The sequence below is a fragment of the Ipomoea nil genome, unplaced genomic scaffold, assembly GCF_001879475.1.
Source record: "Ipomoea nil cultivar Tokyo-kokei standard unplaced genomic scaffold, Asagao_1.1 scaffold0642, whole genome shotgun sequence".
Classification (NCBI taxonomy): domain Eukaryota; kingdom Viridiplantae; phylum Streptophyta; class Magnoliopsida; order Solanales; family Convolvulaceae; genus Ipomoea; species Ipomoea nil.
This window is the reverse complement of record NW_017617070.1, coordinates 5,868,895-5,940,983: the sequence shown is the minus strand read 5'-3', so window position 1 is coordinate 5,940,983 and position 72,089 is coordinate 5,868,895. Positions and strand designations below refer to the sequence as shown.

Sequence of the window (72,089 nt, the reverse complement as noted above, 5' to 3'; positions counted from 1 at the left end):
TAAATTCCTGAAAATTCAATAGTCGGGGACTAGTAATTGACTAGTCAACCCAAAGTCAGGGTTGTACCTTAAGCTTTGTGAGTAGTTCCCTTGTTCCCTTACACCTCTTCAGTCTAGTAAGGGTATTCAAGACATTTCACCTTGTGTTATTACTGTAAACTAACCTAGTAGACACTCCTCATTCTTTCTCCTTACACTTTTCAAACTTGAGCTCTTCCATCTCTCTAAAAGTTAGATAGTTTTTCTTCCAAACCAAGTTGGAGCTTTGTCAAATCTTCAAAGGCTGTCTCCAAGATTCTACCTCATACATTTGAGCATCTAGGAGGGTAAGATCTATGTTTATCTTGTGTTTTTAGTGTTTTCTAAGGTGTCTTTCTTTAAAGATAGAATCTTTAAGATCTTTTGGTGTGTTCTTGAAGTGGGTTTGGAAGGTGAGCCTTTTTTGGAGCTTGGTGAAGTGTTAAGTGAAGGTTTTTGTCTACAAGAGGTAACCCATGCTCTACAAAATCTATTTCGCTTACCTATATGATGATTTCTTGGATTCTGCATGTGATTTCGCTATGAAATGTGAGTGTTTATGCATTGTCTTGTGAAAATGCATATCTAAGGCTTGTGTTTAGGGTTCTTGTATGCCATTGCTTGGCTATTCCTTTGATTCAAGTCATTTTGTTGTATTTGGTGAGATTTGGCATGTTTTAGACTTGAATTTGAGCTTGGTGTTGAAAATTCCGGAAGGGATATTTTGTACAGGGTTTGGTACACGCGGGCGGAACGGCGGGTAGGGATCCACCCGCCACCCCACCAGCGGGGTACGCGGGTTGAAGAGGTGGTTCCCACGGGCGGAACCACGGGTGGGGGTCCACACGTGGGCCCACCCGCGGGGTATACTATGTTGGCTTGGCGTGGATTTTTTCCCCGTGATTCTTTAGACTCGGTAATTGGTCTTTTGACTTCCCGATGTTCTTTTGTGGAACTATTTGAGCGTCTTCTTGGTGTTTCGTATGTCTAGAACTATATGGTAAGGATCCATATAGGTTTTGGTGTCTTGAATCGTGCTAAGTGTTTAACATTGTGTTTCGTTGGACCGTGATGAGTCTTGTGTGTTCTTCAGAACTACTTTCGGTTTACCCGTTTGATGAGCATGCTAGTTCGGTGTTTAAATGCTAGCGTGTGTGTTGTTTGTACCTTCCTATCATTGATGATAACTTGTGTTATTCATCGTTGTGGTTGGATTGTGATCCATTCCTTGATTGAGTATGGTTTCATATCTTCGTTGTGATCCGTTGATTGATTCCTGTTGTGGTGTGGTGTGTGTGGCTGTACCTGGATTGCACAATTAGTGGTATGGGACAATAGTCACCAAGGTACGGTGATAAGTGCTTATTTGTCTATATTTTAGCTCCTTTCACTAAGCCATTTTGTTTATAGATCATTCCAAATTTCATTAGATTAGGACTAATTTGTGTTATTTTGCAAGGAATTTTATTTGAAATGCTTTGGAAGCAAAAATGAATATTTTCATGCATTTTGAAGGACATTGGAGTCAAGTGGAGCTTTATGGATACATTTAGGGTTCATGGGAGCCAAGGAGAAGCTAAGATGATGGACAAAACACTTCCAAGGAAGCCTAATAGTGGTGTATTCAATGTTCTTAATCATTTGGGCAAACCAAAGCAAAAGAGAAGCAAGCGACCATGCAATTGCAATTCCCGACCTGCACGTCAACGTCATGGTTTTTGGACCATATCTCAAGCTAAAAACATCCAAATTACATGATTCTTATCCCATTGAAAAGAACACTCAATGGGCTACAACTCATATTCAGACATCAAAGCCTAAAAATGAAGCCACAGTAGTCAAAATCATCCTTGAAGTTGAAGTTCCGAACTTACAGATTTCACCCGAAACTGACCACTGTTTGGTAATTTGATCATATCTCGGCCTAGGATTGTCCAAATTAAGTTATTATTGCGGCATTTGAAAGAAGACTCGAAGATCTACAACTTTCTTGAAGACATCGAAGCCTAATTCTGAGCATAAAGTGGTCAAAATCAGCCTACAAGTCGGAGTTGCGTTGCAGAGAAGCACTCGACGCGTCGAGAATTTTCTCGACGCGTCGAATCTTGGCAGTAAGGTCGCGATTTGCATTCTGTAAATGCTCGACGCGTCGAGAATTACGCTTGACGCGTCGAGCCCCCTGTCTCTGCTCTATTTTAGCTGAGTTTTCACTCATTTCTACTCGGTTTTGAACCCCATTCGAACCCTAACTATTTTCTACTCTTTCTTTTCATATTTTAGTAGTAGATTAGGTGTAGATTTAGGTTCTTTGTCATATTTCAAGCTTGTATGGAAGGATTCAACACTTGGATTCCAAGATTTACCATCCATTTCTTAGTGAAGTTTTCTTCTCCCTTTTATCTCTTTATCTTGCAATGTTTATGCTTTACATTTATGTTTTTGTGTTCTTTATGCTATTGAATCATGAGTAGTTAGTTTATGGACTTGAGTTAGGGTTGTATTATATATCTTGATGCTTGATTTGTGATTATTGCATAAAAGGGATTTTGCCTACCTAGGGTTCTTGAGTTTATGAAGGATTTGTGTTTGTATTTTGTTAATGCTTGGTGTACAACATTCATTGACATGTTTTGGAGGATTATTGGCCTCAATGAGAGTTGGGTCAAGATTCCAAGCCACTCCGTGCATAAATCCGATTTTTCCTATGAAAATGGGAGAAATTGGGGATTTTAGATGCTTTGTGTTCTTGAAGAACTTGGAGTTGATTCACCACGAGAGTGGGCAATTCCTTGTTCTAATCCTAGCTAATTTGCTCACGTGAGTGACTTATAGACTAGGATTCCTACGTGCATCCCCTCTATTCCTTGGTTGTGTGATTTTCCCCAATCCTTAGGTTGTGCTATGCATCTAGATGATAATGCTCCCTAGCTTGAGTCCTATTTCTTTATTTTGTGTTTATCTTTGTGTATATGTGTTAGTCTTATCATTTCCTTAAACTTGTAGTTTGCTTAGCTTCTTGTTGATTTCCTTATGCTAGTGCCTAGTTTATTGTGATTGCATATTGCGTGCCATATCCCCCAATCCCCTGAGGACGATATAACACCCGAGCTCACATCTTATTTTTGCTACATCAAAAATTGGCGCTGTTGCCGGGGATTGGAAATTTGGTGGTTCTATGTGATTGCTTGTTTTGCTAGCATTAGAGTTTAGGGAATCTTAGGAGACTAAGCTTTTTCTTTCTTTTTTGTTTGTTTTTATTGTTTAAAGAGCTAATTGTCTTACCTTGATTGAGATTTGGTTGAAGGATCTTTTCTTTGTGCATTCACTCTTAATTGAAAAGGAAGTGTTTTCACCACTTAATCAAGAACTTTGAATCATGGAGGGGTATAATTTCCAAGAGCAAAGAATGTCATTGCCCGATTTCATCAAAATGGGTATAAAGACTTTTCAAGGTGGTCCACTTCAATCATTCCTTTCTTATTCTAAGTGGTGAAGCTCATGCATTGGAGAATTGTTACAAGTTAAACTTCACAAGTCCAACACCACCTCAAGATTGTCAACCTTTCCCTCAAAAGTGTGGTGTCAACACGAGTCAAGAAGTTCCTCAAGAAAACACTTTTCAAGCTTTGGAGCCACAATCTCCATGGTGTGCTATATGTGGTGGTTCTCATGCTTTGGAAAGTTGCCATATTTTGACTCCCACTTACCAAGTGCCTCATCAAGATGATCAACAACAAGCTTTGGAATATAATGTCAATGTCAATGAAGAAGCTTTTCAAGGAGGTACACCACCAATGTTCATGCCACAACCTCTTTGGTGTGCCATATGTGGAGGACCACATGAAGCCGAAGGATGCTACATCTTTGATCCTAATTTCCAATATCAAGGCCAAGTTCAAGAACCTCCACATCAAGAACCTCAACAAGAATATCAATACCAATTTCAAGAAGTCCATTACCAAGAACCTCAACAAGAATGCCAACCATTTGATCAAGAGGCCGAGATGAAGTCCATGATGTCCAACATGCTTATGCAATTGAATGAGCTACAAAACCGAATGGATCAAATAATGGCTCAAAGACAAGGTTTGACAACTCAAGAACCTATTAAAGATTCATTTTCCAATGGAGAGGTTCTACAAGAGTTGCTCTTGCAAAATGAAAGTCATGTGGTTGATGGAAATGAAAAGGAGGGTGAGGACCTTGAAGATAAAAATGAAGATGAAGATGATGAGGTTTATGATGAGTGCATTGAGATGGAGACACCAAGTTGGAGAAGTGTAGAATTGCAAGGGATTGGTGATAAGGAGCAACTTGAAGATGGTAAGAGTGAAGAAGTGTTCAAGAATGACAAAATTGATGAAATTTGTGGCACAAATGAGGAATGCCCTTCAATGGATGACACTCCCTTGGATGAGGACTTTAGAGTGATTTGGGAACCGGGAGGAGTCAATATTCTTGAAAGTGTAGGCCCTCATTGGCCTATATTCATATCCAAGGATTCTAACTTCCTATTGGTGCATGACGAAGACCCAATGTTTCCATTACTTGCTCAAGAAAAGGAAAATCAAGAACATGAAAAATGTGGAGATCAAGAAAAGAATCAAGCTCATGGCTACTATCTTGACCCAAAGTTTAGGAAGAAATCCTTGTTTGATTTATGGATCAAGAACGGATTTGAGGAAAGAGGCATGAAGTTTGGAATGAAGAGAAATGGAATCCTAGCAAATGATGTGGCGAACTTGATCTTAAAGGAATTTGTTGATGGCCACCATTTGAAGCACTATCTTGAGGATAAGTTTGCTAGGAAGGATGGAATGTTCTTTCTCCAATCCAATGATGGTTGAAACTTGAGAGGTTGAGTCGAGCTAGCGACGTTAAACTTAGCGCTTCATGAGAGGCACCCCATGTTATCTTTCATTTTATTGCATTTTACTTTCTTCTCTATTTTTCTTTACACTTTTATTTTTGATATATCATGCTCTCACTTGTGCTTATTGTGCTACCATTTCTCCCTTGTGCTTTATTTTCTTTTACATCGAGGACGATGTAATTTCTAAGTGTGGGGGGGGTGGACAAAATATTGGAAAATTTTGAAATTTGGAAATTTTGAAACTTTTTGAAACCTTGCTTGGATGAGTCATTGTGCATAATGTTGGGTAAATTTCTCATCTTTGCTTGAAGTTGTGATCACTCCCTCTTTGTTGGTTTGTGGTTTGAATTGGTGGTGCTTGTTGCGATGCAATTTGTGATTGATGATTTGAGGTATAACACATGATTGATCTATTCTCTTGCCAATTGCCTTGTTAACCACTTAATAAATGAATAAATTCTTGATCTTGTGTGTTATGCTTTGCTAGTGAAGGCTTATGTGAGATTCCGGTCATGGTTGTTTTGCTAGAACTTGCCTCATTACTCTCCAAGTGAAGTCTAAGATTTGCATGTTTAGAAATGATTTAGGTCATTTTTGTTTAGCCCGAACCTTTCAAGCCTACCCTTTACACATGTGTTTACCACTAGTTGTCCCCGTTGAGCCTTTTGTATTTGTTTAATAAGTGCTAAGCACTTGTCCCTTCATTGTGATTGTTTTTCCTTGTGTTAACCCTCATCATTTAACCCTTAACCCCTAGCCAAAATATTTCCCTCCACCCTTGAGAGAATAGAACATTTATTCTTTTTCTTTGAAGAGATCTTTATTGGAGCTTGTTTTGTTAGCAATCCTCTTGATAATTTTGTCTAAGTGTGGGGGTATTGGTTCATGGAATAAGTTTGTTTATTGTTTTGCAATGAAAGAAAAGAAAAGAAAAAAAAGAATGATGAGAAAATTGAGAAAAAAGTCATGAAAAAGAGATGAAATGAGAAAAATGAAAAGAAAAGAAGAAGAATAAAACTTTGAAGTTTGTTTTGAGAGTTGTACTCAACCCCTACCATTTTAGAGGTTTGTTTTGTACGTCCTTTAAGTCTTGTTTGCTCCTTTGTTCATAAATGTCATGTCTCTTCTAGCTCCAATTGTGAATAAATGTGAAGTTCTCTCCTTTGTTTATTTTCCTTACCCCTTCTTTGTTAACATTTTACCCTTAGCCCCATTACAAGCCTAATAAAGACCTATTTGATCTTAGCATGCAATCATGGAGTTGAACTATTGGGAGTATGAAGGGCAAGCCTATGGAATCTCATTCAAAGCCAAGTTTTGCATAATCTCAACTTAGCATTTGTGCACACTTGATCATCACACACCTTAAATAATTTTGGTGCTTGGTTATTGGCTTGAGAATTGAACTTGTGTGGAAGGCTAAAATGATTCTTGAAACAAATTGTCTTGTAGCAAGTTGGTTTGTGGTTTGATAGGTTGTGCAAAGTGGGAGTATGATCAATTTCATTGCTAGATTGGTGATTTATTTATTGTTTTTTTGCTTGAGGACAAGCAAAGGTTTAAGTGTGGGGGAGTTGATAAGTGCTTATTTGTCTATATTTTAGCTCCTTTCACTAAGCCATTTTGTTTATAGATCATTCCAAATTTCATTAGATTAGGACTAATTTGTGTTATTTTGCAAGGAATTTGATTTGAAAAGCTTTGGAAGCAAAAATGAATATTTTCATGCATTTTGAAGGACAATGGAGTCAAGTGGAGCTTTATGGATACATTTAGGGTTCATGGGAGCCAAGGAGAAGCTAAGATGATGGACAAAACACTTCCAAGGAAGCCTAATAGTGGTGTATTCAATGGTCTTAATCATTTGGGCAAACCAAAGCAAAAGAGAAGCAAGCGACCATGCAATTGCAATTCCCTACCTGCACGTCGACGTCATGGTTTTTGGACCATATCTCAAGCTAAAAACATCCAAATTACATGATTCTTGTCCCATTGCAAAGAAGACTCAAAGGGCTACAACTCATATTCAGATATCAAAGCCTAAAAATGAAGCCACAGTGGTCAAAATCATCCTTGAAGTTGAAGTTCCGAACTTACAGATTTCACCCGAAACTGACCACTGTTTGGTAATTTGATCATATCTCGGCCTAGGATTGTCCAAATTAAGTTATTATTGCGACATTTGAAAGAAGACTCGAAGATCTACAACTTTCTTGAAGACATCGAAGCCTAGTTCTGAGCATAAAGTGGTCAAAATCAGCCTACAAGTCGGAGTTGCGTTGCAGAGAAGCACTCGACGCGTCGAGAATTTTCTCGACGCGTCGAATCTTGGCAGTAAGGTCGCGATTTGCATTCTGTAAACGCTCGACGCATCGAGAATTACGCTTGACGCGTCGAGCCGCCTGTCTCTGCTTTATTTTAGCTGAGTTTTCACTCATTTCTACTCGGTTTTGAACCCCATTCGAACCCTAACTATTTTCTACTCTTTCTTTTCATATTTTAGTAGTAGATTAGGTGTAGATTTAGGTTCTTTGTCATATTTCAAGCTTGTATGGAAGGATTCAACACTTGGATTCCAAGATTTACCATCCATTCTTAGTGAAGTTTTCTTCTCCCTTTTATCTCTTTATCTTGCAATGTTTATGCTTTACATTTATGTTTTTGTGTTCTTTATGCTATTGAATCATGAGTAGTTAGTTTATGGACTTGAGTTAGGGTTGTATTATATATCTTGATGCTTGATTTGTGATTATTGCATAAAAGGGATTTTGCCTACCTAGGGTTGTTGAGTTTGTGAAGGATTTGTGTTTGTATTTTGTTAATGTTTGGTGTACAACATTCATTGACATGTTTTGGAGGATTATTGGCCTCAATGAGAGTTGGGTTAAGATTCCAAGCCACTCCGTGCATAAATCCGATTTTTCCTATGAAAATGGGAGAAATTGGGGGTTTTAGATGCTTTGTGTTCTTGAAGAACTTGGAGTTGATTCACCACGAGAGTGGGCAATTCCTTGTTCTAATCCTAGCTAATTTGCTCACGTGAGTGACTTATAGACTAGGATTCCTACGTGCATCCCCTCTATTCCTTGGTTGTGTGATTTTCCCCAATCCTTAGGTTGTGCTATGCATCTAGATGATAATGCTCCCTAGCTTGAGTCCTATTTCTTTATTTTGTGTTTATCTTTGTGTATATGTGTTAGTCTTATCATTTCCTTAAACTTGTAGTTTGCTTAGCTTCTTGTTGATTTCCTTATGCTAGTGCCTAGTTTATTGTGATTGCATATTGCGTGCCATATCCCCCAATCCCCTGAGGACGATATAACACCCGAGCTCACATCTTATTTTTGCTACATCATACGGCATTGGTCCTCGTGGTGGCCATGACGCGATTATGAAGTTTGTGACCTTTGTGTAAGGTTCACGTATTTCTTGGGTTGCATGTGTTGCCGTGTGTGTGATCGGTACCCTCGTGTACTATGAATCGGTGGTTTTGTTGGCGGTCGTTGGCGGATGGGGACAACGGTCCTCAGAGGAGAAAGGTTGGACTTGGTGTACAGGGGTCCTAGAGGTAAAGGTTGGAACTAGACATAAGGTTGGGGTTAGCCATAAGGTTTGAAACGGTCATAAGGAAGGCATCTCAATTCGTGATGGGTGATGTCACGAAGGCTTGTGTAGCCGTTGTTTTGTTTCTCTATCTGTGACATGTGTTGTCACAAAGGCATGTGTTGCCTAGGCATGTGTTGCCTTTGGTTGTGTCCTTATTCTCTTGTGTTATGCACGTCGGTTGTTAATCTACTGTGTGATGGTAGATTATGCCTTGAGCCGTTCTTGTGGGTTGTTGTTGTTCTTTGTGGTCTTGGGATGTGTTCCCTTGTCTTGTTGTGAGTGCTTAGAGTTTTGTGTTGACTTCTGCTCTTGACTTTGAACTTATATATATATATATATATATATATATATATATATATATATATATATATATATATATATATATATATATATATATTCCGTTTCGCAAATGATTTTACATACGTATATCCTATCTATGTATGATATTTCACATGTATTGGTGGGTTACCAGCATCATTCGCTGACCGGGCGTCGTCCCATCTTTTATGTGTTTCTTTCAGGTGATGTGTAGACGTGAGCGTTGTCTAGATTCCGTTAGAGTATATCCCTCGTTTGTGTTGTTATGGCCTGTGTGCCAAGGATAGACATTAGTACTTTTGTTATGTATGGATTTTAGATTGTGGTTTATGCAGATGTTTAGCCTGTGCGTTCATCTCTGGATGGGCGTGGCATAGCACCCTTTTCATTTCCAGTTTATATAAACCTTGTTCAGTCTTCCGCTGTGTTTGATGTTTTGGTTAGTTATCTGCATGTTTAAGGCTTAATTCAGTATGGAAATTAGGGGGTGTTACACTTAGCATGTCCTCGAGAGTTTGAATCGTCCTCTCGGTCTGGCCGTCGGTAGTGGGGTGGAAGGCGGTGCTCAAGCTAAGTCTTTTCCCTATGGCCGTCTGTAGAGATTTCCAGAATTGTGAGAGGAATCTGGGGTCCCTATCGGAAACGATGTTTCGGGGGACTCCGTGGTATTTCACCACCCGGCTTAGGTAGGCCCTGGCTAGTTGTGTCATTGTCTAGGTTTCTTTCATGGCAATGAACCGTGCTGTCTTGGTTAGTCGGTCCACTATTACCCAGATTTTATCCTTCCCTGTTGGTGTTGTGGGTAAACCTCCTATGAAATCCATAGATATGGAATCCCACTTTCCTTGGGGTATTTCGAGGGGTTGTACGAGTCCCATGGGCCTGCACCGTTCGGCTTTTACTCTTTGGCAGTTCAGGCATTTGCTCACGAAGTCCGCGACTTCCTTCTTCATGTTGGGCCACCAAAACAAGTTCTTCACATCTTGGTATAGTTTATCACCTCCGGGATGCACGGAGTACGGTGAACTGTGCCCTTCCCCCAGGATTTGTTGTTTTAGGTGGGGGTGTGTTGTGGGTATGCACCATCTTCCCTGATAGCGGAGGCTGCCATCATCAAATAGCTTGAATGGCCCGTCCTTTCCCTAGGCCAGGTCGAGTCGTATTTTATCTAACTCAGGGTCCTGTTGCTGCCCAGCTTTGATTTCTTCGAGTAGCGTGGGTATGATCCTAAGATTGAATAGGTGGATTTTCGAATTTGTTCGTCCTTGCTCAACTATTTCCCAATTCAACCTTTGGAAATCCTTACATAGTTTGTCTGACATGACCCATGTGGTATTGTGGGAGTGGTTAGTTTTTCAGCTTAGTGCGTCTGCCACTACGTTAGCTTTTCCTTCGTGGTACTGAATATCCAAGTCATAATCTTTTATGAGTTCCAACCATCGTCACTGCCGCATGTTCAGATCCTTTTGAGTGAAGATATATTTCAGGCTTTTGTGGTCCGTGTAGATCTTGCATTGTACTCCACATAGATAATGTCTCAAGATTTTTAGGGCGAATACAATGGTGGCTAGCTCTAGGTCGTGTGTGGGGTAGTTTTCTTCATGGGTTTTGAGTTGCCTGGATGCGTATGCTATTACCTTGCCATTTTGCATTAGTACGCACCTCAGTCCCTTTTTGGAGGCGTCGCTGAAAACTTCGAATCCCTCTACCCCTGAGGGTAGTGCTAGTACGGGGGCTGTGGTCAGCCTTTCTTTTAGCTCTTGAAATGCCGAAGTGCAATTATCGTCCCATCGAAAGCGGGTCTCTTTCTTTATGAATCTGGTTAGGGGTTGGGCTATCTTGGTGAAATCTGGTACAAACCTGCGATAGTAGCCGGCCAGACCAAGGAAGCTCCTGACCTCCGAAATGGCCTTTGGTGTGGGCCATTTGTAACACCCCGTGTTACGGCCCCTAAATTAAAATTAATTAAATTATCACCCACCCTAAAAAGGGAATTAAAATCCATTAATTAGCTAAAGAGGGGTCCACCATGGTCCATGGGCTCTTATCCCTAAAACCAATCCCCTAGCCCTATAGGAAATACAATTAGCAAACCCATACCACTTAGACCCTAATTAGGACTCTTAAATATATAAATAGGGACATAGGAGGCACCTAGATCTTACACCACAATAATCTCTCACCACACAAGAAGTTCCAAGAATTCCCTTAGGAGAAATCAAGAAAGAAGGAATCTTAAAGAAAGACTCTTCATAGCCAAGGAAATTAATTAAGGCTAAGAGGTAACCCATGTCTCAACAAAACCTATTTTCTTCGCTATAATCTCCTTCCTTGACCTCCCTCTTTATTCTTGCGTCTTGATGAATTCTTCCATGTTAATTGTGATATGTTCTTGATAATTGATAAGATGATTTATGTGCATTCTTGATAATCTTGATGATCTTGATGTTGAAAAGAAGTTCATGATTTTGATGTGATGATTCTTGACGAATCTTGATATTTCTTGATGTTAAAGATAAAATATGATTTTGATGATTTGGGTGGGATTAGAGCCCTAGGTTGGATTGAGAATTTGTGTTGGGATGTTCTTGATATATATTTGGGTGCGAATTCGCATGTTCGGGTGTTGTTTATATTTAGAAGTCGTAATAGGACGAGTCCTACGTGATTCTTGCTTTTGATGCGTTAATTGCCTACTTGGTGTCGTTAGTTGCGTTTAAAAGTGTCTAAGCATGGTTCCGAGTTCCACAAAGGTTCCCGGGATGAATATATGATAAAAGAGTCAGTAGGGGGTAGGTGGGGGTAGGGGAACCCGCTGCCCGAAGGACACCGCCCGGCAACAGGCAGCCACCTGGCAACCGCCTGCCCGTCGACAACCCGCTGCCCGGAACAATTTGATTATTAAAGAAAACAGTTAATAGTGTTCTTTGTATAGTGTTCTTCGTGGGATCGACCCTAGAATACTCCAGGAATTTATAATGTGATTGACTCTGTGCGCTTGCAGATTGTAGCAATCAGTACCATCTCACCTCCTAGTTCTTATCCACATTGTCCTAGAGTTAATAGTAATTAAAAAAAAAAAAAAAAAAAAAAAAACTTTTGACATTTTATACCTTTGAAAACTCTATCTATTCAATTTTAAGGAATAAAAAAAATAATTTTACTCTCTTAATTAATCTTTCATTTTACTTTTTTTATTATTATTATTTTTCTGGAACAAAAGGAAGGGCGGAGCCCCGGGAAGAAAAAAACAATTAACAAAAGTCCCCACGAACGCAAGGTACTCCTACAACATCTATACGGATAAGAAATCCAGTTCTTTAAGAGGAGAAGACGGAAATAGCACTAAACCAGGTTCCATTCTCTGATTCTTCGCAAGCTAATCGTCATCCTAGTTCTGCTCCCGTAAAACGTGGTAGCATCTCACCTCCCAGTTCTTATCCACATTGTCATAGAGTTAGTAGTAATAAAAAAATAAAAACTTTGACATTCTATATCTTTGAAAACTCAATCTATTTATTTTTAGGGGAAAAAATTTAATTTTACTCTCTAAATTAATCTTTCCTTTTACTTATTTATTATTATTATTATTTCCTTCTCTTTTTTTTTTTGTACAAAAGGAAGGGCGGAGTCCCGGGAAGAAAAAAACAACTAACAAAGTCCCCACGAACACAAGGCACTCCTACAACATCTTTATGGATAAGAAATCCAGGTCTTTATGAGGACAAGACGACAATAGCACTAAACCAGGTTCCTTTCTCTGATTCTTCGCAAGTCAATCATCAGCCTAGTTCTGCTCCCGCAACACGTGGTGTCGTGGTAACATCTCACCTCCTAGTTCTTATCCACATTGTCATAGAGTTAATAGTAATAAAAAATAAAATAAAATAAAAACTTTTGACATTTTCAACCTTTGAAAACTCTATCTATTCAATTTTAAGGAATAAAAAAAAAATTTACTCTCTTAATTAATCTTTCATTTTACTTATTTTTTTTATTATTATTTTTTTGGTACAAAATGAAGGGCGGAGCCCCGGGAAGAAAAAAACAACTAACAAAAGTCCCCACGAACGCAAGGTACTCCTACAACATCTTTATGGATAAGAAATCCAGGTCTTTATGAGGAGAAGACGGCAATAGCACTAAACCAGGTTCCATTCTCTGATTCTTCGCAAGCCAATCGTCATCCTAGTTCTGCTCCCGCAACACGTGGTAGCATCTCACCTCCCAGTTCTTATCGACATTGTCATAGTGTTAGTAGTAAAAAAAAAAAAAAAAAAAAAAAAAAAAAAAAAAAAAAAAAAAAAAACTTTGACATTCTATATCTTTGAAAACTCTATCTATTTATTTTATGGGGAAAAAAATTAATTTTACTCTCTAAACTAATCTTTCCTTTTACTTATTTATTATTATTTTTATTATTTCCTTTTTTTTGGGTACAAAAGGAAGGGCGGAGTCCCGGGAAGAAAAAAACAACTAACAAAAGCCCCACGAACACAAGGCACTCCTACAACATCTTTATGGATAAGAAATCCAGGTGTTTATGAGAACAAGACGACAATAGCGCTAAACCAGGTTCCTTTCTCTGATTCTTCGCAAGCCAATCGTCAGCCTAGTTCTGCTACCGCAACACGTGGTATCGTGGTAGCATCTCACCTCCCAGTTCTCATCCACATTTTCATAGAGTTAGTAGTAATAAAAATAAAATAGAAAAGAACTTTTGACATTCTATATCATTGAAAACTCAATCTATTCATTTTTAAGGAAAAAAATTAATTTCTCTCTAAATTAATCCTTCCGTTTACTTATTTATTTATTTATTTATTTGTTTTATTATTATTATTATTATTATTATTATTATTATTATTATTATTATTATTATTATTATTATTATTGGTACAAAAGGAATGGCGGATCCCCGGGAAGAAAAAAAACAACTAAAAAAAGTCTCCACGAACACAAGGCACTCCTTCAACATCTTTTTGGATAAGAAATCCAGATCTTTATGAGGACAAGACGACAATAACACTAAACCAGGTTCCTTTCTCTGATTCTTCGCTAGCCAATCGTCAGCCTAGTTCTGCTCCCGCAACACGTGGTGTTGTGCTAGCATCTCACCTCCTAGTTCTTATCCACATTGTCATAGAGTTAATAGTAATAAAAAAATACTTTTGACATTTTATACCTTTGAAAACTCTATCTATTCAATTTTAAGGAATAAAAAAAATTAATTTTACTCTCTTAATTAATATTTCATTTTACTTATTTTTTTTATTATTATTTTGGTACAAATGGAAGGGCGCAGCCCCGGGAAGAAAAAAACAATTAACAAAAGTCTCCACGAACGCAAGGTACTCCTACAACATCTTTATGGATAAGAAATCCAGGTCTTTATGAGGAGAAGACGGCAATAGCACTAAACCAGGTTCCATTCTCTGATTCTTCGCAAGCCAATCGCCATCCTAGTTCTGCTCCCGCAAACGCTGTAGCATCTCACCTCCCAGTTCTTATCCACATTGTCATAGAGTTAGTAAAAAAAAAAAAAAAAAAAAAAAAAAAAAAAAAACTTTGACATTCTATATCTTTGGAAACTCTATCTATTCATTTTTAGGGGAAAAAATTTAATTTTACTCTCTAAATTAATATTTTCTTTTACTTATTTATTATTATTATTTTTTTTTATTTTTTTTGCGTACAAAAGGAAGGGCGGAGCCCTGAGAGGAAAAAAACAACTAACAAAAGTCCCCACGAACACAAGTCACTCTTACAACATCTTTATGGATGAGAAATCCAGGTGTTTATGAGAACAAGATGACAATAGCACTAAATCAGGTTCCTTTCTCTGATTCTTCGCAAGCCAATCGTCAGCCTAGTTCTGCTCCCGCAACACGTGGTGTCGTGGTAGCATCTCACCTCCCAGTTCTTATCCAACTCAAACTCCACTTCTTGAAGAAAGCTATTATAATGGAGAAAATGACATCTTTAGTCCTTGAGTTAGACCGAAGTTCTAACTCAGCTCCTTAGTTATGACTGTATTGATTTTAACCCCTCATTTTTTTTAGCGAAATGACAAGTTTGGTCTCTGGCGTTAGGTATCCCTCTCAATCTAACGAAAAACTCAAAAAACCCTCTATTATTAGAGGGGTAAAGTAGGAATTTCACAGGTTATTCTCCTTTTTATATTGAAACCAATTTCACAACATTATTTTCCACTTTCTATCCTCACATTTCAAGATTCTTCAACTCCAAAAGCATTTTAATAACCCTCGTATGACTTGTTAGAAGCTGGGTCTCATTTAAGAAACTTGAGACTCAGTACAAATAAGGGAGCACTACGTCAAGTTGAGACGGATACCTAACGTCGGGAACCAAACTCACCATTTCGCTCAAAATTGAGGGTTAAAAATTAATACAATCATAACTGAGGGACTGAGTCAGAACTTGGGTATAACTCAAGGATCAAAGATGCCATTATATATATATATATATATATATATATATATATATATATATATATATATATATATATATATATATATATATATATATATAGGCTTCGAATCCAGTGCACCCCCTATGATATATGAGTTAATGAGCTCTCATGATATCCATTGATTAAGTTTCCTTGAATGGCTAAGATTATAAGAGATTTATAAATTAATTAAGGATATATAGAAAACAAAAGGATTAAATTGTAATTGTATTTATGTGTTTAGTTATGGATAGAATATTAAAGGAATCTTAAGCATTAAATTAGGGATATTATGAATGGTAATTGAAACCATTGATTGTTAAAGCTATTTTGCAGTCACCTGTTAAAATCAAAAACGCGTGGAGAAGACTGACAGTGCTGATGAACGGGTGGGAGTAGAGGGCGAACCAAGCAGCACACATCACTAATGGCTTGTAGAAGCACAGGTAGGTGCATATGCGTGTCTAGGCATGTGCGTATGCCGTTTTCCCCCCCTCACATACTGTTGGTGTTGTGTAATCTTGGAGTGAATAAATGACAGTTAACGACTAAGTGGATGCATTATACGGTAAACAAGAGCTGTTAATAAATACTAAAATGGTGCATATGCATCTCCGTGTACTGCTATGTGCGTAGCAGGTGACCAGTCGGTGCATATCGTTGTGGCTGAATAAAGGCATGTGTCGCCGAGTGCATTAGTGAATACAATTTACTGCATAGTACTTGTTGGGTTTTATTTCATGGATTTAGGTTAGTTTTGTGCTGGCACCCATGTTTGCACGACGTGACAATTGTTTTGTATTTGAAATTATGCTTAGTGTGTAGTTGTGAATAGGTGAATGCATTACACTATAAGCAAGAGTTATTATCAAATAATAATATGGTGCATATGCAACTCTGTGCACCGTTAAGTGCGTAGTATGCGACCAGTCTGTGCATAACATTGAGGCTTATGCATGCATTTATCGGTTTGTGCATTAGGGGATCGAAGCGAGTGCATATTGCTGTTACATTGCGGGCGTTATTATTCTGTTTTGGGTTAGTTTTCCCTTGGCACACATGTTCGCACAACCGTTAAAAAACCAGAGGGGAAAAAAAGCAACCACAAATTGAAAGTGAAATATGGGATACATATGTAACACACAATGTCGACGTGAAAATTCGTAAACCAAACAAACATCCAGGAACACACAAACGATGCCACTAAAAACATTATCCTTTGGAAAGCATTAAACCACTTCATCGGTTTAACCAGATGCTTCGGAGAAACGCGAATCTTCAAAGGGGAGTACAATGCATCATCAACTTCATTAGGCTCAACATCTGAGCCATCCAACACCGGGGATGGCTGTGCGGGCTGAGGCGGTCCTTCGGCAGCATCAGTCCGTGGCAAAGGTGCCACCACATCGACAGCAACAACCGGCTCTTCCAAAACAGCGACTACCGGATCAACCGCAAAATCACCTGGGAATGGCAAAAGTAAATCACAGAAACCAAAACGAAAAAAACACCATTACATAAAAAATACAACTGCACGACAGCATAGAATTGATAGAAAAGGACATATGCACCAACGAAAGACCCATAGCGCACCCACTTAAATGCAAAAAAAAAAAAAAAAAAACAGGAAAAAACAATCGCGATGCACAAGCCCAAAGGCCAAACCCAAACACATAAACTGGACCATGTCCTACAATGCTCCAGCTAACACGTTAGTCTTGGGCGCATAAATTTCACCAATAGTCTACAATGATTGGATACAAAACAGTTAAAACACGCGAGAAAGAAAAGGGAAAAACCGAATATAAGCACAGATGAATTTTAGGGACGCACAAGCCCCCTGCCAAAAACAAATGAAAAAACCCCCCCTTACAAACTCCCCCCAACACAGAAAATGGAATCAAAATGAAGCAGCCAAATAATCCCAAATATAATTTGCACATATCAAAAAAAATGCACGTATTATAAAATGCAACCCCCTATAAATAGCAAAATGCACACGCTGGATGCTTTATACGCACATACATTTGTTTTTTAGAAATTTTGCATCTCATGAATGTTAAGAAGAGCGAGAGTAGCCAACTCATGATCAGTTAGAACCAGTAACATCGTCACTGTAAGCTACCACTAGAAACTAGTACAAACTACCAAATTAGTTATAGATTAAACAGTCAATTGCACGATTATTCCCAAAAGTAATACTGCAAATAAAATATAAAAACATTAAAATAAACGATGTTAAGCAACACAGGAACATGCACACGCTAGAACAGTTATATGCACAAAGGTGTGGTTAAAATAATTTCAAGGTTATTTCCAAAGTAACAATGAAAATTAAATTCCAATTACATCAGAATAAACATTGTACAGGTATATGCATAAGCTGGTAAAGTAATACGCACAAACTGGTGCTAAAAAATATTACACAACTTTTGACGATTAGGATGACGGATAGCATCGAACAAACTGGTGCTAAAATAAAATTAAGAAAAAAAAAAAAAAAAAAAAAAAAAAAAAAAAAAAAAAAAACCTAGAGACAAAAACCTACTGAACCTTTAGCAACCTGAGTCCCCACTCCCCCCCCCCCTCCCCTCCCCTCCTGCCGCACGCGCATCCAATCACCACTATCACACTAACTACAACCACCCCCCACCGCCGCTGCATCACCCACAAAGCCCCCGTCGCCGACTGCCGACACCACAGTCATACATTCGAACATTCACCCATCCCCTACTAAACCCCACATCCCAAGACCCAACTCCCACCAAAAAATTCCCGGAGAAAACAGAGCAAACGACAATGGAGACGTGCACCAACACCCCGGTCGAAAAAACTCCCCTCCCCGCCACACCAAACCCACCGTTCCGCTATGCAACAACAACCCCCACCCCCAAACGAAAAATAAATGACACAATCAAACTAAGAAAAAACAGGCATTGAGTACTAGAAAAATACCTTGACCAACACCGAAAGAACTGCCCCTTCGACGCTTTGACCTCTTAACGGAGGACCCAGCCATGGAGAATCAGAAAGTCCGGTCACCGACGCGACGGAGTTAAAGCTGCTGGGTGACGGAGAAGAAGCTGTTGGGTGACGGAGTTGAAGCTACTTGGCGACGATTCCTCTTCTGCATTTTCTATGGAGATGAATCGCTTAGATGAATACAAATTCTACACAAATACCACCACCACCTATAAGGAAATAGAATACTTAACCATATATTTCACACGGGAAAAAATAGAAACACAATAAATGCACTGCAAAAATTACATCACTACCTCTAATTATATTCCATACCATCCATTTACCAATAAAACAAACAATAAATCCTAACTGTTAAAATATTAAAATGAATGTTCAGGATCGGTGCTCAAGAACACACCTAATTGGGGGGGTTGCACCGGATTCAAAATCTATATATATATATATATATATATATATATATATATATATATATATATATATATATATATATATATATATATATATATATATATATATATATATATATATATATCTAAAAACATAATAAGTATCAATCAAAGTTATGTCCCTCATTTATGTTCATGTTTTTAATGCTAATCATTTTGTAAATTGTGCTTTTAGAGTTGTACTATATAATTCTTTGGACAAAAATACCCCTACTGTTATAACTTCCGTTATCTTTTCCATTATTATTATCATGCACATGTATTCACTATATATTTTCTTATATTCTTTATGATAATAATTGATGGTTTTAGGGTTTTCGGGCCCAAGGAGGTCCAACACAACCTTTGGTCGGAGGATACACCTCTCAATAATATATATATATATGTCTAACTCAGGGACAATGTTAGTGCTCGGAAATTCTTTGTTAGTCTCCCCTCTTCCGGGTGTTCAAAAATGTCTGCCTTTTACAAGAATGGAGGAGCCTTTATATAGTGGCTCCTCTTCTACCGACTTGAAGGCCCTTAATGGCCGACTTCAAGGCTAATCAAGGTATGGAGCCGTTGGACGCCATTACTTGGTCGACCAACGGCTCTCCTAGGCTTGTAACAGCCCGACCGGGTCCTGTCTTCAATGCTTCAACGGCTCTCTTTTAAAGGAACCCCTTTAATGCCCTCAACGGCTCCTCGAGCCGGATCCCTTCCTGGGCTTGGGCCTCGGCCGACTCCTGGACTCGACCTGACTGCTCTTTGGGCTCCTCTCGATGCTAGCCCACTTCTATTTTCTTTGGGCCCTTATTTCTTGGGCCGGGGTCCTTACCCCATCAACTAGTCCCTCACTTTTCCATACCCGGTCCTCCAACCTGGGTTTGGAAAAGTAGCAACTGCTCGTCTCCTTTAGTTACCGTATCCGTGCCCTGAATAGCCCCTTGTAACGTCCGGATCATCAGCCATCCTCTCCGGATCTCGCGGAGCCGTTGGGATTCTTTCATCAAGGCTTGGCACCTATAAATGGCCTCCTCCCTTCTCTCTTATCTTCACAAGTTCATCATGGGTCGCTCTCCCTTGAAAGGGAAACGAATTGACTTCGGGTCTCCTTGGCGTCCGCTGCCTTCTAAGCGGACTCGGCCTGAGAGGGGAAGCAAGAAAAAGGCTTCTCGTCTGGCTCCTCGGAGATCTCCTGCTGGTGCCACCTCCTCAGCTTCTCAGCCGCCGACCCCACCTCGGCGAGAAGTCGTGCCGCCTTTGCTTCGTCCGCCGACTCCAGCAACCGCAAGGGTGAATTCTCAAGACGGATCCTTTGTGGAAGTGGCCGTCCCTGAACAATTGACTTTCAAAATGACTTTCTCCATCCCGCTGGACGACCTGGACGGGCCGGTCACGGGCCTTTTGGATGACGAGGATTACGCTCGCTACCTGGAGGCGTATCCGGATGATGAGGAACCCATTGCACCGCCGCTCATGCCAGCTTTCTGGGACTCGTTCTGCCCCTCTCCCCCTGGACCATCGGGGGGATTCTTTGGGGGCGACTCTTCCTCGCCTGGCGAGTGACTTTATGTACCGGGGTCGGTCATAGCTCGGAGGAATCTTTTTTAGGAGCATTTTCATATTCCTTATTTGCAATAAGCTCCTTGCTGCTTGTACCCTCCTTTTCCATAATAATAATAAAAGCGCTATTTTCGTCTTGCCTTATGTTTTGTCGTGTTTTGTTGCGTACCCATCCGGACGACTGGTCAAGGAGTCGGTCACATCGTCAGGTTCTTTTCAGTCTGACACCTGCAAGATTCCCCATAGCTCGGCTAAATCCAACCTTTTCTATGTTGGCGTGCGAATCTTGCTCTTCCCGGGCGGATCTGATGGAACTAATCTCTGACAAAGATTCTCATCATCCGTCCAATCCGGCTCAGTTATGCCAGTCTCCTCCGTAATTATCGCCTAGATATTCGCCTTCCGTGGGCTATATAAAGACCCTTTACAGTTGATGCAAATCGCAACACTCTTCATTTTGTGAAAGCACGGCGCTTTGAGTTACAGGGATGGTAATCGTCGCTGGTCCATTCGCAACAAGGAGCATGCTCGACTGGAGCAGTTGAGGCGGAAAAGGCTGGCTAACGGAGGTCGTCTGGTGGGCGACTCGGCTTCAGACCCCATCGTGGTGCCTCCGGACATGCTGGACCTGATGTGTAGGGAGTCTATCGATGTGGAGATGGAGCCTGTGGTGGAGGATCCCGGACCAGAGGTCGGGAATCCTGCTCCCGATGAGGAAGAGGTGTGGGAGGTTCCTCCGCTTTTCGGCGTTGCCATGTCGCCGAGCGCTCTGGAGAGGCCTTTACAAATGATTGACGATGGGAAGCCGGCCGTGTATCTGGACGAGATGCCAGAGCCTGAGCCGAGTCCTCTACCATTCCGCCCACAATACTTTCTAGAGGGTCCTCCGGCTGCCCGCCCGTCGACAGAGAAGGAAGCCAAGCCATGACTTTGTTTTTCTCTTGTAGTTTGCACCGGCCGAGTTCTGGGCCTTGTAATCTTCGTATCGATTTAAATAAACAGTGTGCTTTTCTATCCGACCTCGGATCTATGAGACTGACCCCTAGTCTTGCTATGGCGAGATCCTCCTGCCGAGGGAGTCGCCGAGTCTGATCGCCGACTCCGCGACCGGAATTTCTTCGTTAGCTCGGCCGATATCATTTGATGAGCCGGGTTCTACCGGGTTGCTTCTAGAAGCTTCCAGCTCGTATCTCGTGGGCTCAGAGGCCATGGCCCACTACGGGCTTCCGGCTTAGCAGGCCGGGTCACGTGACGTTCGACCCTAGCTTAGGGCAGACGCGCCGTCTGTGAGCTAACCCTAGACCTGAACCGTCGCCCCGCCTTTTGAGACATTAAATGCGGCGTCCCTTCACGTCTCGTCACCTCCAGCCCCTCCAACGAGAAGGTGGCACGTGGCCGCCCTTTGAAATTCCTACCCTTCAAATAGCCACTTCGTCTCTCTTTCCACTCTCTTCTCCAGTCTTCCTTTTCAGCTTCAACTTCGAGCTTCTCCGGCCACTCTGTTCCTCCTCCAATTTCCTTCCTGACCTAGGTAATGTCTTCTTCCTCACATTCTTCTTCTTCTCGTCGTTACTTGGTTGACAACACCGAGGCGACCTCTCCCTCTTCTTCTTCTCCTTCTTCGTCTTCCTCTTCTCCTCTTCGTCGTATGGAACTTCCGGCGGACGTTCCATTGACGTCTTCCCTCTGTCGTATGGAACTTCCCTCGGACGTTCCATCGACATCTTCTCTTCCTCCGACCCCTCTTCTTCGGGGGCGGTTACTCCGCTGAGCCCCGCTCCTCTAACGACGGTGGCGGCTCTGCCGGGTGGCATTATACGGCCGCGGGGCAAGTTCGATCCAATCGTCCGTCCCTCCGGGCCGCCGTCCGTCGCTACGGCGGCGGATCTGGAGATGGCCCAGTACCTTCTTGGGCCCTCGGCCGTAGTCCTTGCCCCGGAGGGCCGGCAAATTTACGACCCACCCGAGGGTTGTGTCGGTATTCACCTACACTCGGTTGCCTTTGGCTTCCGAGTTCCTCCATGTCCTTTTCTCTCTCTTTTTTACCGCCATTATAACTTGGTTCCGGGCCAATTAGTGCCCAATTCTCACCGACTCCTTACTTGCTTCATCAATCTCTGCCACTGGTGGTTGTGCGAGCCGGACCTCGACCTGTTTCGGTATCTTTTCACCGTAAACAAGGTTGGCTCGCACTCGCCGGGCTTTGTTCAAGTCGCCGCTCGCCCGGGGCGACAGCTTTTCGAGGGGCTGTCCGATTCCATCAAGGATTGGAAGCTCCTTTATTTCTTCGTTCGCCCTGCCCTTTCTTCTTTTACTTTTCCGACCCTGTGGCCGGCCACTCTGTTCAAGCCTTGTTCTCGACGTGTCGTTCCCTCCGATGATGCGGTCTTGGGCGGCGAGTTCTTGAAGGGCTTCGGGCCGTACTCCGTCAAGTACTGGTCCCGAGTCCGGGCCATGGCTAAGCGTGGCTTGCTACCGGAGGGTGCGGCCACCGTAGGTAGTCTTCGTTACCCCTCATTCTTTTCCCTATCTCGCCATATTCCGACTCGGAACACCTCATGCTTTCTCTTTCCTTTTTACAGGTCCATACGACTCCGTCTCCTCCAGCTCCGACGAGGCGGTTGAACCGACTCCCGAGATGGTAGACAGAGCCGAAAAGATGAGGCGTCGGCTACTCCAACGCTCTTCCGGTACTGCTGCTGCCTCTTCCGCCCTACCGTCTCCGGCTCCCAGGCCGACTCCTCCTCCTCCTCAAAACGTGGTGGATCTGACTCCGTCGCCAGTGGTGTCACCCACTCGACAGCCACCTCCTCCTCAGACAGAGAGTTCCGGCTCTAAGCGCCCGGCTGTTCAAACTGACGAGTCGGCTCCCAAAAGGATCCGGTTGTGCCATGAGGTAGAGGAGGATGCCCAGATCTGGATGGGCACCTCCTCTGTCCGTAAGTGGTGTGCTAACGTCCTTCTACCTAAGGACGTGGAGGCGACTCATGCTCTGGGGGACGGGTACATCCTCGAGGCCTCACTGCGCCAATCGTACCGCGTAAGTATTTCCCACTTGACCTTCCCTTCGTCTTTTCCTCTCATTACCTGACTCGTGTCCGTTTCGCAGAACCTCACCTTCCAGATGGAGATGAGTAAGCGGCTGCAGAACTACTGGACCGACATGCGGTCTATGCCCAACAAGCTGCGTCAGATGGAGGAGGCCTTTTCGGAAGAGCAGGCGAAGCACCTCAAGGTGGTGGAGGTGCACAACTCTGAGATGCTGAGGGTTACTCGTCAGTGGGAGGAGGAGCGAGACAAGGTGGCGACGATTGCTGCGACCTATGTTGAGGAGTACAAGAAGTCGGCGGCCTTCGAGGCGGAGGTGAAGGCGGCGATAGAGGCTCGCCAAAAAGAGATTGCTAAGGAGTGGCTGTCGACGCCGGATGGTGACGAGTTCCTCCTGGACTTGGGCGAGCGCGACTATCGCCTCGGCTTTCGCGAGGCGCAGACAGAGATCCATTCTGCCTTGCTGGTCCGCGACTCTTCTTTCACTCCTGAGAGCTGGGGCCTCAAGCCCGTGATAGATGCTCTTCCGGCGACTGAAGGACAGTCGGCGACTAGGGATCCGGCAGCTCTTCCGGCAACCTCTGATCCGGCGACTCTTCCTTCAGCGACACCTCCTGAGCTCGCCGAGTCCTCTCTTCAGGCCGAGGACCCTTCTTCTGTTCCCCTGACTGGACCAACGGCAGGGGCCCAAGTCGAAGGGATTGATGTCGACACCCCCTCCCCCGTAGTTTAGGGCTGTTCTGTTTGGGGATAGCCCCCTTTTTGTAAAGGCTGGCCTCCTTTTCGGGCCTTTTTTAATGAAATTCCCCTTTTCTCTTCCTTTTCGTATTATCTTGAGCTCGACGCTTTGTACTTTAACCTAGTCTCTTTTAACTGCTCACCGAGTCCTTCTGTCGAGGCGACTCTTCAAGGCTTTTCCGCAGGCACGACTAAGGGTCCAGGCCCTTGTTTCCTGACTCTTTCTTGCCTAGTCCCTTGGTCGATGTGACCCATTAGGCTTTTTCTATCTCAGAAACAGTTTAGGGTCAGTGCCCCGTCGTTTCTCTCAATACTCGCCGAGTCCCTCAGTCGAGGCGACTCCTGTAGGCTTTTTCTCGGAAACGTCTAAGGGTCTGGGCCCTTGTTTCCTATCTTTTCTTGCCGAGTCCCTCGGTCGAGGCGACACATTAGGCTTTTTCTATCTCAGAAACAGTTTAGGGTCAGTGCCCCGTCGTTTCTCTCAATACTCGCCGAGTTCCTCAGTCGAGGCGACTCCTGTAGGCTTTTTCTCGGAAACGTCTAAGGGTCTGGGCCCTTGTTTCCTATCTTTTCTTGCCGAGTCCCTCGGTCGAGGCGACCCATTAGGCTTTTTCTATCTCAGAAACAGTTTAGGGTCAGTACCCCGTCGTTTCTCTCAATACTCGCCGAGTCCCTCAGTCGAGGCGACTCCTGTAGGCTTTTTCTCGGAAACGTCTAAGGGTCTGGGCCCTTGTTTCCTATCTTTTCTTGCCGAGTCCCTCGGTCGAGGCGACCCATTAGGCTTTTTCTATCTCAGAAACAGTTTAGGGTCAGTGCCCCGTCGTTTCTCTCAATACTCGCCGAGTCCCTCAGTCGAGGCGACTCCTGTAGGCTTTTTCTCGGAAACGTCTAAGGGTCTGGGCCCTTGTTTCCTATCTTTTCTTGCCGGGTCCCTGGGACGATTAACTGTAACCCATGTGCTTTATTTAGATTTTTGGAACCCTTGAGCACGTACACGGCCTATCCTTTTCTACTGATAGAACCTTTTCAAATGGGTGACATTCCATATGCGATCTATGAGCTTGCCTTCCATAGTCTCCAACTTATAGGTTCCGGCTTGGACCACCGCTGCAATACGGTATGGCCCCTCCCACTTAACCGCAAACTTGCCCCCTTCGGTGGGCTGACTGGCCTGTCGATCGCGTAACACGAGGTCGCCAACCTGGAAGGTTCGCGGGCGAGTCCTCCGGTCGCGATATCTTTTCACCGCCTGCTGGTACTCGACCATCCGTGCACTCGCGGCTTCCCTCCTTTCTTCTAGGAAATTTTTCTCGATTCGCAAATTCTCTTCGTTCGCTGCATCCGAGTAGGTGCGAACCCGGTGGGTGGGCTCGACTACTTCGACCGGAACCTTGGCCTCGAAGCCGTATGCGAGCGAGAACGGGCTCTCCCCCGTCGCTCGCCGCTGGGTAGTGCGATAAGCCCATAGGACTCGGTCAAGCTCGTCCGCCCAACTTCCTCGGACGTCTTCGAGCTTCTTCCGGATCCCATCGACCAACGTTCGATTCACATTCTCGACCTGCCCATTGGCTTGTGGGTACGCCACCGAGACCTTGGTATGCTTGATACCGTGTCGGCGGCAGAAATCAGCGAAGGCCTGGCAGTCAAACTGTCGCCCGTTGTCGCTGACGATGTGCTCAGGCAGGCCGAAGCGACATATCACCCTTTTCCACAGAAAACGTCGACATTGGTACTCAGTGATGGTGGCCAATAGTTCTGCCTCGACCCATTTGGTGAAATAGTCGATAGCCACGACACAAAACTTCAGACCTCCCGGGGCGACGGGCAATGGCCCCAACAAGTCTATTCCCCACTTGGCGAAGGGGATAGCGGTGGTGACCGGTGTATAAAAGGTGGCCGGCCGGGTGTTTTTCCTGGCGAATGCTTGACAGACGCCGCACCTGGACATCCATTCGATGCAGTCTCGCATCATGGCCGGCCAATAATACCCCTGGACGACTAACTTCCGGGCGAGCGTGTGGGCGCCCTGGTGCGCGGCACAAATGCCTCTATGAGCTTCGTCCATTATTTTCTCGGCCTCAGGTCTAAGCAGGCACTTTAGTAAGGGTCCTCCGAATGACCGTTTGTATAGCTGTCCGTCGATGACCCGGAAGGAAGGGGCTTTTCGCCGAACTCTCGCGGCGACTCCCGGGTCCTCCGGCAACTCGCCTTTTTCTACGAATCGCCGGATATCCTCTATCCAGAACATTTCGGGATTTTTCCCTCGATCCCATTCCTCGATATCTACTTGCTGGACTTCCGGTGGTGTCTCTCCAACACTCGGCCGATGTAGCTCCTCCTTCTGGCAAATTTTTATCAGGTGGTCCGGTACCCCTTCCAGGGCAATTTTGGACAATAAGTCGGCTTCCATGTTGTCAGCTCGGGGTATGTACTCTATCTCGTAAGCCCCGAACCCTTTTAACATTTCGACCGCACGCTCTTTGTATAGTACCATCCTCGCATTCTTAGTTTCACACGTACCCGAGATCTGTCCGACTACCAGCCTGGAGTCAGTCTTGATTCGCAGCCGCTCGACTCCCAGGGCCTTGGCGAGTCGGAGGCCGTTTAATACCGCTTCGTACTCGGCCTCATTATTTGATGTCGAGAACCGGTATCTCAGAGCGTAATATAGCCGGAATCCTTCCGGAGTGATGAGCATGACACCGCCTCCACAGTGCTGTCGACTCGATGCTCCGTCCGCGTGCATTTCCCACCACTCGCCTGGGCAGCTCTCCGAGGCGTGTTCTTTTTCTTCCTCACTTGCTGTGCATTCGACCAGGAAGTCGGCCAAGGCATGACCCTTAATGGAAGGCCGGGGTTGGTACTCAATCCCATACTGAGTCAACTCTACGGCCACTTTACAAGTCGGCCGGAGGACAAGGGGTTTCTTAGCACGCTTCCGAGCGGCTGGTCTGTCAAAACTCGAACAGTATGGGCTTGGAAATAGGGTGCCAGCTTGCGCACGGTGACTACCAATGCATACACAATCTTTTCCAGAACGGTGTACCGCGTCTCAGCGGCCTTCAGCGAGCGACTTACGTAATAAACCGGGTGCTGGACTCGATCCTCCTCTCGGACCAACACCGAACTCACTGCTTTGGCTGAGGCGGCGAGGTACAAGAATAAAGGCTCGCCCACCTGCGGGGTAGACAGCACTGGGGGCGTTGAGAGGTACTGTTTCAACTCCTCGAACGATTGTTGGCATTCGGCAGTCCAAGCGAACCCCTCCTTCTTCTTCATGGCTTCGAAGAAAGGTACGGTCTTATCCGCCGCTTTGCTCAAGAAGCGGCTAAGGGCGGCCAATCGGCCAGTCAGCCGTTGTAGGTCCCTGATGGTTGTAGGAGGCTGCATGTCGATGATGGCCTGTACTTTTTCCGGATTAGGCTCGATGCCTCGTTTGGTGACCAGCCATCGTCGATGATGGCCTCTTGTCGACGTACGCAGCCATCGATTTCCCAAGCAGATGTTGGAACAACCGGGCGACCATTCGAGTGTACGTAGCCCCGGCATTTTTAAGTCCGAAGGGCATGACTCGGTAACAGTAAACTCCGTCCGGTGTCAGGAAGGCGGTCTTCTCCTCATCCGCCGGGTGCATAAATATTTGGTGGTACCCTCTGAAGGCGTCCATGAAACTCAGTAGCGCCGACCCGGCCGTTTCGTCGACTAACTGGTCGATCCGAGGTAGGGGAAACGGGTCTTTCGGACAAGCCTTATTAAGGTCGGTGTAGTCCACGCACAATCGCCACGCCGGGGGCTTGGGTACGAGGACCACATTGGCCAACCACTCCGGGTACTTAACCTCGCGGATGTGCCCGGCCTCTAGTAACGTGCCAACTTCCTTCTTCACAAATTCCTCCGATCGTTGGCTAGGTATCGTTTCTTCTGTACGACCGGTCGGTGCTCCGGATCTACGGCGAGTTTGTGCGATATGATTGATCGGTCGACGCCAGGCATGTCCTCTGGGCCCCAGGCGAAAATCGTCCGGTGCTCCCGGAGCACCTTTACAATTTCTTTTTTCAATGTCTCGGAGAGGCCGACTCCAATTCGGACCCGTCGGTCCGGCCGTGTAGAGTCGATCTCGACTTCCTCCAACTCGACAGCAGGCTCTGGGCGAGGTAGTATCGTCTTCTTCGGGGGCCTCTCAGTGATCTCATGGATCTGCATCTCGCGTTTGCCCATCCCTCTGCATGCCTGCAGATAGCAGTCGCGGGCGGCCTTTCGGTCACAGCGCACCGTGCCTACTCCATTCGGTGTGCGGAATTTCAGGCAGAGATGCTCAATTGAGATCAAGGCTCCTAAATCCTCAAGACCCGGTCGGCCAAGTATCACGTTATGCAAGCAGGCCAGGTCTACCACAATGAATTTAATGCTGAGTTTCTGTACGTCCGGGTACGTGCCAATCTCCACTGGGAGTGTGATCGACCCTTCCACCTCCACCGAGTCCCCTGTGAAGCCGGCGAGGGGAGTTTTGACGGGGTTCAGCTGTTCTCGAGTCAGCCCCATTTTGGTGAAGGTTTCTAGATATAGCACGTTGACGCTGCTCCCGGTGTCCACCAGGATTCGCCGAACGACGATGCCGTTGACGTCCATGGCTATAACCAACGCATCTCGATGCGGTATTTCTCCGGCAGGTAAGTCTCTGTCGGTGAACACGATGGGCTCTCGACACACCTTTTTGGAGTTCTCCTCACACCCGTACACTGTTCCAACGTACAACTGCCGAGCCCAAGCTTTTTTGGTGTTCGCTGAATCACCACCTTCCGGCCCGCCGACTATCATGTTGATAACCGGTTTTTGGCGCCACTGAGCCTCCTCCTCTTCGGGAACCGGCTGTTTGCCTCGACTGCTTTCGGCAACGGCGACAGGTTCCTCATCCCCTCGACTGCCCGGCCTCCGCCTCCACTGGTTAGGAGGCGGGGTTCCTTGCTGGATGATGCCCTCCATGATCTTCATCAGGTAGAAGCACTCCTCAGTGCTGTGGGTATAAGATTTATGATAATGACAATACTTAGCGTTCTTACCCGTCTCTTCGTTTGTCGCGCGATCGTCGGTCGGCGGAGGCGGAGGCGGGGCAACCGCTTGTACCTCGTGGACCGGACGCTCGGGAATTGGCCGATAGGCGTGGACCACTGGTCGGTCGTACGGTCGTCTAACTTCGGGTCGCCGAGCCACGTCCGGGCACCTTTCTTTGGCTTCCGCTCGCGTTCTCTTTCCGCTGGCGGATCCGCCGACTTCGCGCTGTCGCTTGTACTTCATGGCCTGCTCCGTATTGGCCCTCTTGTTGGCCATATGAATGGCTTCTACGTAGGTGGCCGGCCGATTGTCCCTCAGGTCTCGGTACAGCTGGCCGGACCGCAGCGACTCGATGAAGAAGGTGAGCGCCGTCTGGTCCTCGACTTCTTCTATGGACTGGATTTCTTTCTGCCAGCGGGCCAGATAGGTTTTCAAAGATTCGCCTTCGTCTTGACGGATGTCACCCAAGTGAGTTAGGTCCTTTTGTGGCTTAACATTAGCGGCGTAATGGCTCATGAAGCGGTCTGCCAGCTCTTCAAAGTTGTGAATCGACCCTGGGGGCTGCGCCACCAGCCACCTTTGTGCTGACCCCTTCAACGTGGGTAAGAAAGCACGACACATGACCGGGTCTCGTACCCCCAGAACCTACATCTTGGCCTGATAGCTCAGCAAATGCTCGCGGGGATCGCCAGTTCCATCGAACGTGGCTTGTTCCGGGAACTTGAAGTCACTCGGTATCTTAAAAGCCATAACCTCGTCTGAGAAGGGTAAGGCGGTCAGCAACGTACGTCCTGGGGATTTGGCTTTTCCCTCCATCCGTTCTTTCAGATTTCGCACCTCCTGTACTAGGTTAGCCACTTCGACCCTCTCCCGGGTGCGATTTCCCGTGGATTCCGTGCTTTCGCCGACCTCAGACTCAGCCGGTTGGACGGGGTTGCGGGGAGGTTGCTCCACGCGACGAGTCTCAGTCCTGGCTCTTTTGGTTCGGCTCTTCTCTCGTGCAGCTTGTCGGTCGCAGGCGGCTAACGGGGCACGACTGGTCTCCTTCCGGCCTAATCGTTCCCTTGCCGACCGACGCCCAACGCTGGGACCTAGCCGGGAATGAACGGATTGTACCGGTTGGCTTTCAGCCCGTCGGCTTAATTGCCGGTTGTCGGGCCTCTGAGGCGGTTGCAACTCGCGTTGCGGCTGGCGAGTGATGGACTGTTCTCTCACTCCTAGGCTTGCTTCGGCACAGGCGCGCCCGATTGCGCGTAACTGCTCCGGGGTGAGCAGCACCTGAGGTAATTGCGGGTTTATCTGCGGCGTCGGCGGCGGTGTCGTCTCGTTTTCTTGGCTCCGAGCATTTCTCCTATTCAGCTGGATTCTCAGGTCGGCCTCCCGTCCGTTGTCGTGACGGCTTGACTGTTCCTCGCTTCCTGCCATGTCTGGAGTTTTCCTGATTCGACTGTTGTTCCTCGGACTCGCCTCACTCAAGAGGACACGTGACTCTTCGTTTCGATCCCCACAGACGGCGCCAGTGATGGTTTTAGGGTTTTCGGGCCCAAGGAGGTCCAACACAACCTTTGGTCGGAGGATACACCTCTCAATAATATATATATATATGTCTAACTCAGGGACAATGTTAGTGCTCGGAAATTCTTTGTTATACTCCCCTCTTCCGGGTGTCCGAAAATGTCTGCCTTTTACAAGAATGGAGGAGCCTTTATATAGTGGCTCCTCTTCTGCCGACTTGAAGGCCCTTAATGGCCGACTTCAAGGCTAATCAAGGTATGGAGCCGTTGGACGCCATTACTTGGTCGACCAACGGCTCTCCTAGGCTTGTAACAGCCCGACCGGGTCCTGTCTTCAATGCTTCAACGGCTCTCTTTTAAAGGAACCCCTTTAATGCCCTCAACGGCTCCTCGAGCCGGATCCCTTCCTGGGCTTGGGCCTCGGCCGACTCCAGGACTCGACCTGACTGCTCTTTGGGCTCCTCTCGATGCTGGCCCACTTCTATTTTCTTTGGGCCCTTATTTCTTGGGCCGGGGTCCTTACCCCATCAACTAGTCACCGTCGTTAGAGGAACGGGGCTCAGCGGAGTAACCTCCCCCGAAGAAGAGGGGGTCGGAGGAAGAGAAGATGTCGATGGAACGTCCGAGGGAAGTTCCGTACGACAGAGGGAAGACGTCAATGGAACGTCCGCCGGAAGTTCCATACGACGAAGAGGAGAAGAGGAAGACGAAGAAGGAGAAGAAGAAGAGGGAGAGGTCACCTCGGTGTTGTCAACCGAGTAACGACGAGAAGAAGAAGAATGTGAGGAAGAAGACATTACCTAGGTCAGGAAGGAAATTGGAGGAGGAACAGAGTGGCCGGAGAAGCTCGAAGTTGAAGCTGAAAAGGAAGACTGGAGAAGAGAGTGGAAAGAGAGACGAAGTGGCTATTTGAAGGGTAGGAATTTCAAAGGGCGGCCACGTGCCACCTTCTCGTTGGAGGGGCTGGAAGTGACGAGACGTGAAGGGACGCCGCATTTAATGCCTCAAAAGGCAGGGCGACGGTTCAGGTCTAGGGTTAGCTCACAGACGGCGCGTCTGCCCTAGGCTAGGGTCGAACGTCACGTGACCCGACCTGCTAAGCCGGAAGCCCGTAGTGGGTCATGGCCTCTGAGCCCACGAGATACGAGCTGGAAGCTTCTAGAAGCAACCCGGTAGAACCCGGCTCATCAAATGATATCGGCCGAGCTCACGAAGAAATTCCGGTCGCGGAGTCGGCGATCAGACTCGGCGACTCCCTCGGCAGGAGGATCTCGCCATAGCAAGACTAGGGGTCAGTCTCATAGATCCGAGGTCGGGCGACAAAATAGTAAGAAATTGCAGGGTCGGATAGAAAAGCACACTGTTTATTTAAATCGATACGAAGATTACAAGGCCCAGAACTCGGCCGGTGCAAACTACAAGAGAAAAACAAAGTCATGGCTTGGCTTCCTTCTCTGTCGACGGGCGGGCAGCCGGAGGACCCTCTAGAAAGTATTGGGGGCGGAATTGTAACACCCCGTGTTACGGCCCCTAAAACCATTTAATTAATTAATCAATAGCCCAAGAGAAAGAATAAATCATAATGATTAATTAGAGAAAAAGGCCCACCATAGTCCATGGGCCCTCATATATATATATATACCCAACCCCTAAACCCAATCCTTAGTTCCGAAAGGAATAGAATTAGCAAGCCTATAATATTAGTTCCTAATTAGGACTCCTAAATATATAAATAAGGGACTTAGGAGACACCTAGAACTTCCCACACGCCTAAACGCCCCATCACCCCAGGAGAGCTCCAAGAATTCCCTTAGAAGAAATCAAGAAAGCAAGAAAGCTTAAAGAAAGATCTTTCATAGCCAAGGAATTATTTAAGGCTAAGAGGTAACCCATTTCTCAACAAAACCTATTTTCATAGCTATGATTTCCCCTTAGGGTTTCCCCCATATTGTTGTAAATGGCGATTGATGATGATTATTATTGATGTCGATATAATGATTCCATGAGGAATCTTGATAATCTTGATATTGGGAGTTTCTTGATAATTATGATGTTCTTGATGATTAATTGGGGTTTTGATGATTATGTGTTGTTCTTGATGATTATGATGTTCTTGATGATTAATTGGTATCCTTGATGATTATGTGTTGTTCCTACCGAATCTTGCAATTAGAAGACGAATTGTATTCTTGTTGATATAAAAGTGATTAGAACCCTAGGTTGTATCGTATGATATTATTCTTGGATTATCGGGTGGGGAAATCGCATGTTTTGGTGTTGATTATGTTTAGAAAAGCATGATAGGTTAGGTGCCGTTCGTTTCTCGTATTTGATCCGTTAATTGTCTACGTGTTGTCGTTAATTGCGTTGTGAAGTGTCTAAGCATGGTTTCGGGTTCCACAACGGTTCCCGGGGAGAAAAGTGATGAAAAGAGTCAGTGGGGAGTAGGTGGGGGTAGGGGACCCGCCACCTACCCGTGGCAGCTCCGGGCAGTTCCGGCAGCGGGCAGCCGGTGGGCGGGCAGCTGCCCGCCGGGCACCCGCTGCCCGGAACAGTGATGGCCGGCGGGCAGCCGGCGGGTGGACCCCCACCCACCGGCTACCCGCTGGAATTTTCCCCCCCCTCGGGACCCCGGCTTCCCCGTTTGATATTTCCCCGATCCCTGTGGTGTCCCAACGGACCCCGTTTGTCGTGCCTATGTCTAGTTTGATATTTCGGGTACCGTTCGTAGGTTTATGAGTCTATTATATTGCATGCTAGTTGAATTGGTATCCCATTGACCTAGGTGGAAGAAGTATGAACCCCTTAGGACTATTCTTAGTACGTGATGGATCACGCATAAGGTTGTTATACGTTTTATCCCCCTTCCCAATGTGTAATGTGGGTTGCATGTGCTTGCTATGTGTTATGTGTGCGTGTTGCCCCAATTTGGTTGCGATCGGATTGATTATCCTGAGCTGCGGTTCAGAAGCCGGCTACAGTCAGATGGGAATTCCTGGCTGCAGTCGGATGACGGTATCCTGGGCTGCGGTCCAGAAGCTGGTTGTAGTCAGATGGGAATTCCTGGCTGCAATCAGATGACATTTTCCTGAGCTGCGGTTCAGAGGCTGGCTGTAGTCAGATGGGAATTCCTGGCTACAGTCAGATGACACACTCTCTTGGGCTGCGGTCCACTGTTTGGTTGCGATCAAACATTATGATGAGCTGCGGTTCATCGGTCGGTTGCGATCGACCTCCCCGTGTTGCGATACGGGGCATGGTGCTGTGGGGCCGTGTCAGAGCTATATGCGCTGACCCGCATGTATGGGCATGCGAGTGGTCCTGTGGCGCCAACAACGTGCGTTATGTGTTGTGATACGGACGAGTTTGTATTATGAGTGTCTTGGGGGATGTGACTACGGGATTTATATTGGGGATTGTTCATGTTGGGTTATGATCATTGTTTATGCTCTGCCTTATCTGCCTTATCTGTTGTGAACTACATATGCTCGTTATAACTGTTGCTTGTGTCTGACCTTATCTGTCGAGTCATTCCCGGTTTTAAAGCTAGAGTTCGTAGGATATATTCTCATGCTCAAAATGGTTTTTGTATGTCTATATATATCTCTATATGTATTGTATTTCAACGCGTTGGAGTGGGTTACCAGCATCTCTCGCTGAACAGATATATTTGGCTTTCAGGCACAGAGGATTAGAGCACTGGAGCGCGCTAGAACTGGAGCGTAGAAGTAGTATAGTTTCCCTTTCGGCCTGCGTGCCATGTTATGCATTTATATTTCGGAGGATAGTAGCTAGACAGCCTGTGCACCTGGGTTCTCTAGCCCAGGTGTGGCATAGCACCCCGTACCCTTATGTTACGCTTTGGGATTTAATGAGATGTTACCTTTATTATTAAGTTTTAAATGTCTTGAAAATCAGGGGTGTTACAGTTGGTATCAGAGCCTAAGTTTGACCCTAAGATAAGACTCTTAAGAACGGACCTTAGGACGTTAAGCTTGAACTCTAGGTACTTAAGAACATAGGGCTTAGGAATCTTAGGACGCGCGGTGAGATTGTGAAACCTACACATAAACCCCCACACGTTACTCTTCCCCACTTATCACTTCATAAGAAGTACAGCAGGCTCTAAATCTAATACTCTTATAAACCCCGACCAGAAAGACGATAACATGGCGCCGAACAGAAGACAATCAAGGACACCGGAACCCGCCACTGACGACCCCTTGACCCAAACTCTACAGCAACTAACACAAGTCGCGCAAGCACTAAGTGAAGCGGCCCTTCGCAACATCAGACCCCCACCACCTCTGACAAACGCAAACTCAGACATCGCCTGACAAGTTTCAAATCACCGGCCACCCACGTTCTTCGGAGAAGAAGACCCCGCGATCCTAGAAGAATGGATCCGGACTCTCGATAAGATCCTAGGGGTGGTGGAATGCCCGGAGGAACGCCGCGTGGAAATTGCCTCGTTCTACTTCGGACAAAAGGCCGACCTCTGGTGGATCCACGAGGGACCCACCCACCGACAAGAACCGGGGTTCAATTGGGAAAGCCTCAAGGCACGGCTGCGCGAACGGTTCTACCCAACTCACGTAAAAGCGTCCATGTATGATGAGTTCCTCCATCTAAAGCAAGGAACGGCCACCGTCGTAGAGTACCATAAACGGTTCCTCGAACTGGCACGCTTCGCGCCCGAACTTGTCCCCACCGAGGTAACCAAGGTAGAAAGATTCGTATCGGGCCTCAACTTCGAAGCCCGGAAGGCACTAGTGGTAAGTAGGCCCCGGACCCTCAACGAGGCTTACGTCAGTGCCGCGAATCTCTATCGAATCCAACTACTTCAACGCGGAGTTCAAGAACAGATGCGAAGAAGGAACCCCGGAAGTGGGGCACCGCCGGTTAAAAGAACAAGGAACGACGTCGGCACGAGGACAGACAACCCGACCAACCCAAGACCGCCCCCGGGGAACAACGAAGCGAACCCAAGGAACTTTCCTTGCCCGAGATGCAACAAAAGCCACCGCGGCAAGGACTGCGCGGGCAACCCCTGGAGATGCTTCAACTGCGGGGAGGAAGGACACAAGGCCTTCCATTGCACTCAACCCCAAGGGCCGCGTCCCACCACCACGGGTCAACACGGGGGCACCGGCCACCAAGGGGGCTACGGCGCTCCCGGAAAAATATTCGTCATGAGCCAAACGCAAGCCGACCTCGGAAACGAAGAAGACCTCGAAGGGGAATACCCAAACCCCGAAGACAAGGACCATACAGACCCCGCCGAAGAAAATCCCGAAAGCGAATTCTGTCTAGGATAAGCCATCACCCCCTTGTAGCCGTTCCCTATATCGCATCGACCACTTATTTAGTTTAATTACTTCGGGAGCATTATGCCTACTTAACTTAGCTACTTAGAAAGTGTTATGAATAAAGATTCATTTTTGTTCAAATTTCAATCCCACTACGTGAGTAAAACACAAGCTATGTCATCCACCCAACCCTTCCTCACTAAAAGACGAAACAAAGAAAAAGACAAAAAGTCACCTCATCAAGGAATGCCTAATGTTACCATTGGGAATGGAACCTTAGACCTCTCATCTACAAGTTAAAGCCTTAACCACTAGCCCATGTGTGTTTCTTGAAACCATAAGGGAACACTCCCTTGATAAACCCCTCCAAAACCCTAAAAACCCACAAAATCCCCAAATCATAAACCCTCCTCCTTCATCCCCAAATCACCCAAACCCCTCTCCCCTCTCTCTCACACCCTCTCTCCCTCACTCAGCCGCACCCCACCGTGACAGCCCCAGCCACTCGACGACGCCGCCGCCCAACGCCACCGCCGGCCGACCATCCCCGCCGGTCCCTCACGCCGTAGCAGTGCCCAGCCGCCTTCGCCCGGAGACCGCCCGGCCACCGCCCGCTGCCTCGCACCGCACCACCTCGAGGACGCCTCTCCTCCTCGCCAAGCCGTCGCCGAACCACCACCGGAACGCCACGAACAGCCGCACGCTCGGCCACGGGGAAAATCACGCTGAAGCTCCGCCGTCTCGCCGGGAAACTCACCGGAGGTCCACCGGAAGGCTGCCGGAAAATCGCCGGAAAAACACCACCATCAAGCATGCCAAATAAACCCCTCGGAATCCGCACCCCGGAGTGGAACAACGCCGATTACACTGTAATCGGAGGTAAAAAACACTTGAACCCGACCAATTTTCGCCGGAATTGGTTGATATGCTTAAACACCAAGGCCTTCTAGATGCCTACCTCGCTATCAAAGGGAACACGTACCCCGAATTGGTGAAGGAATTCTATCAACACCTTGTGGCCACCAAACGGGGTGACAAGGTAGAAGTAGCCACCAAGGTCCGTGGCAAGGAAATTGTGCTTTCCGAAGGCCGGTTGGCCAAACTCTTGAAATTGACCACCACGGGTGTGTCCAGCTATGACCGAAAGGGGTGGATTGACACCCAAACTACGGGGTACAAGGACTACCTCGGATACTTGCTCGGGAAAGATGACGGGTTCACCTCGGCCACTCGACCAAACCGAAAATGGTTATCGGCGGAGCAAAAGATATTGGTTATGATCGTAACCGATAGCCTCTTGCCCACCAATAACAAGAGCAAGGACGTAGGGAGTTTGGAGTGCACCTTTGCGTATCTCCTAAAACATAAGATCAAGTTCAACCTGCCGGCCCTCATGCTAAAGCACATGGAATTCTGTAAAACGAACAACCGGCTTAGCCTACCCTACGGGATGATCCTAAGTTGGATCATGGAGAAAAAGGGGGTGGATCTAAGCCACACCGAGGTCAAAACCCCCAATGGCATGGTTTTCAATGCCCAAAACCTTCGCCGCAACGATATCTACTACACCGAGGGAGGACATTACCTCACCCTCGAAGAGATTTGCCAAAAACCCGAGGAAGAACGAAGGGAATTGGTTGACCGGTTGGACATCTCCAACAAGAAACTCAAGCGAGCCATGCAGGATTGTGGGGGTTCGGAGGGAAACGAGGAGCAAGAGGAGGATGACGGGCCTAACCCGTCGGAGCAACCACGATCAGGAAGGGACCCGAGGGGTCAAAACGAGGGCTCAGTCAACGAACGCATACTCACACAGCTCGACCGACAGAATCAAATCATGGAAAAAGGGTTCTCATCCCTGATCCGCACCACACGCGCACTCGACCAAAGGGTAGCAGCGATCGAGGCCGCCTTGGGCACTCGCGGTGCACCCAGTTCCAGCGCAGGAAACCGAGGTACAACCGAAAACTTCCCTATCACAACACCATCAGAAGTTCAGCCTACCCCAAGCCAAGACAAACGTAAGGCCGCAACCCTAAACGGGAGGCCGAGCTACGCAGTGTCTAGGGGTGAAAGGGTGGACTATAACACCGGGCTTCGGGGACGAAGCCCCTTGTAAGGGGGGGAGAGTGTAACACCCCGTGTTACGGCCCCTAAAACCATTTAATTAATTAATCAATAGCCCAAGAGAAAGAATAAATCATAATGATTAATTAGAGAAAAAGGCCCACCATAGTCCATGGGCCCTCATATATATATATATATATATATACCCAACCCCTAAACCCAATCCTTAGTTCCGAAAGGAATAGAATTAGCAAGCCTATAATATTAGTTCCTAATTAGGACTCCTAAATATATAAATAAGGGACTTAGGAGACACCTAGAACTTCCCACACGCCTAAACGCCCCATCACCCCAGGAGAGCTCCAAGAATTCCCTTAGAAGAAATCAAGAAAGCAAGAAAGCTTAAAGAAAGATCCTTCATAGCCAAGGAATTATTTAAGGCTAAGAGGTAACCCATGTCTCAACAAAACCTATTTTCATAGCTATGATTTCCCCTTAGGGTTTCCCCCATATTGTTGTAAATGGCGATTGATGATGATTATTATTGATGTCGATATAATGATTCCATGAGGAATCTTGATAATCTTGATATTGGGAGTTTCTTGATAATTATGATGTTCTTGATGATTAATTGGGGTTTTGATGATTATGTGTTGTTCTTGATGATTATGATGTTCTTGATGATTAATTGGTATCCTTGATGATTATGTGTTGTTCCTACCGAATCTTGCAATTAGAAGACGAATTGTATTCTTGTTGATATAAAAGTGATTAGAACCCTAGGTTGTATCGTATGATATTATTCTTGGATTATCGGGTGGGGAAATTGCATGTTTGGGTGTTGATTATGTTTAGAAAAGCATGATAGGTTAGGTGCCGTTCGTTTCTCGTATTTGATCCGTTAATTGTCTACGTGTTGTCGTTAATTGCGTTGTGAAGTGTCTAAGCATGGTTTCGGGTTCCACAACGGTTCCCGGGGCGAAAAGTGATGAAAAGAGTCAGTGGGGGGTAGGTGGGGGTAGGGGACCCGCCACCTACCCGTGGCAGCTCCGGGCAGTTCCGGCAGCGGGCAGCCGGCGGGCGGGCAGCTGCCCGCCGGGCACCCGCTGCCCGGAACAGTGATGGCCGGCGGGCAGCCGGCGGGTGGACCCCTACCCACCGGCTACCCGCTGGAATTTTCCCCCCCTCGGGACCCCGGCTTCCCCGTTTGATGTTTCCCCGATCCCTGTGGTGTCCCAACGGACCCCGTTTGTCGTGCCTATGTCTAGTTTGATATTTCGGGTACCGTTCGTAGGTTTATGAGTCTATTATATTGCATGCTAGTTGAATTGGTATCCCGTTGACCTAGGTGGAAGAAGTATGAACCCCTTAGGACTATTCTTAGTACGTGATGGATCACGCATAAGGTTGTTATACGTTTTATCCCCCTTCCCAATGTGTAATGTGGGTTGCATGTGCTTGCTATGTGTTATGTGTGCGTGTCGCCCCAATTCGGTTGCGATCGGATTGATTATCCTGAGCTGCGGTTCAGAAGCCGGCTACAGTCAGATGGGAATTCCTGGCTGCAGTCGGATGACGGTATCCTGGGCTGCGGTCCAGAAGCTGGTTGTAGTCAGATGGGAATTCCTGGCTGCAATCAGATGACATTTTCCTGAGCTGCGGTTCAAAGGCTGGCTGTAGTCAGATGGGAATTCCTGGCTACAGTCAGATGACACACTCTCTTGGGCTGCGGTCCACTGTTTGGTTGCGATCAAACATTATGATGAGCTGCGGTTCATCGGTCGGTTGCGATCGACCTCCCCGTGTTGCGATACGGGGCATGGTGCTGTGGGGCCGTGTCAGAGCTATATGCGCTGACCCGCATGTATGGGCATGCGAGTGGTCCTGTGGCGCCAACAACGTGCGTTATGTGTTGTGATACGGACGAGTTGTGATTATGAGTGTCTTGGGGGATGTGACTACGGGATTTATATTGGGGATTGTTCATGTTGGGTTATGATCATTGTTTATGCTCTTCCTTATCTGCCTTATCTGTTGTGAACTACATATGCTCGTTATAACTGTTGCTTGTGTCTGACCTTATCTGTCGAGTCATTCCCGGTTTTAAAGCTAGAGTTCATAGGATATATTCACATGCTCAAAATGGTTTTTGTATATCTATATATATCTCTATATGTATTGTATTTCAACGCGTTGGAGTGGGTTACCAGCATCTCTCGCTGAACAGATATATTTGGCTTTCAGGCACAGAGGATTAGAGCACTGGAGCGCGCTAGAACTGGAGCGTAGAAGTAGTATAGTTTCCCTTTCGGCCTGCGTGCCATGTTATGCATTTATATTTCGGAGGATAGTAGCTAAACAGCCTGTGCACCTGGGTTCTCTAGCCCAGGTGTGGCATAGCACCCCGTACCCTTATGTTACGCTTTGGGATTTAATGAGATGTTACCTTTATTATTAAGTTTTAAATGTCTTGAAAATCAGGGGTGTTACAGGAATGGTAGAGGACTCGGCTCAGGCTCTGGCATCTCGTCCAAATACACGGCCGGCTTCCCATCGTCAATCATTTGTAAAGGCCTCTCCAGAGCGCTCGGCGACATGGCAACGCCGAAAAGCGGAGGAACCTCCCACACCTCTTCCTCCTCGGGAGCAGGATTCCCGACCTCTGGTCCGGGATCCTCCACCACAGGCTCCATCTCCACATCGATAGACTCCCTACACATCAGGTCCAGCATGTCTGGAGGCACCACGATGGGGTCTGAAGCCGAGTCGCCCACCAGACGACCTCCGTTAGCCAGCCTTTTCTGCCTCAACTGCTCCAGTCGAGTATGCTCCTTGTTGCGAATGGACCAGCGACGATCACCATCCCTGTAACTCATAGCGCCGTGCTTTCACAAAATGAAGAGTGTTGCGATTTGCATCAACTGTGAAGGGTCTTTATATAGCCCAGGGAAGGCGAATATCTAGGCGATAATTACGGAGGAGACTGGCATAACTGAGCCGGATTGGACGGATGATGAGAATCTTTGTCAGAGATTAGTTCCATCAGATCCGCCCGGGAAGAGCAAGATTCGCACGCCAACATAGAAAAGGTTGGATTTACCCGAGCTATGGGGAATCTTGCAGGTGTCAGACTGAAAAGAACCTGACGATGTGACCGACTCCTTGACCAGTCGTCCGGATGGGTACGCAACAAAACACGACAAAACATAAGGCAAGACGAAAATAGCGCTTTTATTATTATTATGGAAAAGGAGGGTACAAGCAGCAAGGAGCTTATTGCAAATAAGGAATATGAAAATGCTCCTAAAAAAGATTCCTCCGAGCTATGACCGACCCCGGTACATAAAGTCACTCGCCAGGCGAGGAAGAGTCGCCCCCAAAGAATCCCCCCGATGGTCCAGGGGGAGAGGGGCAGAACGAGTCCCAGAAAGCTGGCATGAGCGGCGGCGCAATGGGTTCCTCATCATCCGGATACGCCTCCAGGTAGCGGGCGTAATCCTCGTCATCCATAAGGCCCGTGACCGGCCCGTCCAGGTCATCCAGCGGGATGGAGAAAGTTATTTTGAAAGTCAATTGTTCAGGGACGGCCACTTCCACAAAGGATCCGTCTTGAGAAGTCACCCTTGCGGTTGCTGGAGTCGGCGGACGAAGCAAAGGCGGCACGACTTCTCGCCGAGGTGGGGTCGGCAGCTGAGAAGCTGAGGAGGTGGCACCAGCAGGAGATCTCCGAGGAGCCGGACGAGAAGCCTTTTTCTTGCTTCCCCTCTCAGGCCGAGTCCGCTTAGAAGGCAGCGGACGCCAAGGAGACCCGAAGTCAATTCGTTTCCCTTTCAAGGGAGAGCGACCCATGATGAACTTGTGAAGATAAGAGAGAAGGGAGGAGGCCATTTATAGGTGTCAAGCCTAGATGAAAGAATCCCAACGGCTCCGCGAGATCCGGAGAGGATGGCTGATGATCCGGACGTTACAAGGGGCTATTCAGGGCACGGATACGGTAACTAAAGGAGACGAGCAGTTGCTACTTTTCCAAACCCAGGTTGGAGGACCGGGTATGGAAAAGTGAGGGACTAGTTGATGGGGTAAGGACCCCGGCCCAAGAAATAAGGGCCCAAAGAAAATAGAAGTGGGCAAGCATCGAGAGGAGCCCAAAGAGCAGTCAAGTCGAGTCCAGGAGTCGGCCGAGGCCCAAGCCCAGGAAGGGATCCGGCTCGAGGAGCCGTTGAGGGCATTAAAGGGGTTCCTTTAAAAGAGAGCCGTTGAAGCATTGAAGACAGGACCCGGTCGGGCTGTTACAAGCCTAGGAGAGCCGTTGGTCGACCAAGTAATGGCGTCCAACGGCTCCATACCTTGATTAGCCTTGAAGTTGGCCATTAAGGGCCTTCAAGTCGGCAGAAGAGGAACCACTATATAAAGGCTCCTCCATTCTTGTAAAAGACAGACATTTTCGGACACCCGGAAGAGGGGAGAATAACAAAGAATTTCCGAGCACTAACATTGTCCCTGAGTTAGACATATATATATATATTATTGAGAGGTGTATCCTCCGACCAAAGGTTGTGTTGGACCTCCTTGGGCCCGAAAACCCTAAAACCATCAATTATTATCATAAAGAATATAAGAAAATATATAGTGAATACATGTGCATGATAATAATAATGGAAAAGATAACGGAAGTTATAACAGTAGGGGTATTTTTGTCCAAAGAATTATATAGTACAACTCTAAAAGCACAATTTACAAAATGATTAGCATTAAAAACATGAACATAAATGAGGGACATAACTTTGATTGATACTTATTATGTTTTTAGATATATATATATATATATATATATATATATATATATATATATATATATATATATATATATATATATATATATATATATATATATATATATATATATAGATTTTGAATCCGGTGCAACCCCCCCAAAGGTTGATACATATATATATTATTGAGAGGTGTATCCTCCGACCAAAGGTTGTGTTGGACCTCCTTGGGCCCGAAAACCCTAAAACCATCACTAATATTTGTAGATATTATATATTGGATTATTATAATAAATAAATTTGATTTCATATAATTTTATATATGAAAAAGACTAGTATATATATATATATATATATATATATATATATATATATATATATATATATATATGTAGGGAGGGGTTCAAGTAAAAAACGTGCAGGTGCATCTTAACCATTCTTTTTTTTTTAAAATCCACCACATGCAAGCCATAACAATGTGCACTGAAAGGCAAAAATGTACACTGTAAAGCACTAAAATATGCAACAACTATTGAAATAATTAAAATTAATATATGATCTTCAACACAAATCATAAAGATCACAATATTCAACTATAATTAGTAATTAGTGATTCATTCAAGATAAAATGCTCTTTAAAATATATAGTTATATATAGTTATATATATATATATATATATATATATATATATATATATATATATATATATATATATATATATAATTTTGATCGAATGAGAAGTACTCTTCTCATGGGAACGTGTGAGCTAGCTTTTGTGCAACTTATAATGTTTGATTGTGCATTCGCGCATAAGTGATTGTGCATCCTACAAATTCACATTTTGATCTGTAACTATTTTCATATTTTGTGTTCTTCAACTTATAATGTCTGATGTGCAACTTGTAATGTCTGATTTTACAACTTATAATTGTATGATTGTGCAGTTCTGATATTCGCATGAAAGTAATAGTAGTTCTCATTTCATCATGTCCCAATTCTTGATGTAATAGGAACATGGGAGCATTGAGAATGACCATTCTTATTGCAAAATGAATATTCAATTCCATAGAATTTAATTTCGTAATTTTTTTTGAAAGGTAATTTCGTAATTTTTAAAACAAAACAAAACTCATATTCCATGTAATGCTATTTCATTTCCCGTTTATTATGCAAAAAAACAACAAAAGACCGTGTAAGGGTAACGTGTGATGGTAACAAGAACGTATGTCGACGTAAGAGTACTATTGCCTATGGTGTTTTCCTTACCATATATAGAAATTTCAAAGTCACAAGAATTGCATGGGCCCCACAGTCCATGCAATGCTCATCAAAGAGATCCATTAAGAAATGGAATTTGGGTGCCGCAAGTTTTTATCAAAACAGGGGAAAAGATAAAAAGCTGGCAATCACCATTATAAACTGAAACTGCTGTCCTTCAACAATTTTGTGCCACCTTTCATACCATGCATGCATCAACGCACCCTTTTCCACAACAAATCCCTTTACGTTTTTCAATAATTAATCATTTACATTTTTGTTATATATATATATATATATATATATATATATATATATATATATATATTTTTAGGTAAAAACACCTCTTAACGTGAGAACATGCGGAGTGCACGGTAAATTCTACATGAATGCACAATAACTACTTCAGCTCTGTGGCTACTACATAAATTACATTCGTGTAGTAATTTCTGTGAATTCATGTAACGATTTTGGTGCATTCATGTAGTAGTCACAGAACTTGAGTAGTTATTGTGCATTTATGAATAACTTATTATACATTACTGAAAAAGTTCGCATATTCTCACCTGAACGAGACCCTATATATATATTACTGTGTAGCGAATTTTAACTCTAATCATCAAATTAATTGTGATTAAAATGTCATAATTTTAGAGGATATATAGGTGAAAATATACACATATACATTTAAGGGAAAGATTAATCTCACATTTGTAAAGTGTTGTATACATATTTGCTAAGAATAGTTCATTTATAAATTATACTATATATTTTATTACAAAAATTTTCAATTATCTCGATCAGCACTTGATTATTATGAATAAACTAATAACTCTAGAGCAGTCGATATATAAATGTATCATGCATGTGTTGGGATGAAACTAACAGTAAAAGCAAATTATATCATAAATAGCTAATTAATCTAACAAAGAAAGTGACAATACATTAAATTAATATTTGAAATCAATATTTTGATCATCAACTACTGCCAAATTATTAATTATCAGCTATTATAAAATTATTCTTCATCGCATAATGTGTAGACTACCTCACCGATTTGATCTTACGCGTACATATTTTCAGGGAAATGTCACATTTGTTAAGTATAGTATATATAAATAATAAATATGTGCTAAAAACTTTGTGGTCAAGCGGTATAACTGTGATTCTCCAAATAGGAGAGTAGTACTTAAAAATAATAAATATACATAAAGGTATTTCTGAGTGGGTGGAATATGATTCTAGCATGAAAATGTCACGATCGAGTTCATCCACGGTTGAAAATTATTATAGAATTTTCGACCACATGAAAATGATCTTAAATCAAGTCGAAAGCCTTGTTCTGACCATTTTTGGTATCCGAAAAAACTTCTGTTGCTATTGTCGGAATGGTGAACTACATGAATGAACGAATGAAAGAGAAGCAGAGAGAGCAGCTTTGAGAAGACGGAAAAATGTATTTCAGTTCACACAAAAACAATACAAAACTTTACAATATAAGGAAGAAGATGAACGGTTATGGAAAGTAGGAGAAAAGACTATAAAAGCCCTATACTATTTATTTTCTATTTATTTTTATCCTCCAACACGTAAGCTGGAGCGTGTAGATCCTACATGCCCAGCTTAAACACAAAAGGTAGTGAGATTCACAATCAGTAGCTTCAACTAGTAGGACTTGATGTAATTCTTTTCTTTTCTTGATTATCCAGGCTTCTCATTGAGTCCACCAAGGATGGTGGACCTCCTTAAACACCCATTCTTTTCAAACCATCAGATTCTGCCATTCTGCTCTGCTAGAGAAACCATCAACATGAAGAATCATTCTTCATCATGAACTCAGCTCCATGAGCGCAGAAGTCCTCCACTATCTTTGCTTTTGTTTTTCTTTACCTTGAATTTATAGGTAGGCAGAGAATTGATTGATTCTGGTGTGGCTCCTTTGTTTTGTGACAGATCTTCTCTGAAGCCTAGGATAGAAATTATGCAAGGGAGGCAGCAACAGATTGTTGCACACAGAATAAAAGGCATTGCATAGCCAATGCAGCAAAACGTTAGAAACACTACGCACAACCTGTACATGTTTGGAGCCTCAGAAGAGGAAGAATGACCACTAGCTTTACGGAGTTCATTCTCCATTTCCGCAAGCTTCTTCATGGAGTTATCTTCAATGGCTAGCATCCCCTTCTTTAGCAGCTGCTTCTCATCCCTTTCCTTCCTCAGCATCTCAAGTTCTGAAATGTCATTGAACAACTTCATCGCAGCTTGTTTTGCCTTTTCGTGTGCCCATTGCTTACGCTCCTCTCCATTTGCAGAAGCCCTTTCAAAGCTTTCTCCCGAGGACTCGACTGCAAAACAATCGTGACCAATTTTCATTTCAGGAGTGCATCCTTGTCCTTTGGCAGTAGATTTCCCTTTCTCAAGAGGCGCAAATCCAGCCTTGGACAACAATCCTGGCTTCTTTTCCATGCACCTTAGAAAATCTTCTGCAGTAACCTCAAATGAAACTCTGTGATTAAGTACTGTGTCATCATTATTCACAACGTTTGGGGATTGGTCACCCCCTGTTTCAGTTAATCCCAAAGAATCTCCAATCTTCAAAGAGCCTAATGAAGCCTGCGACTGATTCTCTAAATGTTTCGTATTCTCTCTAAGTCTAGCAGAACAGACTCCCACATTCCTTTTCAACAAAGTCTTCACCTCAGGATTAAGATTATACTTCTTTGGATACACAATCTCATTCTCCAAAGAACTTATGATATGCATAGGACCCTCATTAGGCCTACCATTCTCAAATCTACAGCCTCCACGGAACCTAACCATAGCATTCGCAAACGCCTCTGCATTACTACTACTACCACCAATCCCATTGGGAATTTCTATAGCACTAGCACGCTCAACATGAAGCTCACTCAACAGTAAACGCCACATTGACGGACTATAATCGGAGAAATCCAAATCCAAACTCTCCCGAAGAACATCCGACTGAAGCTCAGAATATGCAGACGAGTAGTCATCGAAAACCTCATCGTTTATAGACAACTTTAGCTCGATCGCACTTTCGAAAACTCCAGAACTCGACTTCATACACGAACAACTATCTCTCTGAACGAATTTCTGATCGAGAGACACAACTACTGTGGACGTGATCTGCTCGGCCACGATCTCCTTAGACCTCTCGGCTTCGCCTCCAATCGTCAGCTCCAGCGAGCACTTAGCAGCTTCCTTCGCGAACTCCTGCGATCACTTCGGAACGAGAGACACAGCCTCTGTGGCTGAATCGGAGGACTGCTCCATCTTCAAATCTAACTTTTCCAGATCTTCTGGATGGTAGTTCATCTGCGTGAACAGGTTCCTCTGCGGAACAGCTATGGATTTCCGACCACTTTTTGTTTTCGACTTAATATAAGATCACTTTCAGGTGGTCGAAAATTCCATAATTTCCAGCAATGATCTGCCTCGAGGATGGGTTAATTTGTTATGCTTTCACCAAAATGCCCTTTCTAATATATGAAAATGGGGGATATTTATGCGGCAATACCAAACTGGTCATCCTTTCCTCGATGTTAGCTGGCTCTATATAAACCCAACCTTATTCATCATGCATATTCCTCCAAGCAAGCAAGCTAGCTATTTAAGTTCTCCCCTTTCTTTCTAGCTAGCTTACTTATTTGCCATCATATCCTAGCCTTCTTTCTCCATCTCTCTAGCTTGCTAGCAGGCATAGCTATTGGAGAAAGAAGCAAAGGATAGGAATTTGCAAGAAATAATACATATATAGATATAATGGGTGTAGATTTGTTGGCTCTTATAATGATGATAATTGTGCAACTTGGATATGCGGTGATGAACATCATATCGAAGCTGGCCATGGATTCCGGCATGAACCCTTTCGTCCACGTCGCTTATCGTCAGCTTTTCGCTTCCGTTGCCATTGCTCCAATTGCATATTTCTCCGAGAGGTACGCTATGCTAATATGTCTATACTTGCCGGCCATTTTTTTTTTCTGATTCGTATATTCCTTGAAGCTGCTTGTATGAGCCGTGCTAGCTTAGTTAGGGTTGTATGTTCATATGTTTCGTGGTAATATGTCATGCTTTTTTGTTGGTGATTCTGTCATTTTAATTTCCCTTTTTTTTACTGGGGCAACACTTTTTCTTTAATACATTTTAAACAAACGTTTTTGGTAATACACACCAACATAAATATTATTATAATAATAATAATAATAATAAAATGATGATGATGATGATGATGATGATGATGATGATGATGATGCATTTTTCACATATGTTTTTTACTTCTTTTTTTTTTTCATTAATCCATTGATATGAACATATTGTCTTCGTTCTTGCTATTTCTGAGAATGAAAAAAAAAAAAAAAAAAAAAAAAAAAAAAAAAAACATCATAGAAATGGAATGGATACCATAAACAATTCTCAATATCAACAACAAAGGAAACCTATCTTATTGTAAAATTTTACAAGGTTTAATTTATAGAGTATATATAGTAACAATGTTCCTTACTAAATACTTTTAATTAGTAGCTCCATCATAAAAAATAGATTAGTTTTTAGCCATTTTATAGTCTCTTTTAGGTTTAATTAAGTACTTCATAATTCTCTATATTAGTGTAAAAATGTTTAATTTAGTTCATATATTTTAAAATTGTTCAATTTAACCAATGCACTATTAAAAATAAAATAATTAAGTAAAATTATTAACTACATTACTTAAATTATTAAGTATGTAATTAGATAGCTAGCATGACGATGATATGACTACCAATTCACGTATTAATAATATGCTAACATAAAAAATATGTAAAATGTCACTAACAAGAATTGAACTTATGATAGTGGGATAAATAAGTTATTCTAAATTCAGACATAAATACTAAGTTAACTTACGACTTGAGATACTTGTTAAAATATTAATATATATAAGAAAGGACACATTATAAAATAATTTTATTAGTTATGAAAAAGAAATTATATACTATCAACATTATAAGGTTAAAAATGTAATTAGAATTATATACCATATAAATCAATTTTATGGGATACCACATAAATAACTAGAAGGTTTTTATCTAATATATAATTCTAATTATATCATTTTGGAATATATGATTATTTTTGTATAATAATATAGGGACAAAATTTTTATTTTATTTTATTTATATATAACGCTGATGCTTATTAAAATGTAATAGAGATGAAAACTCATGCTCCACCCATTAATAAGATTTAGCGGTTCATAAATATATAATTTCAGAATATTACACAGAAGTGAATTTATCTAGGACACACTTTCGAATATTCATTGGAAGTTTTAATTTTCTTGTAGCTCATATATATATAGGCTAATGTTTAAGTGCATCCACTTATTCCTGTGAGTCTCGTGAGACCCTTCGAAAATGCATAAAAGTTAATATATGAATGCATAGATGTTAAATTGCGTGTATTCATGCTGAGCGAATTACACATAATCTAGTCTGTATGTGATTGTACAGTAGCTTGTGTGCATTTATGAAGGGTCTTACGAAACTCGGGAAGATGTATATATATTTGAACGCAAAATACGTAATGCATATGTATTTAGGGGCACGCAAACGAGTAACGGCTTCAAATCGTGGCAGCGCCTTGACTTTATAGTGACGGTCTCTAATGCTGTGTAGTTACACGTTGACAAATGTGACAAATGCGTGTCTCTTTCACGTTGCTTTCAACTCCATATTTTTGTTCCCTTTTTCGTCACCTTTTTCCGGAAAATAATTTCTCATGCGTCAACACGAAGAAATTAAAACGACAAAAGCAACACAGCTGATGATTTCATACCACAACAAACAAACTCGCAACTAAATTGGGTAGCAATTTAATTTGTTATTAGCTAGGATAATAATTATATATTAATCATTTACTACAATGAAAAAAAAAAATTAATGTGTAGGTAAATCAATGAAATCCATATATATACTAAAACTAAAGATATTTAAATTATTATAAGTAAATTCGTAAGTATTTCAGTGTTTTAATTTCTTGTAGTGACTTATTTGCATGCAGGTTCTTATTAATTTTTAGCATATGTTTATCAGTTGTATTAGGGATATTATATTGATGCTTAGTTATTTGTAATATTGTAACAGTATACTTTTCATGGAGGAAAAGGCGCGATCTATGAGAATTTACTTTGTTAATCACTAGTTAACTTCTTTTTTTTTTTAATATATATTTTATTGATGATTAAATCTCGAATGCACATTTAATTTTACACATTTGAGTATATTTATAGATAAATATGACTTGTCTTTTAAGTTAGTTGTATTGGGAATATATAGTAGTAAGAAGCGTACGGTTAATAATTTCTGTAAAATATAGAATACTTACCTTGATAATTCAAGTAAAAATATATATAATATAGTTCTAAACATTAAACACCTTGAGTCTATCATTAAAACACCTAAAGAAGGAAAGGAAATGTACTATGTAGTGCCTATTTATTGGAAAAAGAAAACACATACATAATTTGCATAATGCTTCTAATGTAATGTTTTTTTTTTTGGCTGTCATGCATCATATACTATAGCGTCAATGCAAATTGAAGACATTCATTCTTAATTTTAAATTGGGCTTGATTTCATGCCGTTACATTGCTCCACACTTACATTGCATACATATATTATATTATATTATATATAAGTGATTTTCGTGTGCCAAGATACTACATTTTAAAAGTATTTTAATACTATTTTTAAAAAGTTAGAAAAAGATGAAAATGAGTCTTGCTGACTGGCTAGCCATGAAGTATTTTGGAGAAAATAGGAAAAATTATATAGGGGTGTTTGGTAAATGGTTATTAGCTAATAGCTGTTAGCTGATTGAGTTAGTGAGTTTGATTAGTTGATTGTAGAAAAGTGTTTGGTAGATTAGCTGTTAATTGATAGCTAATTATATATAAAATGACTTTCTCAAAAAGTTGATCGAAAAAACTGGTTTGAGCTGCTTTTTGAATTTTAGCATTTTGGAGTAATAAGCTGTTACAAAAAAACTAACTAATCAAACACTCATATTGATTATTTAACCAAATCAAACAGCTAATAATTATCAAATAAACTAAAATTGACTGATAAACTAAAATTGACTGATAAGCACTATCTTTTGATAATGACTGATACTTTATATTTTATATATAGAGTTACATTTTTTGGAGATCAGAGTACTGTTTATTCGTATTTTTAGACATATCATCCATTAAAAATAAATAAAATGGTCAATGTTAGTTTTAGCAAATGATTGGATTGCTTATTAAATGATTGTGTTATATTTTGATAATTACAGGAGGAAACGGCCACAGATGACACTCTCTATCCTTTTCAATATATTCCTTTGTTCCATATTTGGGTATGTAATTTACCAATACGTACACTTTAATTGCATATATGCGCAATCATTATCATATCATTACTAATATTAATTAATTATTATGTTGATATTTTTGGATTATTCAGGATTAGCCTCAACCAGATCACATACTTTGTAGGGCTCAAGAATTCCACACCAACCATATATTGCATGTGCATTAACCAACTTAATCCCAGCAGTCACTTACCTCTTGGCAGTCCCTTTTGGGTATGTATATTATATTATTAATTATGAAAAAATTACACATTTTGTCCTTAAGTTACAAGGTAATTGTAAGATTCGTCACGTACTATTTGTTGGTCGTGCTCACTTCTCATCCCTGAGCTATAAATGACCTTGCAACTTTAATTTCGTCTTTTTTTTTTTTCTAACAAAACATTAGTGACGGAATTTGCAATGCCAGTTATAGTTTAGAGACGAGAAATGAGAACGACCTGTTAGAAAAAAGACGAAATTAAACTTGCAATGTTAATTATGGATGAATTTTACAATTACACTATAAGACGAAAAGTGCAATTTTCGTTCCCAACACTGAACAAACTCTTAATGGGGTGTTTGGTTGGCATGAATTGAAATTCAATACCAATATGTAATTCCATGAAAGGAGAAACTACATTGTTTAGTTACGTTGGAGCCCTACAATTCTCTCAATTCAATGAGTTGCAATTCATAGCCCCCATATGAATTGTAATTCAGCCATACAAAGAAAAGGGAAAAAGAGAAGAAAATGACATATTTGCCCTTGAATATTGTTATTATTATACAATGACATTTTAATATTTTTTACCATTTTCTCTTCCAAATCTCAATAATTATACCAAATAATGTAATTTGAAGTCATACTTTATTCTTACATTACTTTTTTCCACTGAATTATTACAATTCTTTCTCCCGACCCTCCTAATTCCTTTCTTCCAATCAAACGCTCTGTTATCGTTGACAGGATTGAAAAGTTAATGATTAGGACTGCGACCGGGAAAGCGAAGGTGGTAGGAACCATATTGTGTGTGGGTGGTGCTATGTTACTCTCCTTCTACCACGGCCATAATATTGGCATAGGCGAATCCAGCATTCACTGGAAATATGCAGACCATCTCTCATCCCAAAACAAAGATAATAATGGCTCTACCAACGCTCAACCCAACTTCATCTTGGGACCTTTCCTCATCATCGTTAGCGCCCTTTCTTGGGCAATTTGGTCAATTATCCAGGTTTGTAGTCTTGCCTACACATCACACATCATATCTTCGATCATTATATATCATAAATCATGGTCCACCTTATAAATTAAAATACATTACTGGTATTAGGTTTATTTTTAATATACTAAATATTTTTTTTTAGAAGCATTTTTTTTTTTTGTGTGTATGGGAGATATTATCTAAAATGAATTTTCAGTATACTAAAAATGAACATTTAGTATAATAAAAATGAACATTTATCTATACTCTACATTACAATGTGAACCCTGGTTCACAATGAATTTGCCTGCACATCAATATCAAGTGTGACTTTTATTGATGATAATTGCATCTAAGATAATTAGAGAATTTTTTAAATTTTTTTTTATGAAATTCAAACTATAGACTCATGTCTAATGGAGTTAATGTCATTTTTCAAACCAATACTGTATTTCCTACCTCGCTTTCATTTAATATATTTGCTTAAAAAAACATAATTTCAAAATTTAGTTATCATTGTCAACATATTATAAAAACCTAATACTAAATAGATTCTTATCAATCTTAATCTAAAAATATTATCAAATAATATTTATCCATATGTCAAATTATTTTAAAATTTTAAATATTATTTTATAGTAATAAAAGTAATAAAATAAATGTAATAATCAGATATTATTATTTATTGGTCTTACGTTTATTTTAAAATTGATATATTTATAATTAGATATTACGGAGTATGTATATAGTTATCCATATCTAATGAACTCCGTATGATTTTGTATCTATATTTTCATATGATAAAATACAGTTTTGAAAAGATTATGTATCAAACTTTTACTGGTCAATTTTTTATTTTTAAATATTTAGTTATTTTATTTTGTGAACATATACTTTAAAATCTTATCATTATAATCTTAAATCTCTCTCACACACACACACCTGAATAAGTAATTAGCAAAATATAATAAATAAATCGTTATATATGTGAACAAATATTTATTACTTCTATCCAATTCTTCTGAATAACTAACAATTTTATTCATTTTTTTTTTAGACAAGAGTTAGTGAGAAGTACCCAGCTCCATACTCGAGCACAGCCTTAATGTGTTTCATGTCTAGCATTCAGTGTGTTCTTTTCGCCATTTGCTTTGATCACAAACCAACTGATTGGTCTTTGAGGCAAGGGATCAGGGCTACCTCTGCGGTTTATGCTGTATGTTTTCTTTTCTTTTTTAAATTCAAAAATAAAAGTAAAATGAAAAGTTATACTTACTCTTATGATCCATGTAAGTTCCAACGCATGACATTTTAGTCTAGTCAGTGTCGTATATATCAACATTAAGTTGCTAAATATATAATATTAGGGTTTAATTGTATTATTTTACTGGTGTAAAAGACTTTATTGGGGTTGTGTTCAATTGGATGGGAGACCAAAGTGCATTATATTTTTTGTTGAACTTATATGGACTAATTAATTAATTTGACACATTTTATTATTATTGGTATTGTTGTTGTTAATTTTGATTTTATTTGAATGCAGGGAATTGTGGGCACTGCACTAGCATATTGCCTAATGTCATGGTGCATAGAGAAAAAAGGACCTTTATATGTTTCTGTTTTTAACCCTTTGCTGCTTGTGATTGTAGCTGTTCTTAGTTGGGGTTTACTTCGAGACAAAATATACGTTGGCACGTAAGTTAATTAATTATATAATTAGTACTGTGCCTATTCATAAATCTTCTTTAATTAAATTTATAAATTAATAATTGATTATTCCAGTTTTAATTCCTCATCAGCTATTTTAATTTTTATTATACAGAATTGTTGGATCAGTGTTGATTGTTGTGGGACTGTATGGAGTTCTATGGGGAAAGCAGAAAGAGCTACAAGTTATTGGGGTTGTGCATGTGGATGAAGGAGAGGCAAGAGATGAGGTGGAAACCAAAGAAGATCACTTGGAAGAATTGGAGTTATCTGCCCATTCAATCATCACCGTTGATCAATTCCCCAAGAAGAATTAAAATAATTAGTTTTCGTTGCATAGTAAAGAAAATTGTCATCCTTTAATTTGTGTTTTTGTTCCAAACAAACTATTAAGTGGTATGTCAAAATGTGTGTGAGTTTGTTTTAATTATATTTGTTTAATTTCATATTGGACCAAACATTATGAATTTTCTTTGATCATTTTATGTGTCTCAAATGTAGTTTTTTTTTTTTTATATATATAAATTCTTTTTGTTTTTTTTATATGTCTGATTAACTCAATCACTAATCATTATAATTTAACTTTTAAAATGAAGCGCCATCAACATCAAGTATGATTCAAATACATACGTATGTAGCTGTAATTTACATGTTTATATGCATAATGCATGCATGACAAATATGTTATCGTTTTGAATTCGATCAAGGGCTAGTTTTTCAATTAGATAGTTCGAAAATAATTAAATTAAAGATATCGTGTCACTCTTTCAAAAGGTTAAATTCCAACCCTAAAAGATATCATGTCATGTTATTACACAATGATGTTTAGTTGTGATATTTCAGTAATTATTTTAATGTCGTAATTATTCAAAATATATATATATATATATATATATATATATATATATATATATATATATATATCTTTATATTTATCTATAATAAAATAGAATCTTAGCTTTTCCCCCAAAACTAGTTTTCCCTTCAAAATTGCAATCATTATTACATGGACCATGGTCCACACAGTTGTGTGGACCATAATATACTAAGAGTACATTATTTATGTACGTAAGGTAAATTTTTTTAAAGTACATTTTTAATATACTAAGGGTACATTATTTTATATAATGTACATTCAGTACAAAAATAATGTACCTTAAGTACAAAAATAATGTACTTTTAATATATTAAAAATGTACCTGATATTCATGGTCTACACAATTGTGTGGCAATCGTTATGCCATGGAACTGTGTTCACCATCCAAGGTGAACACGGTCCCAACGATAACGGTGCACCGTTATCTTTTTTTTTTTTTTTTTTTCTTGGTTAACTGCGCGATTTTTCTTCTTCATTTTCACATTTCGCGGTTTCACTTCCTCTTCGCGCAAGTTTTTTCAACATTCATAAATTATGAATGTGCAGGCATGGATTTATGAATGTGCAGTTATGAAATTATGAATTTTCTTTTATGAGATTATGAATTTTCTGTTATGAAATTATGAATTTTCTGTTATGAGATTATGAATTTTTTGTTATGAGATTATGAATTCTCTGTTATGAAATTATGAATTTTCTGTTATGAGATTCATAACAGAAAATTCATAATTTAATAAATGTTTTTCTATTATGCGATTATGAATTTTCTGTTATGAGATTATGAATGTACATTCATAATCTCATAACAGAAAATTCATAATCTGAACAAACGCGCGCCGTTAACAGCACATTAACTAAAAAAAAAAAATCATAAATACGACACCGTTTGGACCCGTGTTCACCATTCATGGCGAACACGTTTCCAGGGCATAATTTGTGATTGTGTGGACCATGGTCCATGCAATAATTTGCCCTCAAATTGTGAATGGACTTTGGGAAAATGGGATGCAGCAATGAGATAGGTTTGGCCCAGAAATTAAAAAAAAAAATGGAATTATATATTGGCCCAACATTTGTTATATTAAAACTTTTATTTTTTATTAAGTTAGTATATATATATATATATATATATATATATATATATATATATATATATATATATATATATATATATATATATATATATATATATATACACTCACTTTTTAATAGTTTGTAATTGTGATTAGTTTTTTTTAATAATTTACAAAGAAAGTTAGGTAAAGTAAAATCAAGTAGGTTAAAAATTTTCTCGTCTAAGTGAATGCATATTAATAGATTTGTAAATTATTATTATTTTTTGGTGTGTAAACCACGAGGTGGTCTGGGTCTTTCTCTGTCCGTTTAACTTTGTAAGATTATTATTGCAAATGAGATTAGCAATATGAATGCATTTATTGTCTTTAACATTTAAATATTACATTGTATAACTATACTTACATTTTTAGTAAAACTAATTCTGCTTTGTATCATCATAACATTACAACAATACTTATAAATTTTATATATATATATATATATATATATATATATATATATATATATATATATATATATATATATATATATATATATATATATATATATATAGGATCATACGAGAACATGTCTTTAGGTGAGAACGTTGATGGAGAATATACCCCGCGTTCAGGCTCCCCCGTACGCTCCGTGCTCCTATTTGGATCGGGTTAAACGGTTCGGGTCAAGGTCAAACCCGACTTGGGTTGACCTATATAAGGGCTTTTAACCCTTCATTTTAGGGGCTTCCCTTCCGGTCCACTAGCTCTAATCTCTCTCTAGACACTCTTTCCTCTCCCTTCTCTCTACAAGCATAGAAGAAGAACATTAATAAAAGGTGGTAGGGAATATCCCGACCGACATAAGCTCCACCACGACCGACTTGCCTTTGTCTTTCTCTTATGATCTTTGCAGGTGGCAGGTCGGGCTTTTTCCGTGGAGACCCCGGTCGGGAATGGCCGGGAGCTGCCCGAACGCTGATGTCAACCACCGAGCGGTAGCCCTTCGACGAAAGAGCTGGCACAAGGACGCGAAAGGACGCGTGGTGGCTCTTCATGGCGACAGACAGGGCACCCGGGAAGGTGACACGTGGTGGCTACGTGGAAGACATGCCGAGCGGCTGGAATCTTGTCCCCGGCATAGCGGCTATAAATGCCCACAGTAGCTACAGTGTAGAGGACTTTTGGACGATCGATAGGTTGTTGTTAGAGAATCCCGACCGCAGTCAGTCGGTACTCAGAGCAACCAAGTAGATTGTACTTAGGGCCTTTACCGTGATCAATAAAGATTTTACTTGCTTTAATTGGTCTCGGGATATTTTATATTGCTTACGTAGAATTAGCAGTATCATTTTGGCGCCGTCTGTGGGGACCCGTACGAGAAACCAACGTCTTGACGAGCACCCGATCACCATACCAACATGTATCCGTGGGCACACAACAACTTCGCCGACGACCAGGCGGATGCGGCGAGCTCCTCCGACCACTACGCTACCCAACAGCAGGGTCAGACGATGGACCTCAACCTCAACCTCTCACCACCGCATCCGTCAAATACGTACCCGGCCGCCCAGCAGCCGGTGAATTACATACAACCGGGATACCCACCACCCGGTCTGCCATACCAACAGCACCCGATGATGTATCCCGCCCAGTATCCGTACCCGGTCCCACCTCCACCATATGGGTATTGGCCAGGCCAACCGATGTGCTACACTTCCCCGGTTGGTTATCCACCATATACGCCTACCTATACAGCTCCAGCCGCCGCCCCTCCAGTACAACCGACCGCACAAGTAGAGCCGCAGCATCAGTCCACATCCCGGGCTCGACGCTCGGCTCATTCGCGGTTGGGGTCGGGGGGTGCTGATGCGATGGAGGCACCAGCTCAGGCCGTTCAACCGGAGGACCCTGAAGAAGTTGCCCGAGCGGTAGCTTTTGATCGTCTCCGACCGGAGATGCGCCAGCGTTTGGGACCCCAAGACCCGAATCGCGGGCAAGAGAACGTACAAATGCAGGAGGCTAGCCACGAGGCTTCATCCGCATATAGCGGGTCGAGATCTCACCGACGGCGACGCGCTCGGGATACAGCCCAAGCCGCTCAAGCCGCCGAGCTCAACGAAACCCGAGGGTTGCTCTACAACCTCCAGGCTGAAGTTGCGCAGCTCAGGAGTGCGTATCCTACAGCACCCCCGGCCGACCGATCGACCCTACACCAGACGCCTTTCACACCAGCGGTAATGGCTCAGCCCTACCCGCTCGACTTAAAGGTCTCGGGAGAGAAGAGTTACGACGGTCGGACAGATCCTGAGGCTCACGTGAATGATTTTTTCAGCAATATGATGCTGAAGGGCGTTTCAGACGCCGTGATGTGCAGGGCCTTCTACTCAACGCTCACCGGTCGGGCGGCAGAATGGTTCCGAACCCTGCAGCCGGGGTCAATCGACAAATTTGAGACCCTGGCGGTCAAGTTTGTACGGAAGTTCATTACTTCCAAAGTGGTGAGGAAGTCCTATATGTACCTCGAAAAGGCCAAGCAGCTCGAAGGGGAAAGCTTGACCGACTTCCTCATCAAGTGGAAGGCGGCGGTCGGGGAGGTCGAGCCCATGGATGATGCGACCGCCACTCACATGCTTCACATCTCCCTCCGGGCGGGGTATCTATACCAGGATTTTATCCTCCACCCCCCGACCACATATGAGGAGGCCCTCCGAAGGGTCACTGATTACGCCAACGCAGGTGAGGCGAATGCCGTCAAGCGCTCGCAGGAGGTCGGCTCTTCGTCTCGTAAACCGGCCAGCCGGGCAGAACATCGATCGGGAGATGACCATCCCCGATCCCGCACCAGGCCTGGGGAGTTTACGGCCTTGAACCGATCCGCGGCGGAGGCCATGCAGTACGCTCAGTCCTGCAATCTCATCAAACTCCCCCATCCCGATCGAGACGGCCCTGACAAGAGTAAGCACTGTGCTTACCATCGGTGCGCCGGGCATGACACCGAGGAGTGTACCCACTTGCGCCAATTATTGGAAGATTTGCTCAATTTGGGAAAATTGGACAAGTGTGTGGGAAAGAGGGAAGACAGCAAGAGAAATACCGATCGGAGGGATCACAGGCGATCTCATCACCGCTCTGATCGGTCGGGTCAGGACCGAAGGGACAATCGGAGGGACGACCGTCACGATGACCGGCGGGACCTAGACCCTCCGTCCGGTAGCCGCCCATCCGGCAAGCCCACCATCCATGTCATATTCGGCGGGCTGGAAGATACATCTCGATCGAGGACGAATTGTCCAGTCGCGATCGTAGACTCCCGGGGAACCGGGAAGAGACAGAAGATGGAACCCATAACCTTCACCCTTGAGGACCAACCTACCAGCAGTGATCACGGCATGGAGGCGCTCGTGGTCACGATCGATGTTAAGGGGACAGACGTCCAGAGGGTTATGGTTGACACGGGCAGCAGCGTGAACGTCCTATACTTGGATGTGTTTGAGAAGCTTGGCCTCGACAGGAAGGAGCTGACTCCCGTCGGTGTACCACTGTCAGGATTTACCAGGGCTCTTATCTACCCCGAGGGAAAAATAACGCTCCCGGTTGAGATCGGCACGCCTCCAAAGTCGATCCAAACGGAGCTGGAATTTGTTGTGGTCAACCTCCATTGCGTCCACAACATTATCTTGGGCCGACCCGCCATTATGAAGATCGGTGGGATAATTTCTATGCCTCACCTATGCATGAAATTCCCCACCCCCAACGGGGTCGGCGTGGTCCGTGGCGATGTCCAATCCGCCCGGAAGTGTTACACCCGAGCGGTTAATCGACGTGATTCCGGTCCATCTTCCCGGGTGAACACCATAGCCAAGGAGGAGGCTAAGGAACGGAAGGAGCAGCCTGAGCCTTCCGAAGAGATAGAAGAAGTTCCCCTGTCCAAGGGCCGCCCTGACAGAAAGATTAAGATTGGCCGAGCCCTCACTCCCGAGCTCCGAGCGGAAGTTCTGGCGGTGCTCCGGGAGTATGCAGATATCTTTGCATGGGGGCCTGAAGACATGCCCGGGATCGATCGGTCGGTCATTTGTCACAAATTGGCCGTCGATCCCGCAGCTAAGCCGGTCGTGCAAAAGACACGACACCTCTCCTCCGATCGCCGCGAGTTTGTAAGAGAAGAAGTCAAAAAGATGGCGGCGATCGAGCACATCCGTCCGGTGGTCTATCCTGAGTGGGTGGCAAATATTGTTCTTGTCCCGAAGCCCCCAGCATGGAGGATGTGCATCGATTTCACGGACCTCAACAAAGCCTGTCCGCTCGACCCGTATCCTCTACCGAGCATTCACCAGATGGTCGACGAGACGGCCGGGGCCAAGTTAATGAGCTTCATGGATGCCTTCAAGGGGTACCATCAGATCATGATGCACCATGAAGACGAGAGCAAGACAGCCTTCGTAACCCCGGACGGGCTGTATTGTTACCGAGTGATGCCGTTCGGTCTGCGGAACGCAGGAGCCACCTACCAGAGGATGGTCAATATGCTCTTCGCTGATCTGTTGGGCCGAACGATGGAAGCTTACATCGACGATATGTTGGTCAAGAGTCGGGACCGATCCGACCACACTCGGGACCTTCGGGAGTGCTTCCAGATCATGAGGAAGTACCAGTTGCGGCTGAACCCGACCAAGTGTACATTCGCGGTTCAGACCGGCAAATTCCTCGGCTATATGATGACCAAGAGAGGAATCGAGCCTAACCCGGCCAAAGTAAAAGCGATTCTGGACATGCAGCCGTCTTCCACCGTTCGGGAAGTTCAGCAATTGACCGGTCGGTTGGCAGCCCTCAGCCGGTTCCTCTCCAAGCTAGCCGAGCGCGCTTTACCTTTCTTTAAGGTGTTGCGGAAGGTTAACGGATTCGTCTGGGACGAAGAATGCCGAGTGGCTTTTGACGAGCTGAAGGAATATCTCATGTCACCAATCGTGCTCTCAAAGCCCGAGCTCGGGAAAGAGCTAGACGTGTACCTCGCCGTGTCCGATCGCGCAGTAAGCGCAGTGTTGTGCCGAACCGATCCGGAAGGGGTCCAGCGACCGGTGTATTATGTAAGCCACGCGCTACATGGTCCCGAGCTCCGGTACTCCCGGCTAGAGAAGGTCGTCTACGCCTTGTATATTGCCGCGAAGAAGTTGGCTCTCTACTTCCAAGGTCGAGCAATTCGCGTGTTGACCGATCAGCCGATCGGACCAGTCCTCCGCACCGCCTCTTCATCTGGTCGCCTAGTCAAGTGGGCGTTAATGTTGACCCAGTACGCGATCGAATACCGACCAAGACCGGCTATTAAAGGTCAAGCTCTTGCGGACTTCTTGGTTGAGTGCACCGCCCGGGATACCCGGCCTCCTGAGGTTGCGGATCCCGAGGCTGAGTGGTGGTCGTTGGCTACTGACGGGTCAAGTAGCAAAAGAGGAGCAGGGGGAGGAGTAGTAGTCACGAGCCCAAAAGGATTCAAAGTCTATTTTGCTCTCATGTATCAGTTCCACACGACCAACAACGAAGCCGAGTATGAGGCATTTGTAAATGGCTTGCAATGCGCTCGGGACTTGGGGGCTGAATACATCCGAGCCCAAACAGATTCTGCGCTCGTGGTCGGGCAAGTTCTCGGCGACTATGAAGTTAATGGTGAGCGTTTGCAGTTGTATCGAGACCTTGCCATGGAAAAGCTCGCTCAGTTCCGGGGGTATACCGTCCGACACATACCCCGGTTGGATAACGCCGATGCGGATATCTTATCTAAACTGGCCCAAGACGCCCCGGAACACATGTCGAAGATAGCTCGGATCTTGGTGATCCCCAAACACAGTATCCATCGCCTGCCGGTCAATCCAATCCAACCGGTGGAGGACAGCTGGATCACCGATCTAAAGGGATACCTCGAGCACGGTCGACTCCCAGACGACCCACAGCGTGCTCGAAAAGCCAAGCTGAGAGCCCCGAGGTTCCAAGTCTTGCATGGTCGTCTTTATCGGTGATCGTATGGAGGCCCTCTTATGCGTTGCTTGACCGCGTTCGAGGCCGAGTTAGTCATGAAGGAGCTGCACTCGGGAATCTGCTCCTCGCATCAGGGAGGTCGATCCCTGGCCCGTCGTATCATGTTGATCGGGTATTATTGGCCGTCCCTCCAGCTAGACTGTGAAAAGTTAGCTCGGGAATGTGAGACGTGCCAACTGTACGCCCGGATGCCTGGACGACCGGCAACGTTCTACCAGCCAGTCACAACCGCAATTCCTTTCGCCAGGTGGGGGGTAGATATCTTGGGCCCCTTCCCTCAGCTTTCCGGTCGGAGAAAGTTCGTGATCGTCGCCATAGATTACTTCTCCAAGTGGATAGAAGCCGAGCCCTTAGCCACGATCACATCTCAGCAGTGTGCTCGCTTCCTGTGGCGCAATGTCATTTCCCGTTTTGGCGCACCCGTGCATCTCATTAGCGACAACGGTCGCCAGTTTGTGAGCCAGTACTTCCAGAATTTCTTGGCCACGATTGGGACGACTCACATCCGGTCGTCGGTCGCTTACCCACAGGGAAATGGACAAGTGGAGAATGCTAACCGGACGATATTGGAAGGTCTGAAAAAGAAGTTACACTCGGCCGGTCGTAGTTGGGCCGATGAGTTGCCATATGTCTTATGGACTTATCGGACGACCCCGAGGGAAGCTACTTTGGAGACCCCTTTCGCCTTGGTTTATGGAGCAGAAGCCCGACTCCCGATCGAGGCTTGGATCCCGACCAACCGAGAGAGAACCTACAACGCCGAGGAAAATGAACATGCCATGGCGGTGGATCTCGATGGGGTCGAGGAAAAAAGAGAGCTAGCCGCTCGACGCATGGCCGAGTATCAGAAGCGCGTCAAGAGTTCTAAAGATGTTCGGGTCAACCCTCGTTATTTTCAAGTCGGAGACTACGTTCTACGACGAAGGGAGGCCAGTCAACCTCTAGAGGGCGGAAAGTTAGCTCAGAACTGGGAGGGGCCATATATCATCAGTGCAATCATACGGCCGGGTACATACCGACTAGAGACAACGACTGGTCGGCTAGTCGAGGGGACTTGGAATTCCGAGCACCTCGTTCTTTTTAGGCATTAGCCTATTTTTTGTATTTTTAGACGAAGTGGGGGCTTGACCTGCGAGTTAGTCCCGGTCGTCATTTCTATGTAAAGTTTAATGTATATACGATCGATGATTGCTCGACCGTTTGTATGCGGCGGCCCGATCGGTTATTTTCTTTCACCTTCGTTACATGCAGATCAGTTCAACATTCATCAACCGGGCGAAATCTATCGACCGGTCAAAACGCGCTCCACATTGGCGGACACTTAAGTCACGCCGCTGATCGGGGAAGCCAGGAGTTCTCAGCATTATTCCCCGATCCGTCTAACTTCTGTCCACTATCGCACCCACTCGTGCCTCGAGCGCACAATAGTGTGGGGGCTGGGATAAGGAAGTATTTGCAGGCTCGCCGCTCGGTTACATTCTGACCGTAGAGCCTTGTGTTCAAAAATTTTTCGACAAAGGCCCGGAGATCGGGTAAACCCGATCGGTTGGCCAGATTTGATGTCGAAATATCGAACGCACGACCAGGCCATAAGGTCGTAGGTCGGGCGTTGAGCGGATCGAGTATTACGAGACCGGGTCTAAAGGCCAGGTGGTCGAGTGATTATGATCAGTGTGTGCAAATTGAAAGCAAGGAAACAAGAAGACGAGCGATGCAAGAGAGCAAAAAACAAATTTTATTAATAAACAAAAGCTGCCCGGTACAATTCGGGACCGGGCTCCCGATCAATGCTCTTTACAAAAGGGACAGGAGACAGCCTAGCCTATTTTTTCGCCTCCCGAGCTTCAACAGCCGCCCCCTTCCCGCTTGAGGTGACCGCCGTTGATGCCCCGGCTTCAGACGCCTTGGCTTTTGGGGCGAAGGGAGAGGGACCGGGATCGGCTAGGTCTGGGGGTAGTACCGAGAGGACCAGCTGAAGGTCTTCCCCGTCTAGGGCCTGCTCCAACCGGGAACGGACTCGTTCGAGCATCTTCCTTTTCCCGGCCGTAAAGCCCCAGCGACCGAATGAGACGATCAGCTCTTCCCCGATCTCTGTTCCCCGGGCTGCTGTAAGGAAGGCCGAGCCCGAGTCCTTGTCTTTGAAGGCTGCCCGCGCCAGCTCGCTCGGATTCTCAAGCTGAGCCTTCAGCTCCTTGGCCTCTCCAATCGCCCGACTGGCGACCTTCTCGGCGAGGACCCGCTCCTCGTCGCCCTTCTTCAGGGCCTTTTGCGCCTTCTCCAGCTCGGCCTGGAGCTCCTTGATCTCCTTCAGACGACGAGCGGCCGTCTTCTTATGATGATCAGCTTCCTCGGCCAGCATAGCCTGACCTTGAAGGAGTTGGGTCGCCCGGGAGATCTGCAGTACAAAAGGATATCCAGGGTTAGCCCGATCAAAGTACATTAGCAAGAAAGCTGTTAGTTGAGGAAAGCTCACCTCAGCCAGGTCGTGGCCGATCCGTTCAGCCACCTGGGTCGGGGTCATCTTCCCCAGATCCACTCGGGCTGGCGCGGTGTTGCCGATCCGTGCCAGCACGGACGTAGACTCCCTCTCTCGCCCGACCGAAGGGCTCGGGCTGTGTTGGTCACGGCGGCGCTTCAAGCTGCCCACCTCGGTCGCACCCTGGTCGGCGACCTTCTCCTTGCCCCGGGCGACCTCTACCCGGGCAACCAGGACGTCAGGCTGCTCAACGACGAAGCCCTCGCCCGTCGTCACGGTCGAGGCGCTCAGGGGTCGGGCAGTGGGAATCTCCTTTTCCCCGGCCGCTTTGGTCTTGGCCTTCTTCTTCCCGCCGAGGGAGATCTTGGCGGGCGGGGGAAGGGCGGCGTCTTCATCACCAAATTCTGCCATGGCTGCAATAAAAAGAGCTAAGTTAGTTTGATCAAGAAATGAAGCTAGGTCGGGAGGAACAGCTCGAGCTAAACCTTTCTTCTTCCGTTTCGACGGCTTGGCGACCGTCACGCCCATCGGTACGGGAAGGTACTTCTCCTTTAGCTCGTACGTGGGGGGCGGGAGCTTGGCGGCTGCGAGACTCTCGGCTGTCCGGAAGATGGAGTACTCGTGTATTTCACTCGAGATCCGAGTGACCGTCTCCTTGAGCGCTTGAGTCGCGGCCGGCACCACTTGCTTTCTGAAGTGGCTGCTCCAAGTGCGATCGACCGGGAGGATCCAGGGGTCGTATTTGATGGAGAAAATTCTGTTCTTCCACCCCTTGTTGTTCCCGGGCAGGCCTTTGATGGAGCACATATCTGCTCGGGATTGCAGCATCAGGAACCCACCCCCGTAGCGGCCCGGGAGAACCTTGATCTGGTAGATGAAGTTGAACAACTCCATCGTGCACTCGGCCTCGTGCCGAGTGCATATCTGCGGGAAGCAGGCGAGGATCCGATGTGCGTTCGGGCAGATTTGAGTCGGAACGACCCGGTAATACGCTAGAAAGGCCGTCAAGAGGGCCGGGAAGGGAATGGCAATCGGGGCCATTAGGGAGTCGTAATGCATCCCGATCCACTTGCCCCGATGCCTGTCAATCACGTTCCCTAGTTGCCGGCTCGTGTCGAATTCTACCCGACCCTGGAGTATTTCAGCAATCCGAGCCGCTTCGCCTTTGGTCAGCAGGCTCATTTCTTGCTCGACACTCTCGCTGTTCAAGAATTCGAGCTCGACGGCTGGTGTGGCCGGCCCGGCCGGGTCTTCTTCGGTCTGCTCGGGGGTATTTTCTCGATCACCCCCTCGAGGAGCAGCTTCCGGGTGGTCCCCAACCACCCGGGTAGGCGTTTCCCTAACGCCCTCAGTCGGAGAACCCCGCCCGCTTGACGTGGTTCTCTCTTCCTCTTCTTCGCTGGAGCTCCCCGATCCGCTGGAGCTAGAGCTCGATGTCCCGGAGGAGCTTGAGGCGCTGTTATGCTCGACAGCTCGATCGGGGGCTGGCGTTGCTCGGGGGCTGGCTTCGGGAGTGTAGGACATAATGTCCACTTCCTCGTCGCTGATACGCTCGACCTCCTCATCGTAATCCGCGATCGAGGCGTTTTGACTGTCCGAGTCCGTCATTTCGATCTACCTAACGGTCGGTCGGGGTTAGTAAAGGACTTGAGTCGTCCGGGACAGTTAGTTGACCTAGCAGTTCTACCTATAGTTGAAAGCGTGAAGTAAAGAGAAGGAGGGAGAGCTTACCGGATGAAGGAACTTTGCGAGGGAAAGCTTGAAGTTTGTTGCTCGATCGCCTTGCTGGGATGCTCTGCTCGGGATTCTTAGAGGATACCGACTGAAGCAAAAGAGTGAGGAAAGTTCAAATGAGGGCCTCAAGGGCTTATTTATAGGAGGGCATTTAGGCGGGAAATGGGCCAACTTGCCTGACACGACCCGCGCTGAATCCGAGGCGACGGATGGGATCGCCGAGGCCGGCAGAGGCCGACACGTGGCGTAGGAGGGAATGACAGCTGGCCGGTCGATCTAATGCCTGACGGTTGGGCTTCTTCATCCCGTCCCGTTTTTTCCCGACTGATCAAAAAGGCCCGGGCTGGGGGGCTTTTGGTAGGGAATATCCCGACCGACATAAGCTCCACCACGACCGACTTGCCTTTGTCTTTCTCTTATGATCTTTGCAGGTGGCAGGTCGGGCTTTTTCCGTGGAGACCCCGGTCGGGAATGGCCGGGAGCTGCCCGAACGCTGATGTCAACCACCGAGCGGTAGCCCTTCGACGAAAGAGCTGGCACAAGGACGCGAAAGGACGCGTGGCGGCTCTTCATGGCGACAGACAGGGCACCCGGGAAGGTGACACGTGGTGGCTACGTGGAAGACATGCCGAGCGGCTGGAATCTTGTCCCCGGCATAGCGGCTATAAATGCCCACAGTAGCTACAGTGTAGAGGACTTTTGGACGATCGATAGGTTGTTGTTAGAGAATCCCGACCGCAGTCAGTCGGTACTCAGAGCAACCAAGTAGATTGTACTTAGGGCCTTTACCGTGATCAATAAAGATTTTACTTGCTTTAATTGGTCTCGGGATATTTTATATTGCTTACGTAGAATTAGCAGTATCAAAAGGATCTTTGAGCTTATATACATTTTTCATATATACAATATACTCTCTCTATATACACATCCTACGTACACGGGTATTAACCGTATCATTTTGGCGCCGTCTGTGGGGACCGCGACGACAAGCTATGTATACGGTCCTATCATCAAACAAAAAGCTACTAAAAAATTCAGAAAATGAAGAGGGATTCGAACCCAGGTGCTGAGATTACCAAACCAACACCCCAACTACTAGACCACTCCAATTGTTGTTTTATCTCTCGCATTTCTCACAAATCAAAGGGTCTGAGGAAGACCGGAGGCAAAAAGAGATGCCATCCACCATCCGTAACCAATTCCAGTGGCTCTTTATCAGCTTCTCCATCGGCCACATCGCAGGAGAAGTCAGTGGAAGGAAGGAAGAAGTGTTCGGATTATATAAAAAAACCAGCAAGAACAATGAAGCCTCAGTTTTAGCAAGCTACTCTATCCTCCCAAACCAGTCCGCATTTTCCCTTACTCTGCGTTATTGACACTCAAAGGGTCTGAAGAAGACCACAGAGAAAGGATTCAGCTAGCAGTAGAAGGAAGACATTCACCCCACCATCACTCCATTCATCGAGGCAAGCTGCCTGCATGTATGGCTTCAGGGATCAATGACCGAAATGTGTGGTCAACAGCCGTTATTTCTCAAAATGTGTAGCATTTTTTTTTTGACAATAATGTGTAAAACTCCTTTGGGAGTTGCGTTTTTTGTTGTGTCCCGGCCGTATTTTTTTTCCTGTATTTACGTAAAACGCAACTGGTAGTTGCGTTTACGTATTCGTATACCTAAAACGCATTACCTTAATGCCTTTTCTAGGGGATACGGTATAGTTGAAAACGCAACTTACTTTTGCGTTTTACGTATTATACCGAAAACGCAAAAGTAAGTTGCGTTTCTGGGTTATTTTGTACGGGCGCTTTCCGGCGACTGCGAAAACCACAAAACGCAATTAGCACATGCGTTTTTGGTTTGAATATGACGAGAAAAAAGAAGGAGGCGGAGAAGATAAAGGCGGTGGCGCACGTCCCGCCGCCGTTGCTTGAGAAGCTCAACTCCATTGATGAAGCTCCTCGCTCCTGGGATGAGGTCAGCAAGGCCTTAGAAGACCTCAAGCCCACGTTAAACACCACTAGGCTTCCGCCAGCGGTTCAGAACACCAAAGACGCCGTTACTCCGCCACCAGCGACGGCGGAAAAAAAGCCCTCGCCGCCGAAGCCGAAGAAGAGCTCTTCGTTTCATACTGTGTCCGGCTTTGTAATCCCCCATCTACAGTTCTCTGTCAAATCTCATCTTGAAGGCCGGGGTTCTGTATTTATTTATATATATAAATATATATTTTTTTTATTTACAAAATGTAACAGAAGTGTGTAGTCTATGTGAAAGATCTAATGAAAACACTAGCAAAGAAATAGGTTGAGTTTGGAATGAACTCTCTTCTCCGCTTAAATACTGAAAGCTCTCTCTAACAACGACTCACTCTGATCGTTTTCCGATCGCCTTTGGTGGTATACGTATTTTAAATTATTATGCGTAAAACGCATCTCCCAAATGCGTTTTAACGTATTCCATATGTCACATGAAAACGCATTTGGCAGATGCGTTTAACGTATACAATACGAAAAACGCAAGTCGCCTTTGCGTTTTACGTAAATAATGAAAAAAAAATACACCCGGGACAACTCCAAAAACGCAAGTGGTAACTGAGTTTTACATATTTCTGTCAAAAAAAAGTCAGCACACATTTTTTGAATTTCTCTTGCCCCTCTACAAATTTCGGTCATTGATCCGTGTCCTGTTCGTGTCAACAAGCTCCACCACTCGGCTGCTATGCCTCTGCCTCCCGCCGACGTGCACCACCAGGTATCCTCGGCATCTCCGCTTCCTGTTGCCGTTGCCGGTTATTGCTACCCAGAAAGCGCATCGCGACGGAGCTGTAGTGACTGCAGCTCTTCACTACTCGTTTCTTGGTGCTGAAAAGTGCCAAGGTTTCGCTCTCATTGGCTGCATATGGAGGTGGAGAAGAAAATAAAATACAATTTTATTGTTGCATGCAAGCCCATTGGTGGGGGTGATGGTGGAAAGTGAAAAAGGCTAAGAAAATAAAATAAAAATTAGATAGTGTTGCATGCAACGTGGTTGGCCAGAGATGGCGGTGGAGTTTTTTGTGAAAAAAAAAAATCGAAGCAAATAAAGTAGGAAATAAAAACGATGGCCGTCTAAAAAACGATCGAAGAGCTCTGCAACAATCGTTCTCGGGTCAACCGGAATTGACCCCCACCGACGAGTCAACCGGAATTTACTCCAACACCGGTTATGCGAACTCCCAAGCAAGCAACGGCAGTCCCGGGGCTATGAGCTAGAGTCTAACTCCGAACGGCATCCTACAAGTTGAGCATATATACCATAGTCGCAAATTTTCCCGATCACCGGTTTCCCGAACGGCCTCCCCGAGCTCTCAGAACTGATGTCCGATAGTCAGCACTGCCGCCTACAAGCTGAGCGTATATACCATAGTCGCAAATTTTCCCGATCACCGGTTTCTCATTGTTCAAAGTTTCCCGGCTGTTTACCCGACTTCGCCGGCTGGTCCCATTGTTTTCGTTGTTGATGGCATGACACCCAGAGGTCAAGTATAATGCATCCATGTTTAAAGGCCTGACAGACCTTCCACTATTTGAAGTAAACCGAGCAGCAACGGTTTTTAGTTGCCCGAGCTCCCCATCATCAACCGGACATTTTCTCGCCGATCGACATCACCAGGCAGGCGGGTCATTAAGTTGGTAGATCCGTCTTATTGACCGATCAACTCTCTGAGCAGTTATAGAAGATGCATGAACGTCTCGCTCAATCGACCGGAACAACACCGGCCACAATTATCCTCCTGACCTTCGCCAAGCGAACAATATAATTAATGAAGTTAATGAAGAACCGAGCTGCCACCTTGGATCCACAAGCAATGCCGAACATGATCCCTATCACATCGATCATCATGGGAAGGCAGATGTATTCTAAGTCTGATCGATCACAACCCTCCGTTTAAAAGAACCCGAGTTGCCATCACAAAACTCGGGTTGACCGACCGCTACAATCGGTACAGACCGGTACGACCGGTACAGAAGGAGCTGTCAATCTCAAGTGTTCCCGATCGGTTCAACCTCGGATGGTCCGGAACAAGTGGAACCCCAAACATATTCCTGACCGCCAAAAAATATACAAGCCATGCAGATTGACCGACCACCATTTCCCGTGTGTCGCACAAACCCACGAGCATGTTGTTTGAATTTTGAGTTGTAAATTATGAATGTAAATGTAGACGTGCAAGCTGTAAGTCCGTTAGTCGCAGTTTGTATTAAGAGTAGCCGTAGTAAATGTGTGTGTATAAGTATACCGACCTCGGCTCCGATCACACAAATAGCAGCAGAGTCGCTCGCTGGAGTTATGCTCGCTCTCTGTTAATCACCTCCCTGAGCTGCGAGAAGCCAGCACATCGCTACGTTATGCATATTTGAAATGATCGCTGGGTGATCGTCAACATCATGCAACTTTGTGTTCTCTACTGATTGAAGAAGAACCGCTTGATCAGCAACGACCATCCGAGCGCAATTTTGTCTCTAACGACTGGTTGAATTAAACGAGATCCCTGAAGCTCTACATCTAATATGCCTTTGCATGAGTGGATATATCATTATGCCGGCAACTTCATCAGGCGAACCAACCCACCTCAACGATCCTCCGACCGTCACTGATCGGACAGTCAGTATATGGTTTCCCAACAAATGCGAGATGTGGTTTCGTTGCTTCAGCGCCATCTCCTAACCGATCGATCTCAGCTCGATCCCAATCGCACCCACCCATCTTCCGGGAATAGGTGATCAGACTGGAGTCCGACCTCCCGACTTCCTTTGAGCGGATAGCAAGGATCAAACTCATTACCGATCCTGCAAAAATAAACGACCGGAGAACCACCTCTGAACTCGTTATCAACAGACCATGTAAAAAGTCCGATTACATCGACTGCAGTGGTCTATCCCGAGCCTCGCGTAGTTCCCCGAGTCAATGACCAGCGGTTCGCCGATTAATCACGCCTGAGAACAGCCAGTAGTCGGTAAGAAGCTGAGTCAGTTCATAACATCATGATCTGAGCGTCCAATGACTGTCATAATAACTTAAAATGGCGGCCTCCTGGACAGTGACCGATCGCTACCTCGAACAAACATCACCACAGAGCAAGTTATACAAAGTTTCCAAATCTCTTATCGTGAACTTTCACGACCTTGTGGAGATTCTGGTATGAAGGCAAGACAGAACTCTAGACCATATCTGATCGTATCCTTCTGCATCACTGTGTACCCGTTGGTGTCTGACCTTCGAGCTGATGATTGAGTGAATTTTATCTAGTTCATCACCGATTACTTACCCAGCATCACCAAGCAGAAGTCTTCGATGATTGAACGACAAGGTCTGACCACAGGATCCGATACGGTTGGTCAGCCGTTCAAATCGGAGACGAAACCGAACCTCCTGACGTTATTGTGCGAAAGTAAAGTTCGAGTCCGGGCACTGTCTGTGATCGCTAGCTGTACCATTTCCCGAGCAGGTTTTTAACAGAGCAAACACACGACACGACCTCATCCCGCTGCGGTGCCGGTCGACTACACTAGTTTCAGTTTTGGTCGAGTTCCCGAGCATGACCGGCC

The 72,089-nt window shown here is 44.5% G+C and overlaps 1 protein-coding gene and 1 pseudogene across 1 annotated transcript; one reads left to right on the top strand and one right to left on the bottom strand.

The window, feature by feature from the left end:
• Window positions 1-45,857: 45,857 nt before the first annotated feature.
• LOC109174475 (MND1-interacting protein 1-like) lies at window positions 45,858-47,105 on the bottom strand. Its single transcript, XM_019323712.1, has one exon. The coding sequence runs from the start codon at window positions 47,103-47,105 to the stop codon at window positions 45,858-45,860; it is 1,248 nt and encodes a 415-aa protein (XP_019179257.1).
• A 548-nt stretch (window positions 47,106-47,653) lies between these two features.
• LOC109174516 lies at window positions 47,654-54,771 on the top strand (annotated as a pseudogene).
• The last annotated feature ends 17,318 nt before the right edge of the window (window positions 54,772-72,089 follow it).

Coding starts and splice junctions, on each gene's coding strand:
- LOC109174475 (XM_019323712.1), bottom strand. CDS start 47,105: ATGAAGTCGAGTTCTGGAGTTTTCGAAAGTGCGATCGAGCTAAAGTTG.